The 72089-nt window shown below is 42.7% G+C and overlaps 1 long non-coding RNA gene and 1 other non-coding gene across 2 annotated transcripts; both read left to right on the top strand.

The window, feature by feature from the left end:
* The first annotated feature begins 17274 nt into the window (after positions 1–17274).
* On the top strand, positions 17275–17399 carry LOC147825709 (U6atac minor spliceosomal RNA). The gene has a single exon (XR_015440610.1). It is a non-coding gene; the product is annotated as a U6atac minor spliceosomal RNA (small nuclear RNA).
* A 16500-nt stretch (positions 17400–33899) lies between these two features.
* LOC147825708 (uncharacterized) lies at positions 33900–42314 on the top strand. The gene is made up of 4 exons (XR_015440430.1): positions 33900–34175; positions 35124–35276; positions 37439–37616; positions 38827–42314. It is a non-coding gene; the product is annotated as an uncharacterized LOC147825708 (long non-coding RNA).
* Positions 42315–72089: the final 29775 nt, after the last annotated feature.

Genomic DNA, 72089 nt, shown 5'->3' with positions numbered 1-72089 from the left:
ACAGGGAAAAACTATGTCACAGAAGTAGATGGATAAATGGTATATACATTTCAAAGATTCAAATGTGGAAGTAAGATACTAGGATGAAAAAAGAAAACACCTACTTTCTAAAAAAATTTAATCTGTCCCAAGAGAGGGCATGTACATGAGATGCCATAAGAAATCACTTTGTTGCCACCTCTTTTGTAGCCTTGGTAAGTTTATCAGGGATATTCAGCCAGGTAGTAAGTCAGGGGATCTGATATGTCCCTTCAGGAATCTGCACACCCATCTCTGTGATGTGAATTTCACTGATCCTATTACACTGACAAGCCATGAGAAGTTTTTATCTCCTGCCATTTTTTTTCAAGAAAGTGAAATGAAGTCACAGTGAAATGGATGGTGTTTGGTGTATAATGAGCCTTTTGCAGTTGTCTGGCTCAAGTGACAGATGAACAAATATGAAATGTCAGGCAGAGGGTTTGAAACAGGGACTGACTCCATTTCATGACTGATAATTTGGTGAGGGGTTAAATAGATCCATGGTCATCGGGTTCCACAGTGTCAAGCCCTGCCAGTTACCACAGGAGCATCCTGAAGAGTTTCTGGCAGGGCCATAAACTTAAGTGAGCATGATGGAGTTATCTGGGTAGCCAGAAAAGGGCCTTCTGGTGAGGATATTGCCATGAGCAGCGACCTTCCATTGGGAGACTCACGAAGTAGAAGCTTGAGAAAGCAAAGAAAGAGCCCAGGGGCTAGAATGGAGGATGACAGAGGTGCAAAGGGAATGGAGGGCCCTATTCCAGATGTTTGGAAAGCAACGAGACCAGGTGCGGTGTTTTGTGCAGGACTCATTGGACTGGGAACATGCTTCCGAAGGCTGGCTATAGTCAGATGGACATCGAGGAGGTGGAGGAAGTCTCAGGCATGGGAGTTAATATGAAATGGGTTTGATTCTCTGCCCTGTCACTTTGTAGCTGAGAGTTCTTGGATAAGCTGATTCACTTCTCCAAGCCCCAAGTTTCCTGTCCTATAAAATGGGTACATTTCTTGTGAAGCTTCTGTGAGTTGAGGTTGATAAAAACAATACATTTACCTGGCAGGTTCCTTGGTGCAGTTCACCAAAGCTCAGTGTTGCAGCTATGAGCACCCCCAGGGTCCTCTCTGACAGGTCTCTTCAGTTACCACCTTGATCAAGGATCGGGGCCTGGATGTGCTTTGGGTGAACCAAATCTCCCAGAGCAGTAGTGGCGAACCTATGGCACATGTGCTGCAGCAGGCTGTTGTCACTGAAAACTCTAAAACATTTGCCACCACTGTCCTAGAACAATGTTTCTCCCTGGCCACGAGGGGCCTCTCAAAAAGCTATTTGTGCAATGAGAAGGCTTTCAAATATTAGCAGTTACCCCACCCCGACATGCAATTAAAAATACAAGCACCCTGGAACTCAGACACAAAAATTACTGACATGCTGGAATGAAAATGGTCTAGGGCTCTTAAAGAAATTATTACAAACTTCTGGATCAGTTTGTTAAAGCTAACCAAACTGGTTTTGTTGATGCCTTAACAAAACAAACAAAAAATAACCAAAAAAAGCCTTGGTCTCCAGGGGGCAGCACAGGGGCACAACTGGCTGTGGTGGTCCGTCTTTCTCCTGCTGGACTAAACTTTCCTGACCACATCATTTGGCCTCTGATCTTTCATGGTTGCACATCTATTCTGGGCACTTGGTATGCTATGCCATGACTCTTGGGTGTGGATCATGTTTGGGCCGCCATTTTTCTATCTGTTCATCTACATGTTACCCCCATACTGGCCGGTACTAAATTCTTCCCTCTAACAGTGTGATAGACCCAAAGATAAATTGAATGTGATCTCAGTCCCCCACTCTGAGTTGTAATCTCTGAGGGATGGACGTGAGAGAGTTCCCAGACCTACTGGGGTTGTGGTAGCACTGAGCAGGAGACGGTGATGGCGAACCCATGTGATAGTGGGAGTGGAGTAGCTTATAACCAAAGATGAATATTCCTGACCTGTCTGGGAATGGATTTCACAAGATCCCTCAGGCCAATGCCAGTGTGGCCCATGTCCTTGGGATGCTGCACTGCCTGTTTGACAGTGGAGTCACCTGGTCAGGTTCTGCCTGATTACAGACCTTGGTTCCCTTCTCCCCTGCTGCATGGAGGGAAGCCATAACCTGAGCACTGAGGCCAGTTGAAAGCCAGCATGAGATGTTCACCGAATGAGATGCTTGGTTTGGCTGTGGACTGGAATGGGCACGAGGGTTTCCTAACACAAGTCCCTGGGCTCAGGGTGGGAGGTATAGTAAATGGAAGCTTTTATCTAAATGTGAGTTTGGGGCTAATGATTCTCAGATTCTTTACCTCCAACATAAGCATGGAGGAAATTCTGACCTGTGGCTAGAAAGTGTGGAAGACTTTCTCTGGTGCTTTTATTGTCATTGTGATTGCCTCTTAGCCACAGTGGCTCCCTATCTGCCTCCTGTGTATTGAAGCTAAATGCTTCCTTCTGTATTGACAAACAGAACTCTTCCTACTTCCCTTACTTAATTAGGGCACTAAGAGACTGTGCGCACTAAATGTAATGACCAAGTAAGTAAATTTCCCCTGTTAATCTGCACATTTATCATAGTTGCCTTTGTAAATCGACAGTGACTGGCAAAGTCTAAAGTAACTCTCCAATTTATAACTGGAAGATAAAATTCAGATAAATGAACCATTAATGCCCAATAACCTGAAAGTATCATTATAGAATTTCAGCAGTGGGTAGAAGCAGTGCTCCAAGAGGTGGGGCCCGATCTAACTCCATCTGGACCCCAAATGTGAGCTTCTTTTCAGAGCTACTGTCTGATCCTGGTGTCCTTCTGGATGGAGCTGGCCCTCCTGTCCCCTCAACAGTGATTTCATTTTTCCATAGTACCTACATGGCCTGACACATAGCATGTGTGTGTGTAGTTTATTTATTTACTATTCCTACCCAATGAAACACAGGTTTAGGGCAAGACTTCCCTCGCATCCACTAGTATATCCCCTGAGTTCAGACTATCCAATGTGTTGTATGCACCCCACTCATAAATGCTGAGTGAAGTAATGAATGAAAAGTAAATCTGAACTGGGTGTGGTGGTGCGTGCCTATAATTCCAGCACTCTGGGAGGCTGAGATGAGAGGATCACAATTTCAAGCTCAGGCTTGTCAGTTTAGGAATTTAGAATTTGTCTCTAAAATAAAATAAAATAAAATGGACTGGGGAAGTACCTCAAGTAGCTTAGTGCTAATGTCCTGGATTCAATACTCAGTAGCAGAAAAATAAAAAGTTTGATATCTGTTATATACTGAATCAGGTCACCAAAAATTGATATATTGCAGTCACAGACCCCAGTACTCAGGATGTGACTATATTTGGAGATAGAGCCTTTGCAGAGGTGGATAAGTTAAAAAGGGGTCATTAGTGTGGGCCCTCATCCAATATGTCCTCAGGCAAATGGGAGAGTAGGACACAGAGAAAGGGAGACACAAGACACACCATGCATGCCCAGATAGATACCCTGGGGAGGTAGGAGAGAAGACAGCTATCTGCAAGCTAAAGGGAGAGGCCTGAGAAGAAAGCAACACTGCCGTCTCCTTGACCTAAGCCTTCCAGTCTCCAGAACTGCATGGAGATAAACTGGGTTTGTCTGACCCCCTGCTTACGGTATCTGCTGTGGCAGTCTGAGCTGACCAGCAAGAGTAATGCAAGGTAGTGATGCTTAAGGCCTGTTGATATCCCAGCCAGGATGTGCAGCCAGGGTTTGGGTGGACCTGGCCAAGGCTGCTGTCTTGCCCACCTGCTAGCCAGGTACACACTTTCTGTCCTGCATAAGAAGAGGTGATGCGGGGGAACTGAGGCATCGGCCTACTCTTCCCTCATCATCTGTGGGCTGGGCCCTTACTTCCTCAGGCTCAGGGCTTTACCACTCATGTTTTGCTTTCATGTGCTTGATCCAGTTTAATCTTTACAACAGGCCTTAGGCTCAGTATCTTTATCATCTCTGTGTTTCAGACAGGAGAGAGAGAGGTCAGAAGGACGGGTGCAGTGTTGCAGTGATCCTGGGGAGGCTCAGAGCCAGGCTTCCATGTAATCATTCAGGTGTGGCCTGAGGGACCACTGCCACAGAGGGTTCCCTGGGTTGGGATACCAGCATCAGGATGGCTTGTGGATTTCTCCAACACAGGAGCGCCATTCCTCTGTCCAATGCTTGTTTCTCCAGGAGAGGAGAAAGTGAAGTTCCCCCCAAGCAGGAAGGGCCCAGCTCTGCCCTACCTGTGCTGTGCTCCATCTGGGGATGGGAGGGCTCTTTCTTCTTTTTAGCAGTGTCGAAGTCCATGTGTTCTCTGGACAAGAATGAGTTCTTGGTACTTAGAGTCAGGACACCTAAGTAAAATTAAGAATTGTAACAGGTATGTAGATAAGTTGGGCAGCTACAGCAGATATCCCAGAGGTGGGATATCTGAACTCATAGACCTCCCCATTCTTGTCCAATGCATCATAAAGGGTTGTGCCAGTGGTCTCCCCAGAAAGAGTAAGCAGAGGTAATAGAAGGGAAGCCCAGTTATTTCTCTGGGCCCCATCCCCTGCACCTTATGTGGCCCCAGGCCATTACTGGGTATGGCTGCCAGGTGGCCAGCTGAGGATTGTGTGCCTGTCTCATTCTGATGCTGTTCAGAAGAGTTTCTTCCTTTGTGTGTGTACCAGGAGTTCTTGCTTCATTATTCAGAAAGTCTTTAGACTGATGCTCAACCTAGTTAGCTTCATTAACATATTTAAATCACAATTAATTGGAAAATTACAGTAAGGTGTGAAGTGGGAATCATTCTTTCAAATGAGCATCCGTTGCTTGCTGATGAGACTTAGCCATTTGTTTCTTTCCAGGAAGTCTTCAAACCCCCAGCCTGCAGATGTGGCCTGGAAAGTGGGCCTGGCACGTGTGTGACACAAGCTATACTTTGTGAAGTGCCAGTCTGCACTCCACATCCACATGGCCCGAAGGTGCGGCCCAGCTCAGGTGCAAGGGAGTTGACAGAGCCTGGGGAGAAAAGGAATCTGATCTCTCTTGCCCCAGCACAGATTTCCTGGAGGATTTCTTGGGGGCTGGTTGGAAGGCAGTGGTACCTTTGCTTTAGGCCTGGAGTGGCTGGGCACTGGGCAGCTGTGTCGTCCAGTGTCCTTGCCACCGTGATGTGGGTTCTCTGGTGTGGAACACTGAGCCCTGGAGTTCTGGGGCAGGGATGCTCTTCTGTTTCCATAGCAGCCTGGGACAGAGCAGATAAACTGACTGGCAAGAAAGGCAGCAATGGTCATGCTCACTGAGGCCTCTGTCTTTGTGCTTGGTGGAGAGTCAAGTGAAACTGAGGCCCAGAGAGGTGGTCTGGTTGCTAATAGGAAAGCTGGGAATTCACTCCAGGCAGTGGCTCTGGAATTTGGGAAGTTGATCCTTTTGTTCTCTGCATCCTCATGTGTCCTGGTGAACGAGGGCCTGTGTGAGCAAGCGTGTCCCCTGAGCTTCACTCCTGCTACAGGGAGCCATCAGAAGGGAGGCACACATATGCACTCACATATGAGTCTCCTGCTGGTATTGTCCCAGTGTCTGCCACCACCATGGCAGTCAGATGATGAGTCACCATGGGCGTCCAGTTCCCACTGCCCATGGGACACACTGAGCACAATGTCTTTCCTGCAGCCAAAGAAAATGGTGTCTGCTTCAAGGTGGGAGGGCCCAGGAGGTGGCAAGATTCTTACCCCTGTGGGTGCCTGAGCTCTAAACCAGCCCCTGCACACCACTGCCTGGACACTTGCTAAAGGTGGTGGGCTGCAGGGGCTGAGATACAGCACACTTACTTGGTGCTTCTATAGACTTTCTGTAAACTTCCTGTAAATTGGCCTCTCACATAGATGCACTTAATAAAAGTTTGCAAGCTGCCCAGAAGTCCAAACTGAGCACCCAGAAAGAAGATTTGTGGTGCATCGTGGGTATGGGAAGCCAAGCTAGGTGCAGAGGTGAGTGTAGAGGTGTCCTGACCCAGAAGTAGCTATATTTTCCCTGGGTCTGACCTATATGGAACCCCCTCCCCTCTGCCACAAAGGCTGTGGGAGAGGCCTTGTAAGTGATGAGGCTGAATTACTGCGGCCCTGCCTCTGATGGTGAGGCAGATACAAGGTAAGCAGCAATCAGAATAAGATGCCCCTGGGAATTACTTGGGATGGGAGTACAGGGATTCATTTCCTTTCCTGCAAACAGGATTGGTAAGTGGCAGGTATTTGTTTTTCTAGATGCTATGGGTCGCCTCTGAAGTTTGTTTCTGTTGGAGGCAGCCATGCCTCATTGCATAGCTGAAGGTCAGCCGGCATTTCTAGATATATAACGCCCGCACAATTAACCAGTCGTGTTATGTAATGTGTTCTTTAATGCTCCATTTATCTCATAATTGAACATTTGTGCTTTCTGTTGGACTGCATTGATTTTCACTTTTAAAAAATTCCGTTTGAAAGTGCAAGCAACATTTTAGACTTCAAGTGGGGTGCAGGGGACCAGAAGGAAGTTCCAGAAGGGTCTGCTGCTCCAGGGCCATCTTGGCTGCTGCTGTCCACAATCTCCTCCTGCTGCCTAGCTTGATTTCCTCACCTCATTCTCATGCAACCCCACTCTCATGCAACCCTGGTTTGGAGATGAGGGAAGAGGCTTAGGGAGGGCAGGCAGCCTGAGGAAGGACACACAACTGATGGGAATGGGAGAAAGGATTGGGATTCAGGCCAGTCAGCAGGAGTCCAGAGATAGCTCGTGGCCACTGCAGGATGCTTCTTCTGAAGTCTCCACGCACGGCAAGAGCCTGACATGGGCACTGGGTTGTAGTTCACTTCCAGAGGCTTCTTCTATCTGACTGTGCTCTGTGCCTTGCCCCCTCGCTCCGGCAGGGCAGGATTCTGGCTGGTGGGAGGTCTACTCCTCCTACGGAGCCCTTGTCTTGCACAACCTGTGCTTTCTGCAAACTATAAGCTCCAGGCTTCCTGCATGCAGGACCGCCTACAGACTGCACTGGTGCACTCTCTGATGAGCCCATCCTAATACCAAGTGAAAGGCAAAAATCAATAGTGAACTTGGGCTCCCCGTGCCCACAAGGCCCAGAAGCTGCCTCCTCAGCCAACTGTCTTCCAGGCAGAGCCACCTGTGGGGAGAGGTGAAAGATACATGAACTAATGAAACCTCCCACAGTTTCAACCTGCCCGTGTGTGTGTGTGTGTGTGTGTGTGTGTGTGTGTGTGTGTGTGTGTATCTTCTCTGGAGTGCTTGAGCATGTTAGCTTCTGCATTTGTGCCTGTGCCTCTTTGTACAAGTAGACATGCATGTTTGTGTGTTACTGTGCATATACACATATATCGTGGGAGTGGGTTGTGCATACACATCTGCAGATCTAAATGTGTGCATGTTGTGTGAGTGTAGAGAGGTGTAGTTGTGTGGTGTGTGTGTATGAGGGTTTGTGTGACTGGGGCTTACAGTAATGTGTGTAAGGGTACACGTGTACAGTGCTCATCTGTGTGTTGTGAGCATAGGACCCTTGTACATGAGTATGTATATGTAGATGTGTGTGGTATGTTTATTCATTTGCACTTGAGTGTGCATGTACATAGGCCTCTACTGGTTCAGAAAAATGTGACAGGCTTCTTATATGAGCAGCAGGATTAGGTGTGAGCTTCTGTTAATTCCACATCTACATTAGCTACATATTTATGGGCTGTGGGCAGTGTTGCCTACCTGTATGACCTTCTAGAACAGACCCAACTAGTGGCCCTTACTCCTCTAGCAAGCTCTGACAGTGCTATGGGACACTGTCACACTACCCTTGCTGACTGGCTCAGGATAGACACGACCAAAGGACCTCCAGTTTGTATGCTGATTAGTGACACCCCAGCTCAAAGTGATGAACCAAGACACAGAAATTATTCTCTTTGAAATTACAATTTAGATATTCCCCATGTAAATAGTGTTTTTTGTCCTATAGTCACTAGTATCATCTATCAATGTCTGTACATCATGTTAGTGATTGTGTTCGTCAGCTTTTCAACAGTGACAAAATACCTAAGAAAAACAACTTCTGGGAGGAAAGATTTATTTTGGCTCATGGATTCAGAGGTTTCAGTCCATTGTCAACTGGCTTCATTGTTTTAGGCCTGTGGTGAGGCAGAATACTGCGATGGAAAGACCTGGCAGGAAAGCTGCTCAACTCATGGCAACTGGAAATGGAGAAGGAAAAAGTCAGAGACAAGATATACGCTTTCAAGTTGTATCCCAGTGTCCTACTTCCTCTTTCTGCTACCTAGGAACAGCCCATTCAGCTATGATCTTATCAATGGGTTAATCTATTGATGTAGTTAGCACCCTCATAATCCAATCAACATTCAAAAGTCCCACCTCTGAACACATGAGCCTTTTGGAGGACATTTTTATTCCAAACCATTATAGTGATGGAGACTGAAAGGAAAGACCATTACCTGCTCTGGAATCTAAAGAATTACTAGAAATCCAGAATCCTTATTGGGCTTTAGCCCCTGGAAACCTCTTGCCTATTTTTGGATTCCATGAAATACCTTATTGCTTTTTCCAGCATACCCACTGTGTTTGAGCTGCTTAAGTGGCCTCAATATTTCGCTTACTGCCAAAACTCTTGGGCTTGTCAAAGTGCTTTCTCCCTAGTCACCCTTGCCAGGAGGATGGGAGAAACTCTGGCAGCAGGTAGCCATGTTTACCTTCTTGCCGTTCTGACTTCCTCCTAGTTCAGAACATATTTTAGACTTCAAGAAATTTCTATTAAGAACATCATGGTGAGTGGGCCTGGGGTGGAAGAACCATATGGCTACATGTGGATCCCCCAAACACAGCACTCAGGATTGTGTCCAGGGCTGGTTGAACAATAAAATTTACTTTTAGTCTCTCTTGTTCAGTAATTTCTCTCATACCACTATTTTTCAACAAATAACAGCATAATGGATGGTCTCCCCTAAATACCTAAGAAGACATGCACATGCACACACACACACACACACACACACACACACAGAATATATGCAGTACCTTGAATCAGACTGACAGCTAACAAAATCATTATTTCAGAAGAAATTCCATTACCTATAATCATTGCAGGTGGACTGAGAAAAACAATTGTTGGTCTTCCTACAGTTGCCCACTTTTCAACTGCAGCAAGACTGCCTTCTAAAGGAATCCAGAGAGGCATTGTGCACCTCCCTTGCCATGTGCTGCAATTCAGAGAACACGGAAACTGTGCTTCTTTTGTGTAAGTGCTGAACTAATATTCACTTGAATAATTTCCTGACCCTATCTTCCTAAATCTAAAATTAGCCTGTGGGCTACATTAGTTTCCTAGAGTTGCTGTAACAAAGGACCACCAACTGAATGGTCCAAACAACCGAATTTATTCTGCCACAGTTCTGGAGTCAAGAAGTCTGAAAACAGAGCATTAGTGAACCACACGCCCTCTGAAGGCTCTGGAGGAGGATCTTCCAGCTTTCAGTGGTTGCCAGTAGTCACTGGCCTTCCTTAACACGGACATGCATCATTTCAACCTTCTTCCATCTTCATATGTCATTATCCCTGTGTGAATCTCTGTGTTCGAATCTCCTCTCTATAAAGAGTCCAGCCATATTGGGTCACACCTATAAAAACTCTATTTCAAATAAGGTCCCAGGTCCCAGGTAGATGTATTTGGCAAGGAACTATTCAATCTGATACAGGGGCAAAACATAAAGTTTTAAATATGAGGTTCTATGGTAATGGTACGTTGTTTGAAGGCAGGGCAAGATTCTATGGGGACCCACAAACCTCTTGTGACTGCCAGATTGGCGTGAAAAGGAAGAGCTGAGAAATGCTCAGCTCAGGATCATCACACTGTGAGGTGGTGGGACAGGTCTCCAGGCAGCTGCCTCAGGGTGTCTCCTTCTTTGTCCCCTGGTTGGGAGTAGAAGCTATAGCAAGTGGGTACTAAGCTCTGTTTCCTCCAATTGTCCAAGCACATGGCTCTCCCAGGCTCTCTTGCTCAGAGGTTGCAATGCAGCAGCATCTTCGCCCTTGGAAGAAGCCCATGGAATGAATGTGTGAGAAGTTTCAGATTCCAAGATGCCAGTAATACTCTAAAGGTGACTCTCCCAGGACAGTCAGGTAAGTTAATGGTAAATAAAGCCGGGGGTAAAGCCAGCCAGATGAGGCTAATGGGTGTAGTTGGCAAGGTGAAAGGCTCTAGGTAACTTAGCAGTGTAACAGAAAGTTCCAAAGACTAAGGAAAGCATATAGTAACATCGTATCCAAGAGTTCATCAAAGAAAGTGCTCTCTCATTCTTTGAAAGTGTATTCCTTTCCCTCCTGGACATAATTCTCAAGCATAATGCTTGAGCCCATTATTAGGCATACGTTCTTGCACTGTAGTGATGGGGATGGTTTTGCCTGGTGTTAGCTGAAGAAATGCCAAATATTTTAAACTTTATTTTCCTGTTCTCTATGGCTCTAAATTTTCGTGTTCCTTTCAATTACATCTGACAGGGGTAGTAATTCATTCCAGATGTACAAATCAGAACAGGTGACCATAATTTCAAGGAAATCCAGGATTGTGTTATGTATTTTCTTTTACTTTATTCAAATTCTGCACAGTGCTTGAGAATGATGCTTTGTAATGAATAGGTATGCTATGTCCCAATGAAGGTAAAGGGTAAATTGTGTAAAAGAAAGGTCCACAAAATCATACTTATTTTTAGAACCATGTTTATTAAACATTTTAAGGACAACCAGAGTGAGAAATACATATTACATTATGACCCAGTACACACATTTCTGTAGTTGAAATAAACATTTGAAAAGACAATACGGATATGAAATGTGTTTTAATTCTGATCTAGTGTCCTATTGCTGTATTATAAAATGCTGGCTATTGTGGGATCCTATATCCCCTTAAGTGACAAAAATATTCCTTTCTGATGCTCACATCTAGGGCCCTATGTCCTGTTTATGCCCCACGCCGAACAGACGCCATTGACCTATTTAATCTTGCTTAACCTAGCAACTCCATCCTCCAGTAATAGCCCAGTGAATAAAATCCGCTAGCCCAATCCAAGCCGGTGTGGCCCTACACAACCAAAGGGGCTTAGATATCTTACCTGTCAAGAAAAAGGGCCTATGTTTATTCTTACAGAAAAAAAAGTTGCTTTTTTTGCCAAATCTAAAGTTGTCTTCTCAAGCCAGTTTGTCCTTGAGAAGCCGGGAATGTGAGAAAAGAATGTAGTACTCCCTTCTAGGCAGACATGCTACAACATATTTGAGAGATAAAAACTTAACTTAGGAAAGTAGAATTTAAGTCAGCGTCAAATGGGTGATGGCATTTCAAAGAAATAGAAACTCAACTTAGAAAGGCAAAATTTAGCCCAACCTATCAGGGAACCCTGCTTTTTTCCTTTTCTGGTCCATCACCCTTATCCACGTATCCTAAACCCAGAGTCCTAAACACCCCTGGCCAGGGACAGCTCCTGGAGTCATGACCCAGGTATGTGGAAACCAGAGGCTGCTGGTTATCTTGTTGGTTTTACTGGGGGTCTTCTTTGACCTAACAGTCATGAGTTATTAAATCAATTTCATAGCCCACTAATAGTTCATATACTGGAAAAACCCTGTCCCATGGCATTTGCTATTGGAATATCATTCGCTATTTGGGTGAGTTTCTTTCTCTTTCAAATGTTGAAAAGAAGTCCTCCAAGAACTCAGAATTGAGACTATGGAGTACAGAAGAGAGGAGGGTGCCCATACATCATTTAAAAACTGGACTTATAAATAGACACCTTCAAGTGTTATTGTTCTCTAATGGATGTTTCTAATCACAACTAGTTAAAGAATATTATTTTACATACTTTCTTCTTTCTCCAGATTAATAAGGGTTGAGCATCCAAAGGAAGCTCTGACACATGATGTCTTGCTACACCCTCCAGCATTCTGGCATGAACCTTCTTAACCTCTATTTGAACTCTCTGGAAAGGATTAAATTCTTACCAGTACCATGGGTGAGCAGTGTATTTATTAACAACAGATATTTTCTGATCTTGACCAATCCCCTGTTTAGGACAAAATATAGTGAGGGATAACCTACATAATCCTCTTTCATCCTTCTATCCACCATTCTTCAGCAATAGCATGATTAGTTTAATTAAGAGAAATTTCAAATATGCCCACAATTGGAGAAATTATATGATAAACTATCAAATATTTATCATCCAAGTTTAGTAATTATCAGGCTTTTGTCTTGGTTTTATTTTCTGGAGTATTTAAAAGCAAATTCCAGATATCATAAAACCTTGGTTTGTGAGCATAATTTGTTCCAGAAATGTGCTTGTAATCCAAAGCACTTGTATATAAAAATGAATTTCCCCATAAGAAATAATGATAACTCAAATGATTCATTCCACAATCCAAAACTGTTCATATAAAAATGATTATAATACTGTAATACAATGCAAAATATTAAATAAAATACAAAATATAAAGAAAAATAAATTAACCTGCACTGACTTTTGAAATCCTTCATGGCTTGTGTGAGGGAGACAAGAGAGAGGAGGGTGGTTGTGTGGAATGACTTTCACTCTCACTAACAAAATCACTGCTATCTATTGGCTCAGTGGGTTCTTTTTCTTTTCATGCAATTTTAACAAGGAACCTATCCACGATACTTGCTTTCCACTCCTTTTGAGGATTTCATGGAAATGTGATATTGCATTGTCATTAAACAGATTCATTGAACAGATTCACTGGTACAGCCTTATTTAGGTGGTGTTCTATGAACTTTTGCACTGTTCGCACATTTACACATTTTCTTAGTATCACTGGAAGTGAGGGATTCCTTTGCCTTTTTCTCCTCCCTCTGCAGAAAAGATCTCATCTATAACCTCTTGCTTTTGGGAGATGATCACCCACATTCCTGGAGAGACAGAGAGAGAGAGAGAGAGAGAGAGAGAGAGGTTGGCTCAGTTGTGACCATGTGATGTTTGGCTTCATGTACTACTCATATTCCGAGATATTGCTCATTTCTCAAGCTCAAACTTATTAGAAATGTTTGTTCATCTTGCAGAACATTCAGAGAACAAGTTACTTGCATTCTAATGTTTCACTGTATTTTTTTTTTGGTACTGGGGATCGAACTCGGGTCCTTGTGCTTGTGCAGCAAGCAGTGAAACCACTGAGCTAAATCCCCAGCCCTCACTGTATTATTTTTATTTTACTTCTACATACTTTATTTTGGAATCTCTAAAAAATACAGACAATCTCTGATATAAACAGTGCCATTATTATTATTATTATTTTTTTGGTACCGGGGATCGAACTCAGGTCCTTGCGCTTGCGCAGCAACACAGTACCATTATTTTACAACAAAGAGAAGTACACATTTGGAATCATCAAATACTCAATTCCTGGTCAAATGTCCTCAGTTTTCTTAGGTCTAATTAAATCTGGCTTGTATAAATCCCAATTAAACATAGGCCACATTTTGAATCTGGTTATTAATTCTCCAAATTTACACTGCCCTGCCTTTGCTGCTTTTGTTTTATTTGAGGACTTTGATTTGAAGAAGCCAGCCCAGTTGTCCTCGAGAATGAATTTGTCTGTTTGCTTTCTAATTGTGTCATTTAACCTGTTAGTCCATCCCTATATTTCATTGAAGATATCTTCAAATATTTTTCTTCTGGACTTGACAGGCTCTAGGCATTAGATCAAATGCATAGGCAAAGGTACATATCCTGGCACATATAACGGTTGTGGAGGAGGCTCTTGCCTGGTAATCATAGGTCACATGTAAAAGTGTGTAAACTGGAAGTTAATTCTAAAGACTTAGATTTAGGTTCAATGTTTTAGGAAAAGTTCCTTTAGGTATCACAAATTGTAAACCTTAATGAGGAGGACCATAGTGTCTCATAATTTTCAGTGATATAAACTTGATCAATGGGTTCATATTATGGCAGCCTGATCCCTCTATTGCAAACTTCCCCATCATCTACTGATAATCATTTCCTAATCTGCTGTTTCATTGGGATTTGCAAAATAGTTATTGCCCACTCTTCCATCCTTTCCATTTCATCAACTAGGATTTATCTATAAAGAAGAACTTAGGCCATCAACTAGGCTTATTTGGTTCCTCAAAAACACAATTCACATAGAAGCAATTACACTCTACATAATTTCAATTATTTGGAATTTTTCTATCCCTAGGTAGACACATGTAAGTACTGATATATTTATAATATGGATGTTCATGATGGAAACTGGAATGACTTATCTCAAGGAGCCCGATGACCGTATGTTTGGTTGTATCTTTAACTTTAAATGGAAGAACCAGGATTACCCAGCTGACTTAACACAAATAGCTTCCATGAAGCTAGAAGTTAGTGGGGCCTTCTCTAGACAGCTTTGGAAACTTTGGTACACCTAAGCACAGTTTCAATAACTGTCTGTGGCTACCCCCTCTGCTACAGAAAAACACATTGGTGGATTCAGTCTTTCTGGATTCAGCCAGATAATTTTACCTGCTATTTTGACTTAGAAGGTAGCTGGGTAAAGAGAGGTAGTTGAGTGAAAGAGGATAGGACATAAATGGGGACAGGAACAGCTTCAGATGAAAAATTGTTGCTGTGAGTTCTCAAATACGTCTTTCCCTTTTCATCCATCCATGTTTGGAAGCAATACTTTTCATCCTAGGGAACGCACTTGGCACAGAAAGCCATGATTTAGATGTCATGTGAATCTTCCCACATGGTCCTTGTAAAACACAGCATCTGAAAACTGACCATTTAGTGGAGAAAAGTGAGATGTTGGCTATGAATGCAGAAAATCCTGACTATCAGTTGGTCTCAAACTTTTGGTTTTCACATGTACATGAAATTTGGCTCAGATAAGGAGGGAACTATCTAGCAAATTTTAAAAGAAATTGCCTCCAACATATCCCTCTACTCCAAGAGTGTGGAAAAATACTCATAGACTACAATGGATGAGCCCAACCAGATTTTTCTTTCTAACTCAAAGATAAAGGCAGTGCTACATCTTACACATAAATATTCAACTGGTTAAGCTGGAATTAAAGGGTACGGCTTACAGGTCTTATACTCTTATCTCACCACGATAAATAGTCCAAGCAGATAATCAAAAACTTATGCACTGATCACTCATCATTTGATGAATCTAATTGGCTGTTTACAACATTACAGGTAACTTGGCTGACTATAATCTTCTTTCCCAATTCTTCTGCCTGTATACACATAGAATAAAGATGATGCATGAGTATATCTTCAAATATTTTTCTTTCTGATTCAACAGTCTCCAGACAGTTGATCAAATACATAGGCAAAAGCAGATATTCTAGTAGATAGAATGGTTTTGGAGGAGCCTGTTGTGCCTGGTTATTACAGATCACATGTAACAGTGTGTAAAATCTCCTGCTGTTCAGAGATTCTTGTACTAAGCAGGTTAATTAAACCTTAATTTGAATCTCCCAGCTTATATGGGTCTGGCCTTAAAATTATCCCACCGAATTCTTTGCCTATGTATGCATTAGTGAAGGAAGGAGAGGTAAGGTAAGGCATTTTATATGCCTGAGTCATTAAATTGGCTTAATCTAATTAGTAGGTTGTGAAACAGTTGAAGAGATTTGATGGACATGCCACCTTAGGAAAGCCAATATATTTTAAAATATTATTTTTCTTTGCAAAATACAAGCTGTAATGTTTTTGGTATGATAGCAATTCATGGTAAAATTAAATTAGCCAACATTACCTAGGAATCCCATACAGATAACATTTGTCTCAGGCACCTACAGATCTGGCTGGGGCTAAAGTATTATAGATAGATGAGTTAGGTGGCTGAAAAACCAGGCCTCAACATAAAGACAAGATGACCAGACCTAAATACTTCCTCAAAGAACAAACATTGGGCCTAATGAAGTCTAACTAAACACCACCTGGTGGGTGACCAGAGACCTCTGAATCCATCACTTTCTGGGAGAGTCTTTGTTCTTTCCATCCACACTTGTTATGTGACTTGCTTCCCAATTGGACCACCATTACCTAAGTGACTCTACTTGTAACCTTACTGGATGTTCAAGGCTGTGGCCCACATTTTACCCACATGGGTTTCACTCTATAAAACTTCTCTGTAAAGCAGGGGTCCCCAGGTTACCCACTTGGATCCCCCTCCTGCCTCCCAGGAGGTTCTCTATCAATAAATGTCTTCCTACTCTTTTTTGAAAAATTAATTTTATTGGTACATTTTATTGGTACATTTTAGGTATTCAATTCGTTCACATTTATCATTGGGTGCTTGTACCTGTACATGATATATCTTAGTTCTTATTTTTTTCCCCATTACCTGTGCGCCCTTCACCCCCTCCACCCTTCCCTATTTGCATAGATTTCATTTCCATTTTTTTTTCTTTTCTCATAGTTTTTTCTTTCCCTCTTTTCCTTTCCCCTTCCCCTCCCTTCACTCCTTCGTCTTTGGACCATTTTTCCTATTTCAAATTATCAATTATTCATTTTAATCATTTTAACTCTTGTTACTATCTTCCTACTCTTAAACTCCATTGTTCCTAGGACTCATTCTTCGATTTCTAGAGCACAAGAACTTGACATATCATACAGGTAACAGGTTGGGAGATATAATATTATATATTTCATCCCCAGTGTTATTTCTTGTAACAAAAGGACCTCTACCTGTGGAAACAATGGTTAACTTCAGTCTGGCTTTGGGCCATTCTGCCAATTTTATGACTCAAAATGTCTGGATATGTGTGATTTGCCAAATGCTTGGCAAAAACCAGCCATTGCCTCCATTGTCTAGCCCCTTCCCTGCTTGTATCCCCTCTCACAAGCCCCCTTTTACACATAACGCACTGTTACCCAAAGGCTCCTGTTACTGGACCCTGCTAATGTTTACCCTCCTTTTCACCTTTACAATTGTAAATATAAATCAATTTGTTGTCACTGGTGAGTCTTCTGGGAAATTCTCTGCCTCAGTGTAGGACATTAAAAGATGTGTGTGAGAAGTTCCCAAACCAAACCACACATTTGTCCTGTGTCCACTTTAGCCATAGTGCTGCAGTACTGATTTCATAGTAGGTAAGAACAGGGATGATTTCTTCACTCTGATCCCTATTGTATAGTAGATAAGAATCTACCCTATACATAAGTAGCATTAAATTCCCACTACAGTGTTGTATGAAAGGAGAGAAGGTTAGCACTCCCCTTGACAAGGATGGAAGAGGCCCTTGGGCCTGACAACATGCATACGGTTAAGGTAATGCCACCTATTTCATGGCATCTAACCAATTTTTATAACAAGTGCTGGCAGGGTTGTGGGGAGAAAGGAACGCTTCTTCATTGTTGGTGGGAGTGCAAACTGGTGCAACCACTGTGGAAATCAATATGGAGGTACCTCGAACAACTCTGCTGGGTATCTTCCCAAAAGAATTAAAAGAATCATACCACAGTGATGTATGCTCACCCATGTTTATAGTGGCACAGTTTATAATAGCTTAAACTTGGAAACAGCCCAAATGACATCAACTGGAGACTGGATAAAGAAGATGTGGTTTTTCTATAACATGGAATACTACTCAGCCATAAAGAATGAGAAATTAGAGACATTAATAGCTAAATGGATGCATATTGAGGCCATACTCTTAAGTGAAATAAATAAGACACACATGTAAATACCGAATAGTTTCTCTGGTGTGAGAAACTGAGTATAAATAAGGATTAAAATGATTAAAATGAATAATTGATAATTTGAAATAGGAAGAAAGAATCCAAAGGAGTAGGGGAAGTGGAAGGGAAAGGGGAAAGGAAAGAAGGGAAAAGAAAAACTATGAGAAAAGGAAAATAAATGGAAACAAAGCCTTTGTAAATAGGGAAGGGAGGAGGGGGTGAAGAGAGGGCAGGGGAATGGGGAAAAAATAAGAACCAAGATACATCATGTAAAGGTACAACCAAGATGAATGTAACTCTACTGTATACCTAAAATGTACCAATAAACTTAATGAAAAAAAAATCTCACTATAGCCTTTGCCCTCCGTGCACCACAGTAACATATATGCAAACCAATGCATATGCTTTTGCTCTTGACTAACAGAATCTTCAGGAAGAAAAAATAAAGATAAGAACATCCTATGAGTCTTGTAACAAGAAGTGTTTTGGTAGTTGAACTTGAGAAAAGGTGCACGTTACAAGTGGAACTCCATTTGCAACTCACTGCAGGAAGCTGTGTGAGAAAATAGTCTGGAAAGAGGCAATCAATAATTTGTATAGCAGACACAGTGTGCTGTTAAATGGTCCAGGCTTCAAATGGCCTTGAAGAGGAGGGGAGGAGGAGCAACAACTAGCCAGAAGTAACAGGTAGAAGCAACTCATCTACAAGAGAAAAGGGTCTAAAGGTTTTTACAAAACACTTGCTGCCTGGCTGACCTCTCATAGAGACAAATGCCTGGGCATCTCTCATTTATAACAACTTTGGCCTGCTTCCACCAAGTACTTTGAGTATAGCCCATCTCAGGGTTGCAAAGGATTCAGGGTGGTGGATATCTGGATGTCAAGCATGAGCCAAGATAAGGATAGAGGATCTGATGAAAGTGTTCTGTGCCACCAGTGAGGACCCTGGACCCTCAGTGGGCAAAACTGATGGATTAGCATTTGTCTTAGAAGGATGTTCACAGTCACATGGCTCAATGGGAGGCTGAGAAAGCTGGTACTTAGTTGATTCTTGTCAAACAACAGATATCTAGGGTAGTGTCATAGCTGAGACTATGGATTCTGAAGCCAGACTACTTGAGTCTCCAGACTTGCCAAGTTCTAGCTATGTGGCCTTGGTCAATTAACCTAATTTGTCTAAGTTTCTAAGTTCTTATAAGTAAAACAGAGATGATAATAGTTCTTACCCGACAGGATTAAACTAAGTAGTTCCTTAGTGCTTGTATAGGTAACACAATGTAAACTCCATTAGAAGATTTGCTGCCATCAACCAAGCAGAGCACTGGTTCATGACCTCATGATGGTGCTGCCAGCATGGGCAGGGATCCTTCTTGGAGCTTGTTCACAGGGTCACATTGTTGGAGATACCAGAACCATCTTTGTGGATGTCATCTGAAATTGGAGGCCCACCATGTGTAGAATCAGAGGCAACCAGGTATGTGTTCTGGGAGGCACTGGTGTGTTTTCAGAGAGTTCATGGCAATCTGGGCCTTTGTACACACTGCTGAGTAGGAAATCTGTTTTCCTCTCCTGCTTGGGTTGTGTTGGTCTGTTTTCCACTATGCATTGGCAGCCATAGGAAGGATCCTGTTTAGTGTGGTCACCTTTAGGGTGCTCTGCCTGCCGCTGGTTTTTCATCCCTAGGGTGTCTGTGTTTACACATATTCTGCAGAGCTGAAATTCACCCTGCAGGCCATGTGTGTTTAAAATATTTCAAGTCAACACAGATTTTGGCATGGTTGCAGGTCAGGCCAGGATGAGTTTTATTGAACTTGTCTGGATATTTGGGAGAGGGACAGTGAGTTGTCATCTTTTTGTTTTGCTTTTTGACCCCTATAAGGCTAATCCATGTTCTTTTCTAAACAATATACAGAACTCGCATCTCATCCTCCTTGGCACATTAAAGCCTTTTTGGAGAGATGTCAGAACCTTGGTATCTTAGTCATTTTCCTCACCAGTAAAACTTAAAGGAGGAGAAGTTTATTTTGGCTCACATTTTCAGTCCATAGTCAGCTCCAAGGCAGGAAGTGCATGGCAGAAAGTCTGGCAGAAGAAAACATCTCCTGTCACAGTGGCTAGGAAGCAGAGAGAGAAAGGAGGACCCAGGAGAGGAGGGAGATACACCTTTCCAGGCAGCACTCCCAGTGACCACCTCTTGGGCCCAGGCCTCATCTCCAAAGCACACTCAGCTGCTAAGCTCACCACAGATGAATCCACAGATGAGTACAGTTCACCCATGATCCAATCACCTCCCCATATCCCCACCTCTTATTGCATAATACTTTAGAGGACATTCTCAATCTAAACCACAACACCTGGCTAGGAAACTGAACTTAGTAGAGGTACAGATACCTTCTCATGAATCAGGACTTCTCCGTATAAAATCTCCTGCTCATTCAGGCTGTGAAGTTTGAGAGGCAGGAGCTATTTTGTACATTGTAGGATATTTAGCAACATCCATGACCCTGACCTAGTAGACACCAGAAGCATCCTCCAAGTTGTGATCACCAAGTAATCATGCACTTTTGCTGTCTGGAGGTTGAGGCCAGATATCCTCCCAGTGTTTGCTGAGACTTTCTTAGATATCGGAAGTTACCAGTGAGGGAGGAACTGGAAGCAAATGGAGAAATGTCAGTCATGGTGTCCCATCTTAGGGGTCAGGGGCCTCAGAGCTCCTCTTGACACTCTCCCATCTCTGCAATTTCTCTGATCCCTAGACCTGTGCCAGTTAAGGGCTCAATAGGGCATGAAAGTCCCTGAATCAAAGCTAGAGTTTGAGAGATTCCAATCCTCCCAAGAGTTCCAGGTCATTTTCAAAGGCCCAGCTGATCCTGACCTTCCATTCTTTATGAACATCTTCTGTATCCAACCTTCTGCCCCTTGGAACCCCAACTCCAGCAGCAGATGTGGGAATAAGAACTCTATTTGAATGGACTGTACAGCCCCATGGCTATATGGAGACAAATGCCTTCTTTGTAAATCACTGATTATATGTAGTACAATATCAGATTTGGACAGCTGTGGATTGGATGTAGTTTGCTCCTGCCAGAACTCATACTAGAATTTGGTTGCTGATGTAGCAGAGTTGGGAGGTAGGGTCACTGAGAGGGAATAATGTGATTCTGGAGAGGATGGGTTCATTCTTGTAGGAATGGATGAGTTCTTGAGAGAGCAGATTGTTAAAAAACAGGACAGTTGATTCTTTGTGCTAGTTCGTGTGCTACTGAGGTTTTGTTCCTAAAGTCTTTTCCTATGCCAATGTCTTCAAGAGTTCTACCTAACTTATCTTCCAGCAAGTTTAGTGTTTCTGTTTTAATATTTAGATCTATAATCCACTTCAATCTTAGTTTAGTGCATGGTGATAGATATGGGTCTAGTTTTAATCTTTGGCGGGTTGAAATCTAGTTTTTCCAACATCATTTATTAAATAGGCTATCTTTCCTCCAAAGAGGGTGGTTGGCTCCTTTGTCAAAGATGAGGTGGTTGAGTATGTCTGGAGTTGTTTCTGCATCTTCTAATCTACTCCACTGATCCTGTTTCTTTGCCAATACCATGCTGTTTTTATCACAGTGCCTTTGTAATATAGTTTCAAGTCGGGGATTGTGATACCCCCTGCCATGTCTCTGTTGCCTAGAATTGCTTTTGCTAGTCTAGGTCTCGTCTGGTTCCAAATGAATTTTTGGATTGTTTTCTCTAGTTCTGTGAAATATATTGTTGGAATTTCAATCAGCTTTGCATTAAATCTATATAGCAGTTTTGGAAGTATGGTCATTTTCACTATATTGGTTCTTCCTACCCAGGAGCAAGGGATGTCTTTCCATTTTCTTCTATCCTCTCTGATCTCTTTTTTCAGAGTGCTATAGTTTTCTGTGTAGAAGTCTTTTGCTTCCTTTGTTAGATTGATTCCTAGATATTTCATTTTTTTGATGCTATTGTGAAAGGAATTGGTTCCCTAATTTCTCTCTCAGTGAGTCTGCCATTTGTGTATAAGAAGGCTATTGTTTTTTGAGTGTTGACCTTATATCCAGCTACTCTAGTGAATCTGTCATTTAAGTCTAGAAGTCTTTTGGCAGAGTTTTTTGGGTCTTCTATGTAAAGTATCATATCTTCAGCAAATAATGACAGTTTAACTTCTACCTTTCCTGTCTTTATTCCTTTTATTTCTTTCTCTTGTCTAATTGCTGTGGCTAATGTTTCCAGAACTATATTGAACAGGAGTGGTGATAGTGGGCATCCTTGTCTTGTTCCCGATTTTAGCATGAAAGTTTTCAGTTTTTGACCATTTAGTAGGATGTTGGTTTTTCATAGATAGCCTTAATCAACAACTGAGATCTCATCTTAATTTTTTTATTCTGACTTTATTTCCATTTTTTCCATTTCTCATCATTTTTTCCTTTCCCTTCTTTCCTTTCCCCTGCCTCTCCCACTACTCCTACCCCTTTGGACCTTTTCTTCCTATTTTACATTATCAATTATTCATTCTAATCATTGGTACATTTTAGGTATACAATATAATGACATTCATCATTGGAAATTTGCACCTTTACATAGTCTCTCTTGGTTCTTATTTTTCCCCCTTGCCCAGCCCTCCCTTCAACCCCTCCAGTCCTCCCTATTTACAAAGATTTTGTTCCTAGTTTTCCATTTTCTCATATTAATCCCATTCCCTTCTATCCATTCCCCTAGCCCTCCCACTTTCTTCCCCTTTGCTCCTTTTCTTCCTATTTCACATTACCTATTATATATTTAGTCCTTATTTACACTTTCAGTTTCTCACACCAGAGAAACTATTCAGTATTTACACATGTGTGTCCTGTTGATTTTACTTAAGAGTATTGCCTCAATGTGCATCCATTTAGATATAAATGTCTCTAATTTCTCATTCTTTATGGCTGAGTAGTACTCCATTTTATAAAAAAACCCCACATTTTCTTTATCCAGTCTCCAGTTGATGGGCATTTGGGCTGTTTCCAAGCTTTAGCTATTACAAACTGTGCTGCTATGAACATGGGTGCACATATATCACTGTGGTGTGATTCTTTTAATTCTTTGGGGAAGATCCCCAGCAGTGGAATAGCAGGGTCAAATGGGACTTCCAGTCCTAGTTCTTTGAGGTATCTCCATACTGATTTCCACAGTGCTTGCACCAGTCTACATTCCTACCAGCAGTGGAGCAGGGTTCCTCTTTCCCCACAGCCCCGCCAGCATTTGTTATTAGTTGATTTCATGATAGCAGCCATTCTTTCTGGAGTGAAGTGGAATCTCAGCATTGTTTTCATTTGCATCTCTCGAATGACCAGTGCTGTTGAACATTTTTTCATGTATTTATTTGCTATTTCTACTTCTTTGTGTGAGAAATGTCTGTTCATTTCAGATGCCCATTTTTGGATTGGGTCTTTAAATTTGGGAGGTCTGATCTTTTTAAGTTCTTTATAGATTCAAGATAGTAGACCTTTGTCTGAGAAAGAGTAGGTGAAGATTTTTTCCCACATTGTGGGTTATCTTTTCACACTGTTGGTGGTTTCTCTTGCTGTGCAGAAGCCTTTTAATAAGAAGAGATCTCATTTGTTGATTGTTTGTGCTAGTTCATGGGCAACTGAGGTTTTGTTCCTAAAATCTTTTCCTACACTGATGTCTTCAAGGGTTCTACCTAACCTCTGTTCCAACTGGTTCAGAGTTTCTACTTTAATATTTAGGAGATCTCATCTTATTAAAAAGCTTCTGCACTGCAAGAGAAACTACAGAGCTAAGAGACAACCTACAAGTTGGAAAAAAATTTTAGTGACTGTACCTCAGACAAAGGACTACTATCTAGAATATATAAAGAGGTGAAAAACATCAGACTCCCCCAAAATTTAAAGACCCAGTTCAAAAATGGGCATCTGAAATGAACAGACACTTCTCAGACAAAGAAGTAAAAGTAGCAAATAAACATATGAAAAAAATGCTCAACATCACTGGTCATTTGACAGATGCAGATGAAAACAACACTGAGATTCCACCTCACCCCACAAAGAATGGTTGCTATCAAGAAATCAACCAATAACAAATGCTGGTGGGGGTGTGGGGAGAAAGGAAGCCTTCTCCATTGTTGGTGGGAGTGAAGACTGGTGCAACCACTGTGGAAATCAGTATGGAGATACCTCAAAGAACTATGACTAGAGGTCCCATTTGACCCAGCTATTCCCCTACTGGGCATCTTTCCCAAAGAATTAAAAGAATCATACCAGAGCGATATATGTGCACCTATGTTTATAGCAGCACAGTTTGTAATAGCTAAAGCTTGGAAACAGCCCAAGTGCCCATCGACTGGAAACTGGATAAAGAAGATGTGGGTTTTTTTTATAAAACGGAGTACTACTCAGCCATAAAGAATGAGCAACTAGAGACATTTATAGCTAAATGGATGCATATTGAGGCCATGCTCTTAAGTGAAATAAATAGGACACACGTATAAATACTGAATAGTTTCTCTGGTGTGAGAAACTGAAAGTGTAAATAAGGATTAAAATGATTAAAATGAATAATTGATAATTTGAAATAGGAAGAAAAGGTCCAAAGGGGTAGAGGAAGTGGGAGGGGAAGGGGAAAGAGAAGGAAAGGAAAAATTATGAGAAAATGAAAAAATGGAAACCAAATCTTTGTAAATAGGGAAGGGTGGAGGGGGTAAAGGAAGGACAGGGAATGGGGAAAAAATAAGAACCAAGATACATCATGTACAGGTGCAAGCACCCAATGATAAATGTAAATGTATTGTATACCTAAAATGTACCAATAAAGGAATTTAAGCAAAAAAAAGGGGGATCATTTTTAAAGCAACACGTTTATTTCTCTCATTGGAATGTGCCCTTTTGCCCTTCTAGTTTTCTACCATGCATAGAGCAGCACAAGACTCTCTCATCAGAAGCTAATCAGGAAACCTGTCCAATCTTGGACTTTATGTCTCCAGAACCATGAGCTAAACATCTTCTTTTCTTATAAATGACTTAGCCTCGGGTGTTCTGGTATAGCAACAAACACTTCAAAGCCCCCAACAAATACAGGTAAGAATATACATACCAGAAATCCTCTTTAAACCAGAAAGGTCACTAATCTGGCTTTTGAGTGGGGGCTTCTATTCTAAGCTGGTCAGCCCCCGTCAGGATGGGGCACACTCTGCTATTTCTGTTGCAGCTACAGCCCTTAAATTAGACATAGAAGAGTCATGATTTGTGGTGCTGCTTAAACAATAGCAACATAAATTCCTGGGGCTATCTATCTGTATAGTCCCACTCTTTGCTGAGTTCTTAGCATCATAAAGTACCATTGGATTGGGCTTTATGAAACTAGTGAAGTAGGAATGTTGTCTCCTGCTTAGCAATGGATAGGTGAAAGCAGAAGGAAGAAGACTCTGCTCTGCTGTCCAACAGCATCTGGCTGGGGATGAAAAGAGCTGGACTTAGTGTCTCCTTTATATATAAGCCTGACTAACTTTATACCCTTTTATTTTATTTTTTATTCATTTGGTCCTTATAGATTTTTTAAATTTAGATACCAATGATCTAAATGGGACTATAGAAAGAAAATGAAAATAAGGGTATGCATTTTATTTAAAAATATCAGAGAAAGGGATTTTTGGTATTCAAAAAATTTGAGTGTCAAGACATAGTTAAGAGTCTTGATGGCTTAGTATCTCATAGTTTGCATTTTTCCAGGCAATGGAAAGTGCAATTATTTGCAAATATTAGGCGAGTAGCAGATTGTCATGTTTTGCGAGTCACTGTCCCAGTTAATTGAGACATCTAAAGACCACATAGGGAGAATTGGAAGGTGTCACCCAAGAAATCTGACTCCCTAGGCTGGCATATCATGAGCAGCCTGGGCTGGAATTGGAAGGGAGAAGCCAAATGTGTCCCATGTTTCCAGTGCTAGTTGATTAACAGAGCAGCATCAATGTGGTTCTCAAAGGACAGGCCTGTGGGGCTCACCCTCCTGGTTAGAAGGAAATGTGCTTGCCCTTACTGGTGGCAGAGGTGGAAGTGGAGAAATGGCAGATGACCTGTGGTCATTCAAACATGAGAAGGTGCAGCATTGCCCGTACTGGGAAAAGAACTACAGAGCTCTGCAGAAAACCCTAATACATTTTAAAGGAAATGTTTTCAAACTGCAACATTAATTCATCTAAATTAAATGTTTGCTTTTTTGGATTAGAAACTTGATGGACATGCTTCCAGAGTTATATTGTTGCTGCTGCTTCTAAACTATTATTAATGGCTCCAAAGCATCCATGCTTGGAGGACTTACCTAGAACCTTAATGTAAAGACAAATTTATTTTTTCTTCTCAAAACCAAACACTGAGAACCTTAAGTAACTCATGTGTTTGTCACCCAGCTGCTTGGACTCCTTGTGCTCTGAGACCTAAATTATTCATAAGAAAATCAGTTATTGGAGAAAGTGTCAATTGTCTCCAAAGTGGTTTTTTAAAATCTAACATCAAAGTCATGGGAATAAAGGGTATGTTTTAAATGGAGCTATGGATTTGTTCTCAGAGACCAGATTGTGAAGAACTGAAAAACATGAACCAGGCTAATTCTCTTTGGGAAGAGGAGGGGGTCCTTCAAGGATGGATGGAGATGGCCAGGCTCACTCTGCCTGGCTTTATTAACTCATCCGTAATTAGCCCATAGCTTCAATACAATTTAGCTCGTGCCATATGGGCTAATATCGTGCAGAACGGTACCCCCCGTGCAGGTGACAGTCTGTCACACTGAAGGCAGATTAGCATAAAACAAACAACAACACACCCTTAACGACAGTGGTGCCATTTGCAACACCAGAGTTATGGTTGTGTAAGCACTTCCATTAGAAACTCTTATTTTCAAAGATTTTATAAATTAGTCATTTAAAAAATCACTGTGGGCTGAACTAAAACCCAACCAATCAGCTCTTAGCCACCAAGGTTTATGTTCAATGACACTCGAAAAAAACATGAGGCAGTTCCCCAAGTTTTGGCTGCACACTCTTGTGCTTCAGAGTCACTGAATCAAACACTAAGTGCAATTGTATGTTGAATGACAGAGACAAATATCAGCACTGAAAGAGGAAAAGATGTTTTCTTTCTGGGGTGAAACTCCTCTAGACTTGCAGGTTTTATTACCATTGTTTGGACTCTGAGTTTGCATTAAAGGTGCTGAGAGTTGGATGTGGTTTGCCCCCCTTAGGTTCATTGTTAGAGCCTTGTTCCTCAGTTTGGTGTTGAAGAGGTGGTGTGGAACCTTTAAGAGGAAAGGCCTAGTGAGAGGTTTCTAGATCAATTGAGGGTGTACCCGTGGAAGGGATTGTGCAGCCCCAACACATTGGGCTTCTTGTCTGGCAAGGTGCTCTTGCTGTTGTCATGCCATCTACCATGAGGCTGAACTAGAGCCAAACTGATGCTGGCACCATGACTTTGACCTTCGAGAACTGTAAGATAAATAAAACTCTTTTCCTTGCAAACCTATCCAGCTTCTGGTATTTTGTTATAGTAATGACAAATTGACTAATATGGTATGTTAATATTATTTGGAGGAAGTAGTGCTCTACCACTACTGAGGATGGGCACTGTTTCCACTGATGGGGCTCCCCTGAGGGAAGTGGACTCTGGAATCTGCTTTAGGAAGGTGGTCACAGAGTGGGAGAAGACTCCTACTCAAATGTCTCTGATTTTTTTGGCTGCTATGTCTCTCTGAATAAAACTGCAATGAGGGGCCTGGCAATATTTGTAGTTTTCAATCATTCAGAGGCCAAAATTGTGGAAGGGTTGAGACTCTCACTCATGTATTTAAAGAATATTATACCTGTGGATTGGGCCTTGCTGGGCCTGCTTGTACATTGGTTCTGATGGCCTTAGTACCTCTAATTCTCATTGTGGTCATGACTGCCACTCACTCCACTGCCATGACCATGTTGGGCCAAGGTCAAGCCATAGCCACTCTATTCTGTGTAGCTTCTGTTGTAACTCTTACATGAATCCTTACCTTCCTATTTCCAGTGCTGAAATACTTCCCTTTTGGATTTTGGTTCTTCTCAAAGCGTACTGGTGCCCATGAAAACACTTGCCACCCAGAACCTTAGAGCTGTGTTTGTAGTTGGTTCTGGCTGGTCCTTAGAGATGCAAGAAAGGCAAGCAGAAATGTCCTGGGTGACCTGAAGGGCACAGGAACAGATCCAAGGGCCTGGGGGGTCTTGCTCTAATGTGTTTCCATCCATGTATAAGCAGCTGGAGCTCTCATAGTTTTGAGCTTGGATAACTTAAATAATTGCACCCCCCCTTTTTTTTCCAAAATGGACAGAATGTCTTAACTTGGTAACTACTTCTGCACCATGCAGATGACAAGAGGAACTCAGCTGGTTAAGAACCCTTGCCAAGAGGCTAGGGCTATCACCTACAGAGGGAAAAATGGAATTTAAGGGATTTGGACTTTCCACTGGGCTCATGTATAATATGTTCCATGGGTAGGGTAAGAGAGGGCATCTGAGGGATGTTCTGACATCTCTGTTCTAGAGATCAGCTTTAGAGATGGAGCCCAAATCTTGAAGAAGGAAATCAACACAAAGAATCACCCATTAGGCTAAGTTTGGGTCACTTTCTAAAGGTTTGGGTGAAAAATTAGTAACTCCTTGGGCAGTAGGAATGTCAATCATCCAGAGGCTTTTAGTGCAAACACAGTGGTCCTTGTGTTGCCTCTGACCATGTGTCTTGATGCCCATGTGCCCAGCTTCCCCAGAGAAGCTCTTTCCCTGTGTTGTGCTGGGGGAAGTCTCTCTTCAAGGGCAGTTCCCTCCTTGCTCTGCTTTGGGATGTATATCTACTTATGTTTAATAATGTTCAAGTAAAGCACAGTGCTATATGAGAAAAACTGCTCATATAGTTATATTAAAACTGCTTTATTAAGTTTGTTTTTCACCAGTGTGTGCTGGTGTCGGGTGTGTGCGTATGTGTATGTGTATGTGTGTCCCTTCTACTACTAAAGGGGACACAGTCCGGCAAATTATACCAACACTTCTTTTGAAAGGCAGCTCTGCTGTTTTGCATCGCTGGACTGAAATGGCTTGTGCTATGCAGACAGGAGCTAAATTTTCCTACCTCTCATTGGCCATTTATGTGACTCTATAGTTTTCAAATGGTGCGATGCGGGAGGGTGCCAAATGTCCTGCCATTTCATAACCAGCAGCAGACAGAGCTCTTTTCAAAATGCCACTGCTTGGAGCATCTGTTGTTATTAAGTAAGATGATCAAATGTTGAATGGGACTTCAATTTTGTTTTTCCCATCACTTACTGAGCAAGAATAATATGCAGTTTGTGGACGAAACAAACGTGTTAGGGCCATTGTGCCAATGGCTGCATTTCTGTGCTTCTGTTTATTACTGATTGTAAAATAAACTTTGGCCTTTTTAATAAATGTTATAAAAATGCTCTGTGAATAGGGAGAATGTCATCTATTAAATCCATTTAACATCATCATAATTAAAAATGCAACACTTTCATGCATTCAGGACCCATGCCCATAAAAAACCACACTGCTAAACTGAGGAGTCCCATCGCTGACAACCCTACACACACACACACACACACACACACACATACACCCCTCCTACTAGGTCTCTACAAATCTCAGGTTGGCTAGATAGCATCTCCAAAGGAATGCTTTTAGCTACTTCCCACTTCTTCAAGGAAAATGTGAGCAGTAACAAAACACAGGCCAAGGTGGCCACAGACAAGATGATTTCATTTTTGGGGAAAAAGGAGAGAGAGAGAGAGGGAGAGAGACAGCATGCTAGGGTGGTGGGAGCCATCTGGGGAGTGTCGAGGAGGTGGAATGCTTTCTCTCTTCACTCCACATAATGACAGATGACTGCTTTTGATATTTGAAAACTAAGCAGAGCAGAGGACAGGGAGAACAAGGGCACCCTGGTAGGACCTGTCCCATCTAAGAGGTTGCTTAGGCTCCATTTCTACCTTTAAGCTTCTATTTCCAGTCTCCTTCCTAAAACCTTTCACAAAGTTCTCTTCCTGTGTCTTGTGCTCCTGGCATCCATGCCCAGGTGATATCTGATTTAAAGATGTCCAGAAGATTAAAAGGGTGCCTGAGTGTCCTGCTTTTGGGACCACCAAAAGTTTAGGCTTAGATTGCATTCAAGCAGAAGTTTGAGGAGCTATCCCAGTGATGCTTTTGTCTGGCATTTAGAATCTGTGTGGGCATCATCTAAAGCACGCTTCTTTATGTGAAATGAAAGAAACAAGCACCTATCAAATTTCAAGCTCTATTTTCAAGCAATTTCCTTACTTAAATGCTTTCTCTAAGGCTTTGCTCACAAAGAGGGACAGATGCCTTGCTGCAGAGACTGGGTTCCTTTTAATGACACAAATTATCTCTTTTTACATACACAGAAATGACCAAGGGACCAAGCAGCACTCTATTGATAAGTTCTTCTACCTCAGAGGCAATAGTTCTTTCATCAAAAGTTTTCTGGCACGAACACATTTGTTCTCTGTATTCTCTCTCCTTTCCTTTGGTTTTAGCCAACCAGAGATCCAAGTTCTGAGGCAAGATAGTCCTGGGTCTTGTGGCTCCTCTCCCCTCCCAGCCCCTACCTCTTGCTTAGGCACCACTGCCACATTGTGAGGCCTCCCATCGGCTGGAGTCAGTCCAGGCAGCCAAGGACATCTCTGTATTGCCTACTCTGGGAAACTTTAAGTCATATCAAAGAGGGTATAAAAGGCACCCCTTGTACAGCAACACTAAGAAATCACAATGAAAAGACAACTTGGGCAGGTGGCATCCAAGTTGCTCCCCATTGCCTAAGGGCAAGTCACCTAATTCTCCCAAGGTACCTCTAATTCTCTACCTGCAAACAAACCATGGCTGAGTTGACCACGGTGGACTTTTGTGTCCCTGGAGAGACATTTTCTCTGTAAACCAATTTTTATTTTGCAAACTATCAAAGTCTTTAGGATCCAACTCAGAGACATCTCCACTGCTCGACTATAGAGATTAATCATGGCGTCTTGGTAGATATTCCCCAGGGAACATGTCACAGCTGTCACATCCCTGAGGGGATGGCCCTCATCACAGAAGGGCCCATCATCATGTGACACATACGATGGACTTACGCTGGCCCTGACCTTCACTGAATGACGTGTGTCCACATCTCAACATCATTACTATAGTCACTGACCCTTACAGTCTATCTCTGTCTGCAAAGCCTTCCCAGAAAATTTCATACGTGTAGATTTTACCCTCCATAACTCCTGTCTTACTCCCTGAGCTTTGGTTCTTCACTTGCTTGGTATTCTTCCTGGAGGCTCCTGCCTCTTAGGTCTTCCTGGGGTGTTTCTTTTACACATGCCCTAGCATCCTTTTCTCTGTTACCATATTGCCTAAAACCTTGAAATGTAACTTCCCCCAAGTCTTGGTTTTTATTTATTTTCTTTGGGTTCATTGGTCCATCTGATTTTCTTTCCTGATCCCAGCTCTCATATGTGCCTTGTCTATCCTCTCCATTTGACATCCCACCCCTCATACCAGGTCACCCACAAATTCAGAGGGAGGTTTGCATGCCAGCCTCAGACAGTTTCCTCCAGATTCACCAGGCCAAAGTGGGAATTGTCATGATCCCCTCAGCATGCCAGTGCATTTTCTCTTTTTATCTGAAGTTTAAAATATAGATGTTTGAATTTTTGGTCTTCTGTTTGAGTTTTATGTTTGACTTTGTCATTTAGGGACCAGGAGTTTATAAGAAGTCTGGCTTGAAGCAGCCTGGAGGTAACTGCCTGGGGGGAGGGGGGGGGCTGGGCTCCAGGAGGAGAGTACAGACAGGCATTTGTTATTTGTTGTGCAATATCAAAAATTCCTGTGCTGGGCATCCACCCCCTTGTTACTCCTTTGAAGGCCAAGAAAGGTCTGGAGCTGCATAGGACATTTCTTGGGGGTAGGGAGGCTAAGGAGAAACAAGGGAGGAGGAGGGATCTAAAAAGAAGTAGTTACTTTCTGTGCCTCCTAGGACTCTTTCATTATGGACACTGAGCAGAGAGAGTGATCAATATCCCAGGCTCTGACCTCAGTAGCCCCTCTTCAAAGAAACATGGTCGGTCACCCTTATTCCACAGGGTTTTTTGGCCAAGGCTGAGGCACAAGCTCTGCCCTATGGCAATAGGTGCACCTTCCTGCTTAGCTGCATCAGGGCCCAGCCCAGAGGGATGTAGCTTCTTGGCACTTGGAGAAACCAGAGAGAGGACTGGCATGGGAAGTAAGTGTTCTTATAACAAGCATTTATCCAGGGGTCCATGAAGCCAGAGCATGTAGGAGTGTGTTCCCAGATGACAATCTTAGGATTCTAGAACTTTCTTGTGTCATATATTCCGTGTGTGTGTGTGTGTGTGTGTGTGTGTGTGTGTGTGTGTGTAGGGGTGTCACCGAAAGGTGATTGATTCACAATCAATAAAGTAGCTAGTTTTGAAAGTGGAGGAGAGATGATGCCAAAGCATGCAAAACTCAAGAAAGGGAGTGTGCAAAAGATAAAGACAAAAATTTGCACTGTTTACCTCCTCCAATTACCACCCAAGATTTATATCATTGAAAGCCACTGTGCTTCTCAATGTTGCTGTTTCCATTTACAGCTGCCACCCATGGGGAAGCCCTGGGAAGTATCCCTGTCTTACTCCCTGGCACAAGCCCTGCAGCTCACAAGCCCTATTTCAGATTCATCTGTCCCTCATTCTGATCCCTGATGTGTCAGTATCCTCCATGGGCTCTGGGTTCAAATCCTAGTTCTTTCCTTTAACCATTTAACAAATACTGATCGAATACCTAATATGTCTCCAATAGTACTTTCTGTCCGACACTGGGTGAGTTCCTCTGTTTACTTGTAATGCAAAGACAAGGATAAAAGTAAAATCTGATCAGAGTGAGAAAATAAAAATGGTAATAACTGTAAAGCACAGGACATGATACTTGAGCAAAAGCGGAACTGGTAAAATCTCAACACTTATCATAAAAGGTTTGACTTTTTTGGGGGCGGCGGGTACTGGGGATCGAACTCGAGTCCTTACGCTTGCCAGGCAGGTGGCAGAACCATTGAGCTAAATCCAGAAAGTTTGACTTTTGAAGGTCAAGGAGATGTGGGAGCCAAGCCAGGGCTGCACAGTACTGGAATGATAATGGTACTACAATCTTGGCCAAAGTGTTACCCATCTCTTTAACAAAAGTCAAAGCTATGTGAAGACATGTAGTGAGTCATGTGCTTCTTAAGGGTGCCTCCTAGGACCCAGACCCAGACGTCTAAGTACTGCTCTCTTCATCTAAGGATAGTCCAACGGTCAGGGTTGATCTTTGACCCCCACCTCTCTGCTAGAAAGGATGTGATAAAATACAGAAGGGAGTCTTTGTTTAGTTGAGAAGTGCACTGCGAAGACTCAACACGTGATTAAAGTAATCATTCTTGCTCTCCTAATGAGTATGGTTAGCCTTATTACTTTTATTATTTCCTATGTTCAGCCTTGTGAAATGTGTCAAATACATTGTTTTAAAAGATGGAAAAGATGCTTGAGTAGGATGCAACACTTGTCTAAGTTGGATAGTCAGAGAGTCTCTGGGGAAGATACCAACCTGGGAATCCCCACTGCCCGCTTGCTGTACCATGGTGTCCTAGGGTCCAGCTGGTCAAGCAGCATTGTCACCAGCAAGCAGTAGCATATCTTGGCTTTGACAGCTTCAGACCATTCCTGGCAGGGCATGGAGTCAGAGGTTTTATATATACGAACTTGAAATGGATGAAAGGATGTATTGTCTTTAGAGTCCAGCTATGGGTTTGTGGAACCCTCCCCCCTTCTCAAAATGTTCTGTAACAGAGGAACAAATAGCAGGTCACCTCTATGCCTTTGGCAATTGGAAACCTTCCAAGCTGAGTTAAAAATAAGTGATGGATGAGAACTTGTTCTTCTGTTACTTCCAGTGAGAGAACTGGATTGAGTCAGAATGCTCCATTCTCTTTGAAAGAAACAGGCATACTAAGTAGGTAGGGTGGCAGCTGGCAGATGGGGAAATTTTTGCACATTTACATTGTATTTCTCTCACTCGTAATAAGGCCAAGCAGTGTGGCAGCTTGCACGTTTTCTGGGACTTCCTTCCACCTGTCATCTGATGGGTCAGACCCTCCTCCCTCTGAAGGGCTACTCTTTCCTGCGGCTGCAGAGCACAGCCATCTGTAGGAGCTCTTGTGGTCCTTTCTCTGCTTGGCCACCTTAGCCCTTGGGAACCTGGTGGCAGAGCCAAAGACCCAGTCACTTGCAATGTCCCAGTGTTTGAAAGCAGAGAAAGGTGCAGCAGGAAGATAGGAAGATGAAGGTAAGGCAACTGCTCTGCTCCACAGTGGACTGAAAAAGGGGGCACTCCTGACAACAAAGGGTGGGAAATTCTCACTCGCAACTCACTTTTAACAAACTACTTCCAAAGCTGCTTTAAATCATTTACCTGCTTCAATATCCCAACTGCCCATGTATTTTTCATCCATTCCCATCCCTGCAGGCTATATCTACCCCAAACCAGTAAATCCAATTTGCCATCACTCAGATATGTTTTCAGTCTCCAAACAACCATTTTTTATATAAACCAAATGGGATTAACTTCCATCAGTTGTTTAACTGCAATCAAGACATATTCATAAACGATGTAAATATATTTATTATATTCCTTTACAAGACGAGTGCCCACAGCCAGGCAAGAAAGCTGGATAAGAGAGAGCCCTTCTTGATGCTTTATGGGACTATTAATGAGTATGGATTGCTATGTCTCTTTAATTTCTGCTTGCCTTGAGGGAGCCTTATTTTCCTAGGGATTTAGGTTAGCTCCCACATGGTAAAAATCAGGATCAATCTTCTTTTCGAGTTAAAAAGTCACTCTCACATCCATTCTTGCCATTTCTCCTTTAGGCTCTCATTTCCCACTACCTCTCTAAAAATAACTGCCAGTGGTTTGTGGAATTTGTTTGCTAATTCCCTCAGTCCCAAAAGGTACTTGCTGGTGACATGCAATAAACTTGACCAGCTCAAATTTCCTGAGTTATCTTGAGTTGTCACCTGATGTTTCTGGGTGGATATAACCATTTCTGAACTCTCTCAAGTTTAAGTGCAATCCTCTGTGTGTGTGTGTGTGTGTGTGTGTGTGTGTGTTTGTGTGTGTGTGTGAAACAAAAACAGTACAGTATTTTACAACTTTAAAAGGACTGTTTTACTTCTTCATTTATTACATGGGCTTTTAATTGTTCATATTTACAGAGTGATCCCCTTTTGTCAGACTTTGTTCTAGGTGCTGAGTTGGACAGACACTTCCAGCCTGCTTACAAGATTCATAACTAAGGGACAGGGTTTGTAGAAGGTGGAAAATTGAGTGGAGACTAGAAAGAGCAGGAATGTGGCCTTTGGAGAGGCACCTTGCCAGCTTTCTAAGGTAGGACTGCACGTTGTTTTGGTCTGTCACATAGCTTTGGCAAAGAGCGCTGGCTACTGGCTACCCCCATGCTAACCTGTCAGACTCCCCCATTTCTTCACTTGCCTTGCTCTTCTGTTCCTCTGATCCCTTCCTCGTGTTCTTCACTGCACAGCACTGTTTTGGTTTTTTTTTCCTCTTTCGTTCTCTGGTCTCTAGGTAGTCATTGAGGTCCCTTCTGTCATTGTCCTTTGCTAGAGTAGCTGTTTGGATTTTAGTCTCTCTTTTGTCCAACAAGCAGAAAGAATTCCAGGAATCTTGTGAACATGCTCGACAGCCCTCTCTGTCCTGCTTTATGCTGTCATGAGAAGTTATATGCACTATAGCAACAGAGTGGACATTGGAATAAAATCTTTGAAAAAAATCAGAAATAGTTGGTTCTAGAAATAGCTGCTTAAGTCAGAAATGTAAGGAATTTTTGTAAAGACACCTTACATATAATTTTGTTAAGGATTTTCATTTTGTTCAGTAGACCCATGGCTCAATTGGTAAATTTGCATAGACCCAGTGTGAAAATTACGGGAACACTTACCTTTGTGCAAAGAAAAGTGTCTTTTTCTTGGGACCCATTCAACATTTTACAGTTTATTATTTAAGATGTATTCTGGGGTCTTTTGTTGACACTCTACAACCAGATTGAAAAGTATGTCTCAGTGCTGAATTCATTCCATCTGACCTGCCTTTCTGGGCCACTCTGTGGGACAGTTCCCACTTCTCTGTCTCAGCAGCCTGGTAGCTGCAGCCCCACAATCCTTCACTGCCTCCACCCCATCTCCCGGTCTTTATGCCCCATGAATCCTGGGCATCTTGCCATCCCATTACAGCCTCCTTCCGCTCTCCCCCTTCCAGCTCCACAGCCTCCCCCTTCCTCTGACCTCTCAGGCAGTTCTTGGCGCCCCTCCAGGACCCCCTACCTTTGGCTGTTAGAGTTTCGGTGCACAGCAGCTGTGACCGCTTCTCAGCTGGGCCCTGACACTGGGCTGCACGGAAACCTCATATATATGCTCCAGCTTGCAATGCACAGGGGAAGCCCCCACGTGCAGGCAGCATGAGCCTGCCAGCCAGCCAGGGCTCCAGGGCCTTCGAAGAGATGCTGGGAGACTGTCCTTAAAGAGGACACCCTTGAAAGCTGCCTCAGTGTCTCCCCACCAAACCCCAACCTTCCCCAAGACCAAGGTCTCTCGCAAGATAAGCTAGAGGTTAAGTGTGTTTCAGGTTGTTCTTCTCTTCTCTGATTAACTTTTACTAAGTCGTAACCTTCAAGTAAGCAGCATGGCACAGACTCACCACTCTGGAATGGACAATGTGTAGGTGTGGTTTAGATCACCTTTAAGCCCCTGTTGAGGGAGGGAAGAATAAAGGAGATGGAAAATGATCTTTGTTCCATTGTTGCAATTTAACTTTAAAATAAAAGAACCTAAAGCAAACAACGGTCTAGTGATGTAATAACCAAGTTATCCAGATAACGCCATATGGAGAATTAGTGAGCTCAAAACATTTTTACAGAGAAACTGGGCAAAAATGGACCCAAGGTCCTTTTAGAACCCTGTGAGTTCGGTGAAGCATCTGATGAATTAGAGATCAACCACACCAGCTGCCCTGAAATTAAATCCTGCGCCTGTGCACCTACCCCTCCCGCACAGGGCAAGTATATTCTTAGGGGGTTTCAAACTTTTCTTCTGGCCTGAACTCTGTAATTCTTCTCCTTTTATTTTTTTAATACAGAAAAGGGGGAGTGAGGACTGAGCAATATGATCTTCTCAGAGATAGGAAGCCAGGATACAAGGGCTCTTTGTTTCCATCCCTGAAGCCCCAGGACTTATGTCAAAGCCAGAAGGCCATGCTGGAAAGGGAGCAGGCATTATTCTGCTTCATTTACATTGCAGCCTGTCTGCCTTCTGACCTGTGTGGAGGAATGCATCATTATATTAAAAACACACAGGCGGAAAAATAGAAATAATAGATCACATTAGAGAACAGATACAAAATGTAATACCCGATGGATTCCTTAATTGAATGTTCATGATTTTAAGCTTTTTTCTGGTAAGTTCTAAGCCTCTGCTCATTGTCTCCTGTAATTTGAGTCACTGCCTCTGTTGTATTTCTTTTTCTTCCCGATTTAGTGTAGGTCAACTGCACATTCAAAAACTACTGACTTCTACCAAGTGCAGGAAATGAGGCCGCAGAAGCCCAGAGGAGAATATGAAGTTGGTGTCGACAAGAGAGAGCTGTTTTGTGGATCCTGGTAGCTTCTTGAAGGACCCTCTGTGATGGAGTTGATGAGATTTTATAGATGAAGAAGTAGGTTTCCTGGGGCCTTCTAACTAGATAACTGCTGACCTAGAACTACCAAGTGTGCTCAGACTTTGGGGATGTTTATTTCTCAACTTCAATTTATATCTTACGGTGTTTTGCCAGAGATATTTTAGATACAATTTGTAAGATTTTCCCCCATATTTTGCTTGTTTTTATTGTAAAATTATCCTGTTACTTTAAACATTATTTCAGCTACATTTTATGTAATTTTCTTGTTTTATGGTATCATAGATACTTTCTTCCCTCTGGAGAACATCATAGCCAATCTTGTACGCAAAGATGCAGGAAAACAGAAATCCAAGTCACAAAAACACCTCATAAAGAATCAATGTCTTGCCATACCTGGTACCTGATCTCAGATATACACATGGTTGAAGATACAAATTAAAACAAATTTTTTGAACAGCAGCTAAGGGCCTGTTTGAGCCCTTGATTTTTTTGGCTACTTAGCAGGAAATGCATCAATTAAAGGGAGCTACCAGGCTCCACCCAGGCTGCTCACGAGCCCAGTTTGGGACACCAAGCTCCCCAGAACTGATATCAATGCTACCTGAATGAATAGGGGGCTGGTGGCCACACTGGGAAATAGCACAAATAATTCTTCTATTCTATACTAGCTTATTTAAATGTGACCTAACAGATATTCAGAATATCAGGGCTGGTAAAAATGCTGAATCAAATTAAAACTGAGCAACGAAATGACTGGGTTGGTGAATATGACAGACCAGGCCACTCAGCTCCTCCACTTCATGCCCCGAGGGAAGGGTTGGGTCTTGAACTCCTTGTGAAATCTTCAAACACATAATAAGAATTAATCACCATTCCTTCTCTATTTTAACAGCTGCCTGCTACCTCCCTAGCCCGCTGCAGCTGCGGACTTCTCTCCCTTTGCTGACATCATAATCCCATTACGGCTGGAAACTTGCACACATAAAATGCAGATTTAAGCTTATTTTGAAATACCTTATACTTGTTAATTGCCCCAATCTATATCACAAGCATAAAATCACAGCTCTCATCTGGCAGCCTGAGTCCTCCGTGCCAGAGGCAGGAACTTTCTTCCCTTTATCTGGGTTAACATGGACCCAAATGAACAGCCAGACCTGGCAGCTTTTGAGTCACTGACACACTTGTGGACTGAATTCGTCCAGAAGTGGCATCTGTCCATCTGCTCCTTGTTCATCTCTATCCCCAGATGGACCCTGCTGGTGGCTGAGAAAATGCCTTGGAATCAGGTGAGCCGCAAAGGCGCTGCCTGGCTGCAGCGGCTGCTCTGGACCAGCTCAATCCTGTTCCTGGAAGGAAATCTGAGGTGCTGTTTTCTTGACTTTCAAGCCAAGTGGGAGAAATTGATTTCCTGATTTGGTTTGTGCACTCTTTCAACAAGGCACTTGTTTGACCAATTCCACTCTATCCTTTGTATTTGTGCCTTGTTTTTACCCAAGTTTGTGCATAGCCTGAAGCTTGACATATGAATTTCTTCATATTGGATTGGAGTGGATTCTTAATTTAAGGAAAAACAAGTGTTTAAAGCATTTTCATGCATAAATATGTCAGTTGATAAATATTGTGAAAGGGCAGAACCATGTTTTGTCACACTTCTGAGAGATAGGTGAGTTGGCTTGTTGTGATTAAATTAATAATGGATAATTATTTTGTCTTCTAGAAAACTGTATTATAGCATTCTTAGAGAAACACAGAATGAGAAGCCTTTAAAAATCTACCATGTGAAAAAGTAAGTTAAGCTCATAAGGATATCTGAGATACTCTGCAAAAGCTCCCCCAAAAAAGAAAAAGCAACTGATTTTTTAAAGCACAAAGAAAAACCGTATTTATATTTTGAAAAGGCTCTAAATGAATTGGTTTTTAGGTTAAAGGGTTCTTTTCTTCTGCAAGTGTTTAATCCTGTGGTTTTTGTAGCCCCCTCTGCTGTTCATTGGTGGAAGTGTCTAGTTAAGGATTATGAAAGGGCTCCGGGATTTTTTACCTTCTCTAAGTAATATTTTGAATTTTAACTATGAAGAGTCAGATCCGGAGAAATGAGTCACTATGATTAAACCGCAGTCAAATATGACAGGAGAAGAGCTGTTGAGAACATAGCACTCAGGAGTCACCCAAGCCTGCCAAGTGGGTGGCATCACTAAACAAGAATTTGAGCCCTTGCAAGTTCAGATATAATTCTTCTACTCTGTGCTGAACAGGAGAATGAATTCCTGAGCCCATGGAAGATTGCTCTGCTCTAGGTTAATTGCAGAGATCATTTGGATAGAAATAAATACTTGTCTCCCCCATGCAAAACTAGGCTTTGAGAAGGCTGCCTTGGTGGCCCTCAGGACAGGAAATCAGACCCTCACTTGAGGAGAGCTCCTCAAGGCCTGTTGGATCCCTATCATTTGGCACCATTCATTGCCACCTGCTGCTGTCATCCAGGAGTTTTTCCAGAAGTGTGATAAATTGCCAGGCCCATCATACCTTTGATCAAAGAATATGGCACCCCAATTTGGCCAACGACTGAGTCAGGATAATTCAGCCAGAATTGCCAAGTGTTGCTTCCTCTGGCATGATTTAAATGGACTTGGGTTTAGATTGACATCTCTTGGACACCCTCTCCTTGGCTATCCTGTTCCCAGCCTTTCTCATCCTATTCTCAGGATGGAGTTGCACTCCACCAAGCAGATGACATTCACGGCACATGATAGACCTTGATAATTGTGTATATTTTCTACAGAACTGTGATCTTGTTTATAAAACCAACTGGCAGCACAAAAGCTACCCCTGAGCTGGAAGACAGTCAAACTATCCTACACCATAAGCATAAACATTTGGTCTCTCCAATGAAGGAGACACCCAGAGCTCAGTTTGTTGTTTTCTTACACAGTATACACTGTGATCAGAAGTCCTCATTCCAGTACAGAGAAACCTTAGCTTGAACTTTGCCTCCCGTGAGTCCTGTGTCTTAAGTGGAATTCTTTACACCATAACCTTCATGGTCATACTGGAAATGTACTTTGGACACAATGCTTGAGATAAGGATCAGGACTGAGAATACTCACTGCAGAAACACAGGTCTGGGAGGAAATTCTTCATGTTTGTATCAACTGATTGCTGAAGAAAGATAGTAAACTTGGTCTTCTCATACACATCAATGTTTATTAATCTCTTAATAAATATTAAGGCTTCCTAGATATGCCCTAAATGAACAAACTACATAACATTCACTCATTCCTGTGTGGTTCAGATGGTTAGGGAGGCTAATAATGAATTTATTTTATTCTTGATTGAATGTCATTTTGCATAGACAGACCGATTTTTCTATTGGAGATTCCCACATTTAGGGCCACACACAGCTCCTCCCTCACTTTGATGATCAGATAGAGGGCAGGCAGGTGCAAGTGGCCATGAGGCTGGTGGATACCCCTGGATGCAGCCAAGAATAACTTGGCACCAAACCCTAGGTGGCCAGGCTGCATCTCTATGTATGCATCTATAGTTTTCTTGATTCAGCAGAACTTTATGGTCATTGGATCCTTAGAATTCGTGCATATGGCCCATTTGCAGTGGATTGTATTTTAATCATGTCCCATGGATTTCCCAGGTCTCTCTAGGTCCTGTGTTCCTAACCCTGCAGCATGTTCTTTCATCCAGTCGGTAAACAAACAGTCCCTCTGGTTCCCCTCACAAATACCAGTGCATGGATTGGCCATTAAGAAAGCCTGTTAGGGGATCTGCTGCCTGTCCCTCTGGGGAAAAGGCACATCCCCAATATGATGTCCTCTGCCCTGTTGCTCAGGCCTGGGACTGGTGTGTCCCTGAGAACCAGGCCTTTTGACTTTACTAGTATGTGCTACAGCTGCATAAATTTGTGTTCAATGACTTGGCTTGAAGTCTTCATAAATGTGTCTGATTTCATTTCACACTTAAGCAATTCAGATTCCTTGGTGGACCCACAAAAAGAAGAAGGTACACTTTGGGACAGTCACATATTGGTAACTGGAGAGACTTCAGAGATGAGGCTAAGCTGGAGGAGGGCACACACGGGCTGCCTGGAGCTGCTGTCCTAGTGGGTCTGGGAGCAGGGGCCTCCACAGCCCACTGGATTAGTCACAGGGGGAATGGACACCTCAGCAATCTTCTGTGACACATGGAGCATCTAGTCCTGCAGGGACCGTGATTGACCATAGCTTGACTGCAAAACTACCAAAAAACCGGTTGTCTGGCCACCAGGATCACCCAGGCAGACCCTGGTTCATGTTGTATAAGTGAAATGTTTTTTTACTGCATAAAGATAAAGAGAAAATAATGTAGGAAGGAAGAAAATATAAAAAGGAGGAGGGAAGGAAGAAATGAAGGACAAACACATTTGGGAGATCACTGGAACTAAATTAAAATTTTATTATTTTGTATACATATACCACATTTAGTACTAGTTATTATGTCCTGGATTTGTAATCCTGCCTTACTGAAATTTGTGAATAAATAGTTGAATAACTTCCACTAATTGCTGCCCATATGATCCTTCTTCATGTTTTTTTGTGATGATGTTCAGACATGCTGGATAAGATGATGGGAGTAACTGTTCCTCAAAACCTGAGATTCAAATGTCTCTGTGTCTAGAGACCCACAGAGTCAGAACCCTAAGTGTACACTCTCAGCCCTCTTCCAGGACCAGGTTCTGAGCACTAGGACCACTGCCACATCCTCAGGGAGGATACACAGCCACAGAGCCAATGCCCTTGGCTCTGGTAACTTTCTGATTTGTGTCAATATTGCCTCTTCCAAGAATCCTTTAGATGGGGCACAGCCTTAAGTAAGTCCTCAGGACTCTGAGTCTCAGTTTCCTCATCTGCAAATGACATAAAAATTCTCAATAAATAAAATCTATTTGGCTGGCAATTATCTGATCTTGAAAATCTGCTCTTCATTTTTACCCAGAATTATTCACAAGTGGTTTTCACTTATTTTAATTGATTTTATTTTTGTAAAGAGTGCAATTAAGCAGTGTATTTTAATTCTGTGGTTCCCCTATTAACCTCCTAAAATTTTTAGGTTCGTTGAGATTTTATAAAAGTTATAGATTAAAATGGCTATCTGACTTAACAATATACAAATAAATACATAAGTTCATTGGAGCATAATTGTATATGAAAGAATAAATGCAATTAAGAATTTCACTGGTTATATAAGTGAGTTACCATTTTGGTGTATCTCTCCAACAAAAGCAGAATGAATCATCAGCAAGGGCATATTCTTTAACATAGTAATAAAAATAATCTGTTATATAGTTAGAGAAGTCTATGGTATTAGCTATAGTTCATATTTTTGGTAAACTTACTGTCCATCATTAGAGATTCCCACTAAAGAAACTCCAGGAAGCAGCAACAGAGGTGAAGTCTCAGCATCCAGTGACTGGTTTAGGATCCAAATACATCTGGTATGTAAAGGCTTCAAAGCAGGGTTCCCATTCCATCACCTCTGAAATGCTTGGTGTTTTTGCAGTGTTATTTTGACAGTGACTTTTCAGGTGCTTTGTGAAATAAGCTGAAAAGCTGAATAATGCACTTCCCATTTTATGCCAGAAAACAACCAAGACAGTAACACCACCAAGATACTGACTAGATCTCAGGTGATGCTGAGGCTTCTACAGCATTCTTTCCTCCCTGCAGCTCTGGTTCTGTGCACGTCCACTGCATAGCATTCTAGGAGCTGGGAGTCCCCCTGTGAGCAGGAAACACCTATCCTGCTTTCATGGAGCTGCTAGTTGTTCATCTGAATTTTAAGAAAGCAGGAAAATTAGTACTCCTTATCCAATCTCCTTCTTTTCCTTCTAATAGAGAAATGATTGAATAGGTGAAGTGATGGATAATGGGTAAAATTCTGTTAAGTACAGAAAACACATCCCATTATCAAGCAATCAAATATTTTTCTAAAGTAGCTTCTATATCTTCTACTTACGAATTTCAATTAGTATTGAAAACTGGTACAAATATCAGTGCATGGAAAGAAATAGATAAATGAGTGGGGCCTCATGCAAATTTGGAGACACTCAGACTATGTGTGCCTTGTTAGCAATTGGGAACAAGCCTTATAATCACTGAACTAAATTCCACAGATGTGGACCAGTGCCTGACCTCATGTTTTATACTCTATCCTGCTTTGACCAAAGAGAAACACAGGTGATATTACTGTTCAACAAAGACTGTTAACATTCTGCATAAATAAGAGGTCATGGCTCTGTTGCCTCCTTTGTTCTTGAGAAAATTAAAAAAGAAACTTCTGAGACTCCATTAGCTCTGAGGGTGGATTGGCTGGGGATCAGGAGTGTTGGGTCCCTGGGCCTATCCGGTCAGTCCTTCAGGGGCTATGTCTGGCCTATGGACACCCAGAAATATCCATCAGACGTATGCCATGCAAGCTCCCAGCCTCCCACGGGCTGCGAGAAGTTCTTCCAGAAAAGCTGTGTCACCTGGCTGCAGCCCACGCTCCTTGGAAGGGGATACACTCAAGACTTTCTTGGGTTTTGCCATAACCTACATGTCATGTCACTTCCTGTGTTTACTGGGTTGAAAAGGACCATCATCTAGGACTCAGCTACTCGGGTCTGAGGGGAAGTCGTTGAGTTAACGTCACTGAGTCAGTGTGCTGATGTGTTAGGAAATCTATTTCACACTTATTACTGGTGACTTAACATAGGAGAGCCAGTCAGTGCTACTGTTGTCTTCTGCAGACTGCATGTTAGAGGATAATCAGGTAGCAATTGACTGGAGTCTCTTATACACTATGACTTTTCATTTGGCATTGATCAAATACACATTTTAGCTCTTCCTTTGCTTTTTCCAAAACTGGGGTGCATATGGATTCCTGCCACCAAGTCTCTCCAGAGGACAAATGACCAGAGTTCCTTGCAGGGGTCCTTATTACCCTAGATGGAATACTTCCTGAGTTGACACATGGAGACACATCACACATTCTACATCTATAAATCTATGTATCTTTATCTATCTGGGACTATATGTCCCCTCATATACAGCTAGATCTCTACATACGTGAGCATATGTGTGAATGAGCACATGCACACACACACTTCAAAGAGCCCATCTAAATGGATTTACTTTCTTTTTAATATTTTTGAAGGCTGCTTTATGATCCTGTTGACCTGCTATTAGTGGAAGCTTAGCTCTCAGCAAAGGTAATTAAATTATAAAATCACTGCTGCAATCATCAAATTACTCATAAAATAAGAAATAGAAAAAAAAAAGACCCTGAAATAAAAATCTTGCAGGCTTCCCTTGTAATATTGCTCCCTGATGTTAATTACATTTAAATGGGTGAGTACTATTTTGGTATCATTCATACGCCTCCAAAAGTACTTTCCAGTTTATCATACCTGTCAACCTCAGTGCATCACAGGCTAATACTTTATTAAGAAAAAAATCATTAGGGAGCAGCTGATCCCATTTAAGTACATTGGGCAGAATGTAAGACTAATTAAAAAGCATATTTTTACATTATTAATTTCTGAGTTTCACACTTAATGAATGTGAAATGACAGGGCTACTATTTTTACATTCTGGCACTCTGGGCTTTCCAGTCGGGGGAATTAAATTCTGGAGATTTTTGCAAAGATGCTGCTTGGGAGATTTGTTTTCAAGCAAAGCTAAGTTTTCTTAGCTGTGCCTTTTCCTAGGAAATTATACTAAAGCACATAACAGCCACTTAAAAAGAGTAGTTAAATAGATGTTATTTTTTTCATCATACAGCTATAAAAGTATTTTAGATGAGGTATAAAATATGGTTTTTAAATGATATTATGATTTGCAAACACTAAAAAATAATTGCAGTGCAGTTGAGAGAGAGAAAACATCTAATCTTTATTGTGTAAGACAATGTGATAAAATATTTTACAGCTAAAAGCTCATTTTGCATCTGGAAAATTGTGTAAACTGATGGGGGAAAATCTCATTAAAACTAAAGGTTATTTTTTAATATTCTCAGAACAAACCAACACAGTACAACTGCATTTTTCTCCTTTCATATTTATTAAATCAGACAGTCACACAAGTGCCCAACATTTGATATAAATAAAGGCATAAAATGAGAAGACCATGCAGATGGACAAAGATGAATTATGCCAGAATGCAAAAACTCTACGTTAAGAGCAACCGTGGGTGTTCTGGGGTCTCGTTAGCTATATTCGGTTGCAAGGATATATTATTAAGTATTAGGTGTTACATTACTTAAAACTTCGCCGCTGAACACTGCCTTCCCTTCCTGAGAGCCTGTACACACAAGCCCATTTTTATAGGGCTATGCAAGAAGGAGGAGAGGGAAAAAAATCCTTTCTTTTTTTCCTTTCTTTTTCAAATGTGCTTACAATTACCTCTCTGTATTTTTATTGTCTTTTTACAAACCACAAAACTCACACTGGAGGCAAAGCTTAACTGCTGAGGCTTTCCTCGTGTAAATATTAGGAAATTACATTTGTACAAACTGTGGGGCTTTGCAAATGGGGGCTGGAGAGGCTCCAACACAAATTAATCAGGATAAAGTTGCTCTATGTTGAACATGACCATAGTTTATTTTCTTAAAGTATTAATTTGTCAACAGCTTTCCTGCCTCGGCGTGGCTCATTTGGCGGCCAGAGGGAAGACACAGATGTGGCTGGCACTAGCTGCGTTTTCACCTTGTGGTTTTAGGAACCGATTGCAGTTAATCAAAACAAAAGTGTGCTTAATTTTTCAATATGAATGTTCATATAAACCTTTAATATCGCATGGCAGAAATGTGACTATACATGTAGGTGCTGCAGAAAGGCTTGTTTTCAGAGGAAAAGAAGAAACCAATTGAGTCTGATGCTGAATAATTGATGTTACGTTAGGTTTTTAAGGGTTTCCAAAAGAAATGCTTTTTGGATTCTGAGCCTCTAATTTTCTGTTCCTTTTAAAGCCCACTCCATGGGTCCCTGAATGTTGCAGCCTGAGAGTTGCAAATACAACCTCACGCCTTCTCACTCCCTAAAACACTGTGGTATTTTTAATTATAATCTCAATTTTCTTAAAATATTTGTTCCTTGTTCTGTTTCTGGAATGCAGAAGTGTGTGTAATGACCTCTATTTTTCAGATTTGCCAAAACAAATTAAGGAAAATGTTCGGCTCTCCCCTTGCCAAATGTCTAATGCTTCTCCGTGAAAGCAAATCTTATTTGTAATGTATATTAAACCTGAAGTAAATAATGCATCCTGTCAGAGGCAAATGCTATTGTGCAACTATGAACAGTAACCAATTTCGCTTTTGATAAAAATAGATCAGATGAAGGATTTAGTCATTTAATGAACACGTACCTCTGCATGGTTATGAACAGTCCTCACATGAACCTAACGTGCCTATCAGAAATGTAACATCCAGGTATGGTGAACTAATGTCTTATTGAACCACCTACACTTATCAGTTATCTCTTAAAAAAAAAAAAAAACCTCAAGTGTCCTATGACCAGGTCTTGAAGCTAATGCAAATGAACTCTCTAAAATCCCACTTTAATTTTTCCCACCTAGGATTCAGGTATTATAATGATGGACTAATTTCACAAATGATCCTTTTTTTTTTTCCTTCCCCCACCCTCTACTCCAAGTACAGCGGAGAAGCAACAGGCCCTCCCTCCTCTAGAACTGTCCTGTTGGGGTAAGGGACGGAGGTCTCCCCTCACCCCTTAACTGCTGGAAGGACCCTGCCAGACCAAACTGCTCATTTTCCACACATCACTACACCTCTTTTGAGCGAAGATCGACTTTAAGACCGTTAATAAGAGACAATTCCGTGCGTGTGGATTAACTGGCTTTCCCAGCCTCTCAGGTCTTCCTAGGTTGTTTATATTAACATACATCTTGAAATATTATTGACACTCTCCTTGTTTTATTAGTTTGCATTTACCTTGTTCACCATTTTATTATTCAAGATTTCCGCTGTTGCCAAGTATTAATCAATGTATTCTGCTGCTCAGTTGGGCAAGCTGTGTGGAGCAGAGTGCCCCTAGGGTTACCACAGCCAAGAAGGAGAAAAGTGTTTTAGACATGTACACAACATGTGGTTTACTATTATCATTAAATGAGGTGAGCTGGGACTCTATACATATGGATTTTGAATTGCATAAATTTTGATTGATATCATTTGAAGACTGAGGCTCTGAAAGGCTAGATTTTGTGAAAGACGATACACAGACCAGCTATTACCACATACAATCATACCAGGAAAAGTATCTGAAATGAGCAAGGCAGCTGGCTTTTAAATAGCTAAAACATAACATCAATACTTATTTTGAATAATGGAAAAAAGAGGTAAAAGATGTTGACCCCTGCCTGACAGGAACATATTCCGAAAGTAGAACTGGGCCCCTGGGGCCGGCCCCTGCTCCACAGTAGCTGCCAAGCCCTGCTCTTTTTCCCCTCTTTCTGCCTCTTTCTCTTTCTCAGCCCCCTCTTTTCTTTTTTCTCAAAAAAAAAAAAAAAAAAGGGTAAATATTTTTTCGAGCATTAAGCCACTATGGACAAGCGGCTAGAAAAGAATTTTCACAAATTCAGGAAACACTTGAGAGGTAAAACCAACATCCCGAGACAGAAGACAGGCCAGCTTTTGACACTAGGTTGGACCTGTGAGGCCTAAAACCTCCAGCCAGGAAGTGCTTGCCCAGGGTCAGGGCTCCAGAGGCACCGCGCGAAGGCAGGAGAGCGCGCAAGTTTCCATGCTCCAGCGAAACCAACAGGCCTCTTCATGGGAAATTGGCTGAAAATCTGCTGACCGGCATAAAACTTTTATTAGAATACGAGAGCAGGAACCTGAACTTCCAGGGAATGAAGGGCCTGGACCGGATCGTTGGGAAGCACGCAGACAGGACCAAGATCAGGGGCTGGCCTGTCCTGCTACCTCTTTAGGGCTTGGCAACCTGCAGGCAGGCTGCACCCCGCGGCCCGGCGCGCCCCGCGAAGTGTGCCGGGCCAGGATTGGAGCGTGGCGCCCCAGGTCCCCGAAATCCGGCAAAGGGGTGGGATGGGGGGCAGGGGAGCACAAACCTTCACTCCTGCGGAGCTCGGAGCGGGGTAGACTTTCTGAAAGGGGAAAGGGACATAAATCAGGGAGAAAAAATAGTTTCTGCACATTTTCAAAACCCACGTTGCGCTCTCTGAGGTCCTTTTCATTTTAACCAAATCAGGGGGAAGTTGTCCTCACAGCGGCGAGGCAGATGGAACAATAAATCACAGGCGCCGTTGACTGCCTGCAGTGCGCTCTCCACAGCTGTCACTTTTTTGTCTCTTTGGTTTTAGCTGACATGGTTTGAGGTCCACTGTGAACCAATCTGGACTTTTTTTTTTACAGTCATATCCATCAAAACGACCAGTGGCCATCAGCCTGCTGTGGCCATCGATCCGGTGGCCCCTGCCCCCGCGCGGGATGGCGCGACCCGGCTCCTAGGTGAGGCCAGGGAACACACCTCGTTTTCGCGGATTTTTTCCTTTTTTTTTTCTCGCCTCCAGCTACAGCTGTGATTTTTCTGAGCAGTCTTGGCTAACGTTATTAAAGTTGCATCACGATAGATAGACACAGAGCAAAGCATATAACAGCCAAGGCGCACCGGAGCTGGAAAGACCCCGAGCCTCGGGTTCGTGTTGTTGTTTTTTAAGTGCGAGAAGGCGCCAGCCCAGCTCGGAGTTTCCAACTCGTTGCTTATTTTGCAAAGTAAACAAGCAAATGTTCTGTGCATAACCTTAGCTGTCCGGGTAAAGGTCAGCGAGCCCTGCTCATTTCTTGGGCTGCCTTTTGGGGGCGCTCTGATGCTGGGATTTCCTCGTCTGTTGGGGAAACAAGACACACTCGCCTAACAAAGACTCAATCTACAAAAGCTGCAAAACAAAAACATTGATTACATTTGAACCGGAGTGCGGAAGATTGTTTCGGTGTATAAAATATATAAAATACATATAAACCCTAAATGGCAGGCAACCAGGGTCCGGGGCATCAGCCAGCCAAGAGACAGTCCAAAGGCTTCTAGGAGAGGAAGATTCAAAATCCTTCAAAATCCAGGAGATCCAAGGCTGGGTTAAAATAGCCCATTTAAAGTTTTGCTTGGAATTGCATTTTCTTCCAAAGTTGCTTCTCACTTAAACGTCTTTGAAAGGACTTTCATGTAAGCAGATATAATTTTTACACATGTATGCAAGTTTGAACTCAAGAAAGAACCTGGGAAGGAAAAAAAAAAAACAAACAAAAACATTTATATGTGGGAATAGGGGGCTCATAGATACACAATTTTTTTTTTAAAAAAAGACTGCTTAAAAATCCCCAGTTAGGTCAGGTTAAATTTATTATATTCTTTTATAGCTGAACTCTATGGTTTTGACTTGAGGTGACAGCTGAAATGCACCAGAAACCTTTGGAATTTCAGTACTATATATTACTATGAGGAAGAAAATAAAGTTCCACTATTAGAAGGTAGGTTCTTTGCCTTGAAATGTTCAAGAAAAAAATGCTAATTTTTTTCCTACAATTTTTTTTTAAAGTATGGAATGAGTTACTTGTGCAGAGCACCCAGCTAAGTACAATATCAAACATAGCTGTGAAGTGCATCTGCCCTTGCTCTGTATTAGAAATTTTCAAACAGCGACAACACAATGGGGAAGGATATTGCTCCTATTTTTAAGTGAGACACTTCATTTGGTTAATGTGCAGCTTTGTCCTTCAGAAGAGTATTTTCTGGGCATGACTTTGAGCCAGGTGTATTTGAGTTCTGAGCTCTACTGACCATGGGTAATGTCCATCGGGCCTGAGCGTGAATCTTTGTAGAGAGGGCTGCCAAAGGCTGTCCGGAGTTCCATTCCGAGTGAAATGCAAAGGGAAGAATATTTTCCAGAAACACTCCTCCATTTTGAGAGAAGTCCCTTCATATAGTTCCTGTTTTAGGTTTTTATTTTTAATAAACTCACCTCTGAGTTTAGAAAATAGATTAAATATGGAATCCATTCTGGAAGCACTGTTTGCATCCAGCAGCAAATGTTTTGCACTGTGGCAGGTGTCTGCAGCAGATCTTGTAATCCTCTCTACCTTCCTGGTAATCACAACAGAGAGAGCCCCTTAAAAGACTAAATAGGCATGCTGAAAATGCCCATGCCTCCAATGGGCCTGGGCTGAGCCTTGCTCTCTGCTGTCCTATCACTGTTGAAACAACAGAGAAATATGCCACGTTGATGCTGCCAGTCTGCAGGTCAGCAGTACCATGCTCTGTGCCATTTCCAGAGTTTTGCCTTCTAAGATACAACTAACTTCTGGCTACATTATGTGGTTTCTAGATATAAACAGTTTTATTTGGACACCAATAGAGAAAAGGCAACACAACACACACACACACACACACACACAACAAAAAATTTAATGCAAGTCTTAATAAACTAAGACCATATTGCTATATCTTAGTTTATATTGAATGGAAGTCTGAGTGACTAGTTATCAAAAAACAAAGGCAGGTTCTTAAAAGGCAGATGCCCAGAACTGCAAAATGAAAATACACACACACACACACACACGAAATTAATCTCCTATTCCTGGGAAAAGCATGATAACAGGTTCTGTATTTCTTAGCTTTCAATACATATGGCACAAAGCCTTGAAGAAAAGGAGAGAAAGTCTCAAATGCTGCCCTAACCACAGAGCTACAGAGCCTTCCAGCTGTGTTCTCAGCATACGGGACATACTTGATGGCAATTAAGGAATCTGCTCTTTGGTTTGCATGACATATTTTTCAAATCATGCAAACTGTTAAAAAAGAACCAAAACACCTTTGCAAGCTGCTACTTTTGTTTTGCCAGTTTCGCCTCCACCCTTACATCTGCATTCCTGGAGCTAAATGACCGATGTTTTCAGCTCTATACTATGACCTGAAAATACTTTTGGATGATATTGTTGGGGGATAAATCCTCCCTGTGGGTATGGTATTGCTTTATTTCTATTTTTCACTTGACTGTAACCCCTTGTGCAAAAATACTAGGGGCAACTGGAGAATCACTTGGGCTTGATTTGTCTCCCATTTGTCACCTTGAGGATAGGATTCATCCTTGCTCTTTTAACCACCCAGTTTAGAGCTACAGCGGGGCTGGAGAGACTCCTTAAAGGGGATTCTGTTGATCAGAACACACGCTCTAATATTCAACTGCATTTTGCAGAATCCCCTCCTTAGATTTTTTGTATTTTGTTTGTATTGTATATGTTAAATCCATAACAAAAAAGACATTTAACATGTCTACACTTCTGTCTGTCAAGACATGAGACTTAGAGAGGAATAGACTTTTTTTTCCTATTTTAGGTCTTTAAAGGATATGTGTACGTGTGTGCGTGTGTATGTGTGTGTGTATTTGAATAGTGTATTTCCTCAAGATTTCTTCTTATGTCACCTGAATCACTCACCATTTATTAAGAATAAATCCTGTGGTATGGTTCCAAGAGTAGTGCCCAGAAATGGAGGGTGGGGTGGGTTACAAATAAGTGTTATCCAGGATGGGAGATTAAGGTTGACCGCAAGACAAAGGCTGTATTACACTGACACGTTTCAGGTGACGTGCACAGGTAGCCAGCTAACTTGAGCAATCTGTCTCTGTATGGAAACCTCAGCCGGGTTCTACCAATGCTATGTGTGGCTGGTGGTGGAATTTTTTAATGCTATTCACAATTCACCCTCTATTTTATAATAGCACAGCCAGCTGTGTCCAGTAATTGCATGTCTTTGTTCCTAAGGTTTTCTAAAGAGCACATCAGTAGGATAAACATGAATTTGCACAGTGTTTTTTCTCCAGCCTGGATAAGTGAGTCACACTATCAGACCAGCCCTCTTGGTCTGCAAATACTGCTCCTTCTCCAGGAAGTCGAAGGTCTGTAATTAAGAAGAAGAATGACCAGGGGACAGGCAGCCAGACCTTCTCTTACCATCATTTGAATATCTTAAGTAGAGAGTGGCTGTGAGCAAAATAAAAACATGTCATGTGCCCAGGTGACATTTTGTAGCAAACAAGGAAATTGCAATCCAGGAAGTGTTGTATTTTATGCCAACAATAGCCTGACAGTTTTCTCTGTAAAGAAAACATGACACTTCTCCAAATATCAGAGGAGACGTCCACTGCTCATGGGATTCCTGTCCTGTCACTGAACTGGAAGGTCGCAGTCTGGCTTCATGATTTCTGTGCCTTCACAATGTGGTGGTGGAGGGTTTGCACGCTAAATGCTGTAGGCTAAGGGAAATCTTTCCCTTCATCTCTGAAAAAAGTGACAGGAGGAAAAAGGTCCTATGTTGACAGCAGTAACCTCTAGGTTTAAAGGCTCTGCCCTAAGCAACAGCAAGGAAAATTGCCCATGCTAATGTGTTGCCAGAGCGGTCCCACATATGCAAGGGTAGGGTGCCGAGTAGACCTGTTCTGCCCCAGGCTCTACAGTGGACTGTGGTGGGAGAAATCCTTATTATGCTTTAAAAAAACACGTTTTAATAACAGTCTTGGACCCCATGTTTTTCTACCTCTACTCCACACTGAGTATGATCAAATGTGCTATCTACACTGTGTTCTCCAGACTGGGGGAGAAGGGGGTGATTCTGGACTGGCCACAATCTGGCATTCAGGGGAAACTGCTGTTTTGGAAAGCTTATCTGTACAACTGCGTTGAGGTGTCTTAAAGTGCTTATGGTCATCCTGTCATTTCCAAAAATGCACAACAGGAGAGAACCTCCGTAGGCTCAAGTGAGTGGTAGATACCTCTGGATGGGGGCAGGTGTGCATGTCGTGGTGCCAGCCAGCAAGTGTCCTAGGAGGACAAGCAGAACGAGGGAGGCAGCATTAACAAGAATACAAGACTGACAATGAAGACACAGTTTGCTTCCCTTTCACAGTGAGGAGACTAGACTTTGAACCCTGATAAATGTTGATGCCCTGTTTTTATCTGGTCTCAGCTGTGCTGCTGAAATAAAAAATTCTTTCAACCAGCTTCTTTTAAGAGTGGGGTTCCATTTTAATTAGTAGAAAGGCAAAATGTCGCTTGCCATGTCAATACATGATTCTTTAAGCTAAAAGGAAGCAGGCTGCTGCTTACAACTCAGAAAAAAAAAATGAGAAAAACCCAGGCTTGAAAGTGGAGAGCAGAATTGAAGCTGATTTGCTCATACACCCCCAACACACCCCTGCCTGGGTTCCAGGGTCCTCTGAAGCCCTCCCTACAGCTTGGATTCTAGGTTATATGCTTCCTGTTGCCCCTTTTATAAGCAATAAGAATTTAATAACTGAGGGCAACTCTATAGCAATATTTATATGGGTCAAGTGGCTTAAAAGTATGCAATAAATGTAAAGTTATGAACCACATTACCCCTTTTTAAATAATGCAATGAACACGGAGATATTATGTTTCATATTCTGGAAAAAGGTGTTTCGGGCTAAGCTCTTGGCGTACAGCAGACATGAAAAGTTATACTGAGCCCATAACAAAGTCACTGCCTGCTTAATATGGTGTGTTATGTGGAGCTCCTCGTCCTAATCTCAGCCCACAGCAAGAGGGTCCCAGATGGTATCAACAAAACCTTAGCTTTCTCATTAGCAATCAGCAAATTCTCCTGGTGTCTGCTAGTTTCAAATCAAGGCAAGTGCCTCTACTCATGGTGTGAAACCCAGTAGGATAATAGAAATAATGTTGCCTAATCAGTGGTGAACACTTGAGATCCCACATTCATAACAGGATGGAGTGAATTTGGTAAATTTGCAGCTTTAACAAGTACCAGGAGCCCTAGGCTCCTCTAGGATATGACAGTGGCAGGAGGCAAAAGCTGAGGCCACACAACCCCTGACATAGGCGGTCCCAACTTGCCCTGGGCCCTCCAGGACAATCATGGGAAAGTGGCTTCTTCTCCCTGGGAAATAGGTGGGAACAGATTTTCTGAGATTCTCTTGGCAGGTCTGAACAAAGGAAGGTGCCTTGGGTCGGGTTCCATTGCAGGTTTATGATGGCAGTTGCAATGATGACTTTTCATGGAGTTGGAATTGTGTTTCTAGGCAGCCAGTCTGGATGGTACTGGCCAAACTACATGACAAAACTATGGAATTAATGGAAGGCCATTCAAACCTGGCTCTTTTCAATTAAGTATGCTGCAGGTAACTTGTTTTCCTGACTGGATTTTAAGGGGCTGAGCCCTGGCTCACACTGGCTTCTACCTCCTCATTCTGTGCATATCTTTGGGGAGTAACAAGTTGGCCTGGGGGTCTTCACCATCCCGTCTTCCTGCCTACCCACCCACATGAGTTAAGGTTAGGGCTACACAATCCTAAGTACAAGGTCCTCCAGTGTCGATGAGGAGGAGCCCAGCTTTCAAGCCCATCCTTCCCAGCCCCTCTTCAGCACCTGGCACACCTATACCACGCTTATCCTACACACCTGTAACTTTTTCCAGGTCTCTGCCCAGAGACCTAGATCTCAATAGCCACCTGCTCCGGCTCAAGGAGAGCAAGGTCTACAAGGTGGAGACCTTGTCTTCCATTGAAACATAAGGAAAAAAAATTCACAACCAAGCTTCAGCTGAACAGGTTTAACATGGGCAGCTTCAGAGTGGATAGATTTTTGCAGAGCTGGACAGATAGCATCAATGCAGAGCAGGCCTCAGCCAGCATTTAAGCACAGATACCAGCTTGGAAGATAACTGGAGAAGTGTCACAGAGGTCAAGAAAGTTCTTTGAGAGGAGCCTTTCCATCCCACAACCCCACGCCAGGGCCAGAAGGTGGCCAATGAAAAACATGCACTTTGTGCCACATGGCACCAGGGGGGTCTGCCCATCCCTGATACAAGATGACAGCCCAGGGTTTTAGCTTAGGTTTCAAATGTGGGCAGTATTCCTGGGCTTATGCATCTACACAGCAGGTCCATTTTCTCCATGTCAATATGATGATTTTCTGTGCATGGACTTGGTATTTGGTAGATTACTAATGAAGACACTGTTTATTTCCTATCCAATTCCCCTCTAATCATCAGACCTCAGCCAGTCTGGCTTCTGTACTAAGGGAAAGAGCTATTCTGAGAAGCAGTCTAAACCTAGCATAGATAGGAAAAATCAATGCTGACAAAAAATGTCCTGTGCTCAATGTCCATGCCCACTGTTCACAGCATTTTATTATTCCTCCTTCCTAGATCACCTGGGGCCAATGCTTGTCTCAGACAAGTAGACTGTCCCACTCTTCATGCACAGAATATGTGCTGTCATACTGCCCACTTCCTTACTGTGGGCAGGAGGGAAGGAGGAAGAAGGGGAAGAAGGAAAGAGAGAGGAACAGAAAGACAGGGGGAAGGGAGGAAGAGAGGAATGAAGAGGAAAGGAAGGAAGGAGAGAAGAGAAGGAGGGAGGGAAGAAGAAAGTTAGGTTTTATTCAAAGTTTTCTTTTATCCAAGTACTTTGGAATTATTTCTGTTTGGTTTGAAGCAACAGCTCTGTCTCAGATTCTTGTTTTTTAACAAGTTTATAACACAGAATGACAGCCCTACATTTAATTTTTAAAAGTTTGACATTTTCTTTTAATAGAAAAAGGCAAGAGATGCTTTATTTGAACTTACTATATTTCTTTAGATAGAAACACCCTATATCAGTGGTGGCAAACCTATGGCACATGTGCCACAGTGAGCTGTTTGTATCATTGAAAGCTCTAAAAGGTTTGCTATCGCTGCCCTAAATGTTGCTTGCAAATTTGAAGACCAGAGAGTGTTGAAACTAGAAGCTCATGTGTCCTTAGCACCTCTGTCCCTTCACATTACCATCCTTGCTAATTAGGATTCCTGAGGTTTTGGCAATGGAATGAAGAGAGCTGCCTATTGAGGAGAAATTCCCAGCTCAAGCCCCTCTGGTAACCTGCCATCCTTACCACTCTGTGAAGCCTGTTCAACCTCTCTTGGTAACTCCCTTCCCTGATTACTCTTCGATTAGATTCAGCAAATGCCTTCTGCACTTAACTGTGAGCTCCTTCAGGGCAGGACCTACGCACTCAGCCACTGTGTGTTAAGTACATGGCACATAAATCAATGAAGCTCATGATAAAATTATTACACTACAGGTATAGATCTTCCAGGCATCAAGAGTGATACTTTCAGCTTTGCTTTTGTCTCATGGAAACATACTGTGTACTTCTTCCACGTAGTTACTTGACTACATGGTCTGCAATTTATGTTGGGTTCTGCAGGGCAACTTGCCAAAGGTGAGCTGAACATATTGTGGGAGTTTCTTTCCTGAAGATATGGCTGAGAAGAAGGGGCCTGCAGGAGAGGAGGACTCCTAACTGTAGCCTTCATAGCTGACCAGGTCTAAGGGTCTGCACAGAATTGGAGACACTTGGCCTGGGTTCTACCTCCACTCTGCTGCCAGTCACCTCTTGAACCTGGGCAAGTCACATTCTTTCTGAAAAGCTTAATGTCCTCCCATGTAAGATGTGGACATTGGCAACACCTACTTTAGGGATTATTAGAAAGATGAGTTGAGCTGAGGTATGAAAAAGCCTCACCCAGATCCAGTGCATTGGTAGCCCTTTATAAATACTAGTTCTTAGGTATATTTATTTGCACTAACATGAGCAAACTTTTTCTATAAATGGCTGGATAGTTAATATTTCAGCTTTGCAGGCTATATTGTCTCATAAATGAGTATAGCTGTGTTCCAATAAAACTTTCTTTATCAAAGCAGGGAGAGGGTTGGAGTTTGTCTGAAAACTGATGTTTGCTGACTCTTGGCTTAATGGCCTATGACTACTACAACTACTTTAACCACCTAGCCAAAAATCTGTAAGCACCACGCACTAAACTAAGATCAAAGTGGATTAAAGATCTAAATACTAAGACAGAAACACTAAACTTTCTGGAAGATAAGTTAGGTAGAACTCTTGAAGACATTGGCATAGGAAAAACCTTTAGGAACAAAACCTCAGTAGCACGGGAACTAGCACAATGAATCAACAACTGGGATCTCATCTTATTAAAAAGCTTCTGCGCTGCAAAAGAAACCACCAACACAGCTAAGAGACAACCTACAATGTGGGAAAACATTTTTAGCAGCTGTTCCTCAGACAAAGGACTACTACCTAGAATATACAAAGAACTGAATAAAATCAGACCCCCCAAATTCAAAGACCCAATTCAAAAATAGGAATCTGAAATGAACAGCCATTTCTCAGACAAAGAAGTAAATGTAGCAAATGAATATATGAAAAAATGTTCAACATCACTGATCATTCGAGAGATGCAGATGAAAACAACACTGAGATTCCACCTCACCCCACAAAGAATGGCTGCTATCAAGAAATCAACCAATAACAAATGCTGGCGGGGGTGTGGGGAGAAAGGAACCCTTCCCATTGTTGGTGGGAGTGCAGACTGGGGCAACCACTGTGGAAATCAGTATGGAGATCCCTCAAAGAACTAAGGCTAGAGGTCCCATTTGACCCAGCTATTCCCCTGCTGAGTGTCTTCCCAAAAGAATTAAAAGAATCATACAACAGCTTTACATGTGCACCCATGTTTATAGCAGCACAGTTTGTAATAGCTAAAGCTTGGAAACAGCCCAAGTGCCCATCAACTGGAAACTGGATAAAGAAGATGTGGTTCTTTTATAGAATGGAGTACTACTCAGCAATAAAGAATGAGAAACTAGAGACATTCATAGCTAAATGGATGCACATTGAGGCCATACTCTTAAGTGAAATAAATAGGACACACGTGTAAATACCGAATAGGTTCTCTAGTGTGAGAAACTGAAAAGTGTAAATAAGGATTAAAATGATTAAAATGAATAATTGATAATTTGAAATAGGAAGAAATGGTCCAAAGGGGCAGGGGAAATGTGAGGGGAAGAGGAAAGGAAAGAAAGGAAAGGAAAAATTATGAGAAAAGAAAATGTAAATGGGGAAGGGTGGAGAGGGTGAAGGGCACACAGGTAATGGGGGAAAAAATAAGAACCAAGATACGTCATGTACAGGTACAAGCACCCAATGATAAATGTAAACATATCGTATACCTAAAATGTACCAATAAAAGAATTTAAGCAAAAAAAAAAAAAATCTGTAAGCTCTTTTGCCAGTGGTCCTAGTCTGGTCTTGGCCAACATTAGTCCTTCTGCCAAGGGGGTTTCAATTGTCCTTAGAATTCAGGGTCCCATTGATCTTGAAACACTTTCATTTTATATATAAATTGACCAGTTGTACAAGCACCATTGTGAATGGAAAGAGTACCGTTACTGCAAATGATGGTACTAGAGATATGATAATGTTGCTGAAATTCAAAGTACTAGGCCAAGCTCTGATCTCACTTGTCCTATGTACAATGAAGGAAAAGGCTATGTTTGAAGGAAGAATTGATATAGCTCAAAATTTCAGGTCATTCTAGGAATATAATTTGCTTAGCAGCTATGACATATTTTGTTTGCTCTTCTAAAATGCTCTTACTAGAATAATCTGTGTGGCTTTCAAAATGGAACTGGCTGGTACCAAGGGAATCTTGCTTCTTCTTGAATTGAAGTGTTGTTGCACAGATATCTAACCTAGAGTTTTTCAAGAGCTAATTTGTGGTTGTTTTTATAAGCAAACCTAACAAACTGAGAAGGTCCATATTCAGGTAGGCAGGCACTGAGAGTGACAGAGAACAAAATAATTGTTTTTTTGTCCAGGGGAGAATTTACGATATGAAGGTTGCCACAGGGGCCGTCAGGATCCCAAGGAGGGGCCCAGAGGTAACAATGTGATTCAAGAGGAGCAAGGGACTCTCTTAATGGACTGGGTTTTTGTGAGGCAGGTATGGCTGTCATGGATCCTGCCTGTTTTGAGGGTGGGCTGTGGTAACTGGAGGTGCTAGCGTGCGGAGACCCACTCAGGATCCGAAGCAGAGGAGAGTGGTGGGAGATGAAAAGATGACAAAGAGACCAAGATTATTCTTGAAGCTGGGACCAGGTGGAATGAAGGTCTGTGGAGAGCTAATGGCTGCCTGGAGCACCACATGCTTTTTATTTATAGGGGAAGGCAAACAGGAAGAGAAGGTGGGGCAAATAGTGCCACATGGCCTACGTGGCCTAGCCGGAATCTAGCATGATTGTTTCATAATTGGGCACTCACAGGAAGGGAACAGGGAAGGATACACAATATAACTGTCTCCCGGGGCTGTGGCATCCAGGTTCTACAATCTCAGTCAAACAGAACAGTCTATGGAGGAGAAAGGGAGTAGGAAGGAGAAGAAGGGCCATCTTTAGGCTCAGCCTGCAGCACTGGAGATTATAGGGAACACCAGAACCCCTAAACCCTACCTCTGCATCCCCTTATATAGCCCTTTCAATGTCTCTATGTAGCCAGAGAGTCTGAGCAACAAGAGACAGGTTCATAACAGGCGTGGCAAACGTGGTTCTTTCCAGAATGGATGAGGAGGATGGGGTGAAGGAATGGCTGATGTAAAGCCACGGAAGACTGGTGCCTCCAGATATGTTCAGAAATCACAAATGTGGAAAAGCCAGTGTAAAGAGTCATGGTGGGTGGAGGGGAAAAGTCAGATAATGTGACCAGCCACGGATCTGGGTTTCACATTGGGAGCAATGGTCATTCAGGCTGAGAATGGTGGATGGGAGGGCAGGGAGAACTGGCTACAGCCAAGGGCCTGTGCCAGTCCCAAAGGGTGTAGAGGGGAATGTGGATGGCTGCCAGAGGGCAGCACAGAGGACCAGCATGCTTTCATGAAGGCAGCCAATACCTGTGCCTTTCTTTCTAATCTTCATGCATTTATTAATTCACTTATCATTTATTAAGTCAATTATTTTGAACTGGGCAAATGTGAGTCACTGAGAATACAGAATTGGAATCTGGCCCCTGGCCACAAGGGGCTTATGGCCTAGAGGAAAAGAAGATGTCCAGTTTTTTGTTTAGTCAACACTACATTTTCATTGAGCACCCACTCTGTACCAGGTGCTCTATAGGTACCAAGAAGCCAGCCATAAAAAAATACAAGCCCAAACTGGGCTCAGTGGTGCACACCCGTAATCCCAGCTAATGTGGAGGCTGAGGTAAGATGATCACAAGTTCAAGGCCAGCTGGGCAACTTAGTGAGATCTGTCTGTGATTAAAATAAAAAAGGGCTGGGGACGTAGCTCACTGGTAGGGTACTTTCTTAGTATAGGTGAAGTTCTAGGTTCAATTTTTTAGTACCTTAAACAAACAAACAAAAAGTCAGGCTCCCTACCTGCTCTCACCATGCTTTTCACATGGTGTGGAGAGGCTAATCTTAAACAGTAATCATGGGTTTCAGAGTTCTCCCTCCTACTTGCAGTCTTGCAGCTCCATCTTTCCCATAGCTGGGACACCCTCTTCCATTCACATACACTGTGATGGGGTCTGGGGCTCATGCTCCTGTGGTTTGGGCAGACTGTGCTACCGGCCTTGATTCTAGGGACTCTCATGGATGCTGGCCTCAATGCTTCCAATTGTTCTGGGTCCCTGGAGTCTTTCACTATCCCAAATGCCCCTCACGGGAGGCTGTGGCCTTTATAAGACTTTTACTGCAGGTGGTGTGGTAGTGGCAGGGTGTCATGGCAAACCCAGTGTGGCTCACTCCCCTGAACACCCTTCAGACCCCCTACACACACACACACACACACACACACACACACACACACAGCCTGGCTCCCTAAGGCCCAGGGGGCATATGCCTGGAGTTAGTCCACTTTCCCTGGTAGAGGGACAGCACTTGGGAAGATCAAAATTACCCCAAGCTGAGGACACTGAAGCCCTGGACTGTGGTTCGCCACGTGAATCAAGAGCACTCTTCCCCCAGCCAAGGCTTTGTATCTTTGAGCCCCATTCCTTCAGCAAATGAGGAGAGAGCATTTGCCCTGCTTCAGGCAGCACCTGGGTGCTCTTCCCCTCCTGCAGATGCAAAGTGCTATCATTGGCCAGCTCCCACCAGTGGAGTTTTGTGTTAAAGGGACAAGCGGCTGTGCTCTGGGTCTTCTGGCCTGGGTGTCCTGGCTCAGTGAGGTGTCTGCAGGGCTGAAGATGGCTTTCTGGATACCATTGTCAGACCCTCTAGGCTAGGGTGAGTTTTATCCTTGCAACTGGAAGAGTCCTGGAACTGCAGGCGAGGCCTTATTGCTTTATTCAGCTACTTTGTACCAAAAAAGGGGCACTTGGTGTGAATCCAATAAATGTGGTGCTTGCCTGGGGAAGCTGACTGTAAGAAACCTTTCTTTTCTGGGTTGCCTTGTTACAAAGAGGTGAGTTTCAGTTATTGCTCTTTGTGGGGCAAAGCTGTATATATGTGGCCATCCAGGCCTGACTTTGTGCTGCAGAGGATGGTATCACCCCATTTGCAGACATGGATAGTGAGGCAGCAAAAGGTTATACACCCTACCCCAGGTTACATTTGTTGACCTTGGACTGAAACCTAGCATTGTGACTTCAGGACTCTAGCCTGAAACCACCTGCTTGGACACACACTTTGCTGAAATATCATGGGAGTGTTATTGATCTAGCTTCTCACACTATCACTTTTAATTGTGAAATCACCTCTAACTTCTCTTAAATCTTCTTTTGTCTAGGTTGGGTGTGGTGTGTTTGGAGGAGTGACCAGACATCTGTACTTAGGTGCTTAAGGTCCAGCCTGGGAGAGTCACCCACTCTCAGGCTGTGGACCCAGGCCAGAATGATGGGATGAGTGGAGGGGACTCCTCCATTCTTGGTCCCATAGTTGTACAGCCAGCAAGGACATGCAGTGTGCAGATGCCAACAAAGCTGTGAAACACAGATCTGAGTCATGCTATCCCCACCTTCTCTTAGCATGCAGCTGTCTTAAATAGCTGCAGGGAGCATATCCTGTGGACTGAGATGGCAACACTCTTGAGAATATGTTGGGGGAACTCAGCAGAGCCCTGGAATACAGAGACTGCATTCCTTCCCCCTGGAACTTCTCAGCCTTTTGTCTAGAGCCCACAGAGCATGCTATGGCCACCGAATAAAACCCACTGTGAAGGCCAGACTCACGCACTTTGAAATGGTTACCATGGTCATTGTGCAAAACATTTAAAATGAAACGATTTCTCTCCTTCCTGTTTCCTATTCACTAGTTCTATTATTACTAAATTGATTCATTGATTGATTGATTTAGCAAACCCAGGGCCTTCTCATTGAGCTACATCCCCAGCCCTTTTTAAATTTTTGATTTTGAGGCAGAGTCTTGCTAGGCTCCTGTCTTGGCCTCCCAGAGTGCTAGATGTTTTCTGTAGCCTATTATGGTTTGGATCTGAAATGTCCCACGGAAGGCTCACATATTTAGAGGTGGGAGATGACTGATTCTGACTTCTTCAGTGCATTCATTGATGCACTGATGGATTCTTATACTGATGGCATTATTAGGAGGAGACGGAAACAGGAAGTGGGGATGAGCTGAAGGGAGTGAGACCTGTGGGTGCTCTCTGGGGACTATATCTTGTCCTTGGCTCCTTCCTCTCTGGCTCTTTCTCTCTCTGCTTCCTGGCTGCCATGAGTTGAGGGGCATTGCTCTGCCATGCCCTCCACCATGGTATTCTACCTCCCCACAGGTCCAGAAGCAAAGGAGTCAGATGATCATGGACTAAAACCATGAGCCAAAATAAATCTTCCCTTCCTTAAGTTGTTATTTTCAGGTATTATGTCACAGTAATAGGCAGCTGACTGATACACAGTCTAATGATATACATAAAAACAGTTTATCTCTTTCAAAATAAAAAAATGTTGTTGGCTTCAGGCTGTCCTTGGAACTTGAGGTTCGTGGGCTCAGACCTTTTATCCTGAGGTGGCAGAGGGGCAGGGTGCAGGCCTTGCTGTTACACCTGATTTTACTCATGCTCTTCCATCACTAGCCAGTCAACTTGGGCCTGGCATGTCCTTGAACAACGAATGAACTTGCTTATCACATTTCATCTCTCTGGGCTTTGGTCATATCTCCTAAAACATAGAAAATTCTACCTGTCTGAGAGAAGTGCAGTGGACCAAGGATCCTTGGCTTCTTTTCTAACCTGTGATTTTAGCATGTACCATATCTTGGCAGACCCTCCATTCATTAAATCTAGTGAACTCTTTTAACTGTTTCCTTTCAAAATTATGCTTATCATCCTAACACAAAACAGGCATAGAAGAAAAATGGTGTGTTCAGTCTCTTGTACAGAACTCCATTGATGCCAGAGAAAGTTGAGAGCAAATCTTGAGTAAGAGAATTTCGTCTGTTGAGGATTTGGGCCATGGGGTTCAGATGGGGAGAGATTAATGACAGAGAGCTAAGTCACTGGTTGTGACAAAAAGGAGTACCTGCTGTAAGTGCTGCAGGCAGAATAAGGCCAATGTAACCATGTGCACTAGTGCCCAACCCGAAGGCTTATTCTGAAGCCCTATGTCACTCAGGGGAGCAGATCCTTCAGAAAAGTGGGTCCTGAAGCTGAGCCAACCTCAACCATAGGAGGAAAGAGCCTCTCCCTCAAAGCAGAAAAGATTTAGGGGAAGATGTTGGACAAGAAGGAGACTTCCCATGCTATTGGGGTACTGGAGAGCAGTTTGAGGAGAATAAAACGGCTTCACAAGTGAGGCAGGATTGAGCTCAATACCTGTTGATGGTTCACCTTTGCCAATTTCTCAGTTTCTTAGTTGTTTAAGGACAATTTGACGAAATAGTACATGCAACTTGGAGCTTTTAAGATATCGAAGTTCTGTTCCTACTGCCTAGGATACCAGCTTTAAAAGGCACTTCTAACCACTGAGCCCAAGAAAGGGGTGGGCACTGGGCTTGCAGCAGATTCCACACAAGATGAAGCCTTTGAGGCTGAAAGGCTTCTGAGCTGCACCTTTATTTTTTTTATTTTTTTTCATCAAGCCTAAAGTGTGATCATTAGTAACACAATAATATGTCCTTACATTTGTCCTCTTTCACAAGATTGCTTCCCAACTCATTTAGAAAAAAACTTGCCCCAAATTTGTTCTTAAGTAGGTAAAATGCCATTTTGTTGTCCAATCAAGCCTCTAAAGCGCTGGAACAGAAGAGTGAAGGCAGCTCAGTGTACATGATGCCTTTCCCGCTGACTTGGACACCTTGTGAGCAGGGCTGACAGAGGCACTGAGCCCAAGACTCAGGTTAGCCACAGAGCCCAGGAGTGGGGTCAGCCAGGAGGAGTTGCTCTATGTCCCAAAGGGCTGCTGGGAGCCTTCACTCACCTTCTCCCCCTCAGGATGGGCCCTCGGCTAGGAAGAGTACATCACTCACTGGAGCAAAGACATGCAGCAAATGCTGCTGCAGGGGATAAGAATGGGTGGCTCTGTCTCCACTGATATTAAAATATCTGCAGTGGAGACAGAAAAGGTCTCACAAGTGAAAGGGCCATTTTGGAGAATGTGACTGAGCTAGCTATGGGACTGTAGCAAGTATTTATCTACGGTGGAAGGGGAGGCCCAGGGACAATGTGCTCTGTACATCCCAGAAACATGGGGCACCACACCACAGCAAAGGGCTTTGGAGCCCGGAGGAGCTAATATTTCAAGCCTTCACAAGCCCTTGTGACATGGAACCAACAGCTAAAAAAATTCTCTCCTGCAGGAGGTGGGGTGTCAGGGAGGTGCCTGCCTTGAGTTTTGTGCAATTGTGTGTTCAGAGCTCTGAACACCTAGCACATCCCTCTGATCCTGAGCATGAAGGAACACTTGCCGTTAGACAACCTCACTAGGCAAAGGCTGGCTTCACCAAGACGTGGAACACTCTCTGCCCAGCTTCTTATTGCTTGTTTTTTGAAGTAAGTGTTTGGACTAATTAAGGATGCTTGGGTGAAGTATTTTGTGAAAGAAACAGGACAGTTTTCGGCGCAATGACATGGTTATGAAGGTCCCCAAATAAAAATGCACAGGCCCCTCATTACGTGGGTTCGTAAGTGCCAGCTGTCATTGTCTACTGGGCCTGCTGTCTTAAAACTAACCTCCCTGTCACCTCTGCTTGTCTCCCTCACTTGTCCTATTATGCAGAACCAAGCTGAGTCATTGTTTCAAGCTGGGGTGACATGTTAATAGCTTAATAATAGTATAATCTCACAAATAATAATATGCTGTCACCCTGTCTGAAGCACAATGTTTACAGGAGACGTGGTAATGTATGATGACAGTAATTTGAATAAAAATGAATTTACTGCTCTTGTCTCATTTGCAGTAAATTTTCACATCTTTCATGCACAACTGGTGCTCTCTGACCTCCCTCATCACTGCGCAGGGCTGTGGTGGTGTCAGCTTTAAAGTGAAAGGCAGGAGAACACAACAGAGGCCCACAGCTAACAACCGGTCTCCAGGAAGTAGTTCACCACAGCTTCTGGAAAAATCTTTCTCTGCTTGTTTACCAAGAGGAGGCAACAAGGGCTGGGCTGTTTAATTACTATAAGCTGGAGGTACTGGCTGGGGAGCAGACCAGGACCTGTAAGATGTGGATTGACAATTACAGAATGATTGTCACTAAGTGTGTGGGGGGTGGAGGGATCTGCTTGGAATGAGAGGGATCCTCATTGAGGTGGTAGACTAGACCAATTTCCAGGAAAGGCATCTGCAGTCATATCATTCTGTGCACTTTGGTTCTTGTTCCTCCCAGGGTGTCTCTACTTCTCCAGCAGCTACAGCTACCCACACAGACTACCTGGAATGCTCCATCCACTCACATGACTTAGTGGGCCTGAAGAGGCATGTGATAGCCTGTAGTCACTGTGGTTTGTGCTCCTGGACCCTATTTCTAAAGGCTTGCTGTGGGAGGCCTCTGGACTGCCTGGGATTGCAGCATTCTTCATGGTGAAAAATTAATATGTGAGTAATTGGTCTCAAATGAAGCTGTGAGTAAATTATGTTGAGTGTACAGAGAAGAAAGTTATGACATCCAGCTGATATGCTGGAACTGGATATAATTTGATGGAATGAGGACAACAAATTGGAATTTGCTGGGACTTTAATAGTGACAAGAAAGTGTTTTCAAAAGTCTTCCAAGCTTTAAACATGCACAGGGGAGATGCTGGGGAGGATGACATGTTGCTGCTCTTGGTGGAAGGGCAAGGCTGGGCTGGGCTGGGCACACCTGAGGACTGCAGTTGCACTGTTCCTCATCAATAGGGGGCACAGAGGTACCCCATGGAAAGCACTTCATGAGCCAATTAATGAAAGTGGGAAGAATTCACCTGCACACTCAGAAGGAACATCAAAGGTCTGCTTTGTGAAAAAGCAGAGTCTGGGAGTAGAATGAATAGTTAATTTGTTACTTCTGGGGTTGAATAATGAACATAAGCACCCATGTGATTTAAAACTTCCAGAATGTGCTAGCAGCAAATGCTAAAATACCATTTTGTAAATATGTAGAAAAAAAGCAAATTTCTTGCACTTAAGGCTAGACAAATGGAGAGATAGTTTATTAACAAATTAACCTCAAAGTAGCCTGGGAGCTTTTCAAAACCTGCCTAGACATGTATCCTGTCCACAGGATTACTGCAATGCCAGGTGAGCCAATCAGTGTAGAATTTCCCCAGCATAGATTCTCTCAGAGTAACAATCTCACTTCCCCACCCTGCTCTGCAAACCCCACTATTCTTTTAGGAACAAATAATATCATTTACAATCAGATACAGAGGATATAATTTTTGGTATAAACACAGCAAATTTGTGCTGGTGTTACCTCTTGTGTAATGGTGGCTGCTACGTGGACCATTAAAATCACATTTAGTGCCAATGGCTATGACTCTGGAAGTATTGGTGTCTAGTTCTTGATTTTTAGTTAACTCTTTCTATCAGAAAATTCAAGACATGATTGATGTTTTATTTCCCATAATAAATCAGTTGGGCATAACTTAAGTACTTACATTTTAAAAAAGAGAAAAGGTAAAATGTTTGATTGATACCTATGCCTGTCCCCTCATTGCAGTAGGCCAGACTGAGGATTTCCTCACATACTTTGGTTAGCCTGATGCTACAAAAAGTCTTGCAATCTGACTTCTGAAACGATTCCTTTAAAGACTAAATGCCTTTCCGCATTATTGAATCTACAGGTCCTTTGTCTTCCCTCTGGTTTGGCTCTGTTCCATGCTGCTGAGAGGTCATCCCTGCTGGGGTGCTGCTCTTCTCCATCCTCTTTCAGGATCTTTTCATCTTTACTATCTGGCTGGCTCCTCTTGTCCCCAGGGCGTCTATTTCCAAGAGTCTCGCACTGCCAGCCTGAGCTGCTCCAGTTCTGCATCCTTGCAGGTCCTCTCTAACAGTGAACCCCAGGCCTGCAACCCTGTGCTGGGGTGACTGGCAGATTGATCACCCTCAATAATTGCTTCTGTTTCATTTTATTTTCTAGGCAAGTGGATCCTGTGCAAGTTTTTGAGAAGACCATTGTAGAGGGCAGATTGCTGTAGACCTAGAAAGCAGGATATGGTTTTCCTCTTTCCTCTCTTCCCTCTGACCTCCCGTCTTCACTCTACAGACATGGCCCTCCATCCTGCATCCCCATTGCCCTGTGGAAGTGATTGTTCTTTCCCTCTGCCTTTCCTGTGCTCCCTCCTCCCTGGATCTTCTGAGGTAACACCCAAGATGTTGAAACCCTCATAAAGATAGGTCAGATGAACCCAGTGAGCCCGGGCTCCCAGTATGCGGAGAGCTGATTCACAAATGAGCTTGCTCAATCTCACATGCTTGCAGTGAACCAGGAGTTGTGTGGATGGTGGGAGTCTCCTGGGAGGCTCTGGCACAGTCAGACACCTGTCTGACACAGAGTGTGCGGATGCTTCTGCAGTGGGATAAGGAGACCTGTGCTCTCTCTAATGCCACTTCAGTGTGACTGGTCTTTGTTCCTTCTGGCATTTAAAAATTTATTAGCTTGTTTTCTTATTCCAAAGGTAAAAAGAAAGATTTTAGGTGAGCAGATAAAATAGGAAAAAGAAAAGAACCATTAATATTTTCACCCAGAGATGAGAACTTTATTTTCCCCCCTAGTCTTTAAAGGTTAGACTTTAAAAAACCAACAGTACAAACTTTTACATATACTATGAATTTAATATTCATTATAGTCAAGGTTTGTAAGGGAATAGATTTCATGCAGGACACATAATTTACAGGATTATTTAATAATATTCACCCAAAAGGTCAAATGCAAAGGAGCACAAGAGATCTGTCCACATGCTAGGGACCCAAAGAATCCAGCCAAAGGCTTGGATCCCATGGCAATGTCCTCCAGGAGACCATCCAGAGGCCTGGAGCCCACAGCAATGTCTCATGCAGGTCCATATCAAGGATCTGCACTGGGAAAGTCTGAAGGGCAGTGGCGGAGCTGGAAAGTCTGTGCCAGCACGGGGAAGGATCTGGGCTACCAGGCTAAGCGATGTGCACTGGAGCCAGGAAGCGACACGACAGCAAAGACCAGAGCTCCCCTGACAAGAGCAGCAGCCATTCCCAGTGACAGAGAGAACCCGAGCTCCTCTGATAATGAAAACAGCTGAGTTCAATCAGAAAAATCATCCTCGGCAAGCATCTCCAAGAAAATCAGCAGCGTACAGTCTTCCCCTCCAGTTCACCTTTTATGCCATTGGCAACAATTCCAGGTGCGTCTTCCATGCCCAGGACCACCCTGACTCAGTTCAGCTGGGCATTCCAAGTTGACCATTAGTTAATCCACCACAATACTTTTTAACAGCAAAGTTTGTATTTCCTTTCTTCTTAAACAAATGTGGGGATTTTCTCGCATCATAAACTCTTCATAAACATGGTTTTGATGGCTTCATATCATTCCACTGAGTAGACATACCAAATTTATGAATCTAATGTCTTATGGCTAACCAGACAGGCTTATTCCAAACTTTTGCTTTTATTAATAACTGTGCAATGAATATATTTGGATGTAAACTTTTTTCTGAGTTTCAGATTATTTCCATGGGGCAGTTTCCAAGAAATAGAATTGTAGGGTCAAAGGGACAAAATAATATTCTAAATTTAAAGATAGATATGGCTAAAATATTTTGGAAAAAGATACATCAGTATATATAGTTTGGCCAGTTTTAAAAGAAAGAATATGCCTTTATTTCCTTTTGTACCTGAAAAGTGTTTTTCCTCTATACCTCTGTGTTCTTGGAGTTAGTTGCCGTATCTTCTTGAGAAGTTACCTAATGGTTTGTCTTCATCTAGATGCTAATGAATTACATTTTACAGGGGTTTTTTTTTACTTTTTATTTTAAAACCATTACAAACACAAAGTGCAAGAGTAACATAGAGAACTCCTTCATACCCTCTGACACCACATTGGAGTTTCTCCTTCAACAGGGATATTTAGAGCTCAAGGTCTGGGGGTCATGCCTGTCTAGTCTTCTCCAATCTTGAACAGTTTTCATGACCTTTAGAGTCCTGATGACTACAGGCCAGTAACTATATATAATACCCTTCCGTGTGGGTTTCATCCATAGCTTATAGACCCGTGTTTTATATTTTGGCCAATATTCCACAGAAGCAGGCTGTCTTCTTGTACCATGATCTTTAACATTAGTTGGTGCCATTTCTGATGGTGTTCCCTTTTGTCCGTGACTGAGGAGGTATCTGCTGAATTTTCTTCTATAAACTTATTGGCTCCCTCTCATGGATAAGCATGGTGAGAAGAGCAGGCTTGGGGCTATGCAAGATACCATCCATTATCCCATTCCTTACCCACTATTTTTAGCACTCATTGATGTTTCTTACCCATGTAAGTTGTCACCATGAGGTTTGCCAAATGGTGATTTTCTATCTCCATTATCTCTCTTACATTTATCAGTTGCTGCCCATTCATATTTCTTCTCTATTTACTCATATTTATTTATGTCTGTGTCCCTTTTTTATGCCTTGAGTTATAATCTTATACCCCTATTTTGTTCAATGGATTATAATCTTTTACTATTATTGTTTATTTTATTGCTAAGATTGTCCCAGCTTTAGTCATAAGAATCCTTTGTGTTGCTCCTTTGACCTTCAGAAATGTCCTCTTCATTCTGGAAGCATTTCTTTATTTATAGCACAATAGATGTTCCAGAATAACCTTATTCTTTTCTCCACCCAGCCTTGGAACAAACCACTTCTGCAGGCTCCTCTCAGCAGACAATGGTACATAGAAGCCAAGATCTGGTGGTGGATGAGCATTGCTTCTGGGGTTGGTGCTTCTTGGCTTTGTGGACAGAACAAAGAAGCAAGAACACCATGGACAGGAGGTGACATCGACATCGGTGTTTGTATCTGAACCTGTCTGTGCAATCAGGGCCTCCATTTCAATTGGCCTTGAGGCTTCTCTAACTTCTCTTTCATAATATTCCCCCGTTTTCAGCCAGTGTAAACCTGGCTTTTGTCATCCTTGATATACTCTTTTATTTGTGTGATCCTCTCTACTGCTGCTAAATCTTGACTTTATCAGGCTGCTGCCCCACTCATGCTCACTCCTGGTCTGGCCCCAGTTGCCTCTGCTGCCTTATCACCAACAAGGAAATTTAGAGGAAAGGAGCAGAGGGGAAGAGGAAGACAACTGAAGGAAAGAGGGAAGTTAGGGGGAAGACTGACTGTAGTGAACTTTTAATGTCCCACCCAGGTGCCTGCATCATTGCTGTGAACTCCAATTCCAGGATTTTGTTTGCTCTGCACTTGCTTCAATGTCTTCATGTATAGGCTTTGCAAATGTATCATTAGCAGTTTCACAGGCATTTGATACCAAGATAAATGAATCTTTAAGAGCATGAGGCTGAGGAGATTTTAATCCTCTGCTTTTGTGGCTCCCCTAAAGTGACAAACATACAGGTGAGCAGTATTCCTTGGAGCCTGGCCATCTAGTTTTAAGTACTTTAATTGTTGCTTACTAGCTATGTGCCTCTGAGGAATTACTTCATTTCTTTGTAGCACCATTTCTTCATTTGTCAAATGGCAATAATAATAGTACTGCCCTTTAGAAGTGATTGTGAGTACTAAGTCAGTCAACACAAATAGAGCACTTCAAATAATGCCTAGCCTATAGCCAGCACTCAGTAAATGTTAGTTTTAGATGTTTGTTCTTTGCTGACAGTTGGAGATGTACTTCTCTGACTTCTCACTCTCAATCAGCTGTAGACCCATGCTAGGTAGGCACAAGAGCTCAGGAACACTAGGCGAAGAGCAAGTGAAACTGGCTTCTGCTGCCTGGGATGCTGGCTCCTGCCACCTCACCTGGGGATTTGTCTCCAACCCCAGCCCTCATTGCTGCTGCTCCAGGAGTCAACAGTCTGTTCTCAAGAGGTCTGACCACAGACCCCAAGTCATTCCTTATACCTCCCTGGCCCTTCACAACACAGGGAGAACATTTATTCTGTGTGCCCAAGGGGCTCTGCTCTGGATTCTCCTGCATTTACAGACTTCACATCAAGTCAAGAACAGCTGATTTTTGACAGAGAC

The sequence above is a fragment of the Heterocephalus glaber genome, unplaced genomic scaffold (genome assembly GCF_053883595.1).
Source record: "Heterocephalus glaber isolate CG9 unplaced genomic scaffold, H.glaber_assembly_v1.0 deba00001497, whole genome shotgun sequence".
Taxonomy (NCBI): Eukaryota; Metazoa; Chordata; class Mammalia; order Rodentia; family Bathyergidae; genus Heterocephalus; species Heterocephalus glaber.
This window is presented reverse-complemented; position numbering and strand designations above follow the sequence as displayed.